Below are 65,297 nucleotides of genomic sequence, written 5' to 3'. Positions count from 1 at the left end.
ATGACTTTCGTCAGAACAGCTGCTTCACTTAAACTCAATAACAATGTTAATAGCATTAGCTCTACTAGCCACAGTAACTTGCTAGCTATTAGTCATCAAAGGTTTTAATCAAGCAGCACGTCAGCAATTTTTGTGACAAATTCAAACAAAATCGTCAGAAATTGCCATGAATTGTTTTCTCTCTCCAGAATAACAGCAGCAACATCAAGCAAAAGGCCTGCACCTATTTAAAAAAAAACGCAACTGAGTCCTGGAGGGACTGTATAATGTTGCACCATTGGTAATGTGGTCAGCTGGAGAGAATTCTGGAGGGATAATGTTGCACCATTGATAATGTGGTCAGCTGGAGAGAATTCTGGAGGGATAATGTTGCACCATTGATAATGTGGTCAGCTGGAGAGAATTCTGGAGGGATAATGTTGCACCATTGATAATGTGGTCAGCTGGAGAGAATTCTGGAGGGATAATGTTGCACCATTGACAATGTGGTCAGCTGGAGGGAATTCTGGAGGGATAATGTTGCACCACTGATAATGCGTCAGCTGGAGGCGATTCTGCAAAACATATGATGCCTCTCCATGGTTGTCACACAAACACACACGATGCGGTCAGCCCAAAGGAATCCACCACAGACCAAGCAGGCATGGCCAATGGAAATGAGATGTGAAGAAGAACCTTAGTAAACCTACTCAGCACAGTTAGACATGGACCACAGAGGGATACCGAATGGGAAGGATGTCATGAGAAGACACCCACGCTGTTTGTTAGTAGAGTTCCCTGTTCCCTGTAGAGTAGAGTAGAGTTCCCTGTTCCCTGACACCCACCTGACCACAGATATTAGTAAACCTACTCAGCACAGTTAGACATGGACCACAGAGGGATACCGAATGGGAAGGATGTCATGAGAAGACACCCACGCTGTTTGTTAGTAGAGTTCCCTGATCACGCCATTGATATAAGCAAATGTAGTATTTTTGTTATTTTGTCTCTCTCAGATCACAGAGCAGCAAGTCTGTTCGTAGTGCATTTAATATACAGTACCAGTCAAACAGTTTGGCTACCTACTCATTCAAAGGCAAAAAACAAAAAATAAATAAACATGGCCTGACTGGTGGAGTGCTGCAGAGATGGTTGTCCTTCCGGAAGGTTCTCCCATCTCCACAGAGGAACTCTGTCAGAGTGACCATCGGGTTCTTGGTCACCGAGGCCCTTCTCCCCCGATTGCACAGTTTGGCCGGGCGGCCAGCTCTAGGAAGAGTCTTGGTGGTTCCAAACTTATTCCGTTTCAGATTGAAATCCTGCTCTTTCTCTTACATGCACTGTCAACTGTGGGACTTTATATAGACAGGTGTGTGTCTTTCCAAATCATGTCCAATCAATTTAATTTACCGCAGGTGGACTCCAATCAAGTTGTAGACTGGAAACAGGATGCACTTGTGCTCAGTTTCAAGTCTACTAGCAAATGGTCTGAATATCTTTTCGCTCTGTCATTATGGGATATTGTGGTATTAGTAAAACAATGTAGGCACGCATGGCTTAACTAAGCAGATTTGAATAAAAGCGTTTGCTAAATGCCATATACTGTACACTACCATTCAAAAGTTTGGGGTCACTTAGAAAAGCACATTTTTTGTTTTTAACATCAAATTGATCAGAAATACAGTGTAGATATTGTTAATGTTGTAAATGACTATTGTACCTGGAAAGGGCAGATTTTTAATGTAATATCTACATAGGCGTACAGAGGCGCATTATCAGCAACCATCACTCCTGTGTTCCAATGGCACGTTGTGTTAGCTAATCCAAGTTTATAATTTTAAAAGGCTAATTGATTCATTAGAAAACCCTTTTGCAATTATGTTAGCACAGCTGAAAACTGTTGTTCTGATTAAAGAAGCAATAAAACTGGTCTTCTTTAGACTAGTTGAGTATCTGGACCATCAGCATTTGTGGGTTCGATGTCAGGCTCAAAATGGCCAGAAACAAAGAACTTACTTCTGAAACGCGTCAGTCTATTCTTGTTCTGAGACATGAAGGATATTCCATGCGAGAAATTGACAAAAAACTGAAGATCTCGTACAACGCTGTGTACTACTCCCTTCACAGAACAGTGCAAACTGTCTCTAACCAGAATAGAAAGAGGAGTGGGAGGCCCCGGTGCACAACTGAGCAAAAGGACAAGTACATTAGAGTGTCTAGTTTGAGAAACAGACACCTCACAAGTCCTCAACTGGCAGCTTCATTAAATAGTACCCGTCAAAACACCAGTCTCAACGTCAACGGTGAAGAGGCGACTCCGGGATGCTGGACTTCTAGGCAGAGAAGCAAAGACAAAACCATATCTCAGACTGACCAATAAAAATAAAAGATTAAGATGGGTAAAATAATACAGACACTGGACAGATGAACTCTTCCAGCCAATAGCTTAGAAACAGAAAACAACCCATCAGTCCAATCAGAAAATATATTAGATTTATTCTTCTGTCATACTGACAATAATACATTTACATTTTATGATACAAAAAAGAATTCACAAACAACAAAAGTGGACAACATTATAAAAACGTTCCTGCACTTGGTTCAAAAGAATGTCTCCTTTCCTTACTGTGACACGCCCTCCTTCCCTTACTGTGACACGCCCTCCTTCCCTTACTGTGACACGCCCTCCTTTCCTTACTGTGACACGGCCTCCTTCCCTTACTGTGACACGCCCTCCTTCCCTTACTGTGACACGCCCTCCTTCCCTTACTGTGACACGCCCTCCTTCCCTTACTGTGACACGCCCTCCTCCCCTTACTGTGACACGCCCTCCTTCCCTTACTGTGACACGCCCTCCTTCCCTTACTGTGACACGCCCTCCTTCCCTTACTGTGACACGCCCTCCTTCCCTTACTGTGACACGCCCTCCTTCCCTTACTGTGACACGCCCTCCTTCCCTTACTGTGACACGCCCTCCTTCCCTTACTGTGACACGCCCTCCTTCCCCTGTACACGCCCTCCTCCCCTTACTGTGACACGCCCTCCTTCCCTTACTGTGACACGCCCCTTCCCTTACTGTGACACGCCCTCCTTCCCCACAGCCCTCCTTCTACTGTGGGCATTGTGACGCCCTCCTTCCCTTACTGCACGCCCTCCTTCCCTTACTGTGACACGCCCTCCTCCCCTTACTGTGACACGCCCTCCTTCCCTTACTGTGACACGCCCTCCTTCCCTTACTGTGACACGCCCTCCTTCCCACAGTCTCTGGGGCATTGGAAGCAATGTGGCCGGTTGCCAGAGATTCAGAATCTGTATTCAGTCTCTGGGGCATTGGAAGCACTGTGGCCGGTTGCCAGAGATTCAGAATCTGTATTCAGTCTCTTGGGCATTGGAAGCACTGTGGCCGGTTGCCAGAGATTCAGAATCTGTATTCAGTCTCTTGGGCATTGGAAGCACTGTGGCCGGTTGCCAGAGATTCAGAATCTGTATTCAGTCTCTTGGGCATTGGAAGCACTGTGGCCGGTTGCCAGAGATTCAGAGTTTTGGTCAAAGTAAAGTCAGTGTCTCAATGCATAAAAAAAATACCAACAATGTTTTTCTACAACAATGCCATGTTTAAAAACAGCCCACTTTGAAGAGAAAGTTACGATTGAAGGAACATACAGTATTCTCTGACAGAATTTGTGATTGTTCTCGCCCTGCGTAAATAAAATGTCAAAAATAAATAAAATCACACACAGTAAATCAGTCTTTATCTGTATAGAGATATTGCATGCATCCCAAATGCCACCCTATTCTCTTTATAGTGCACTAATTTTGATCAGGGCCCATTGGGCTTTGGTCGAAAGTAGTGAAATATATACGGAATAGGGTTCCATTTGTGATGCCTTGTCATAATGCTCAGGCACTTTATTCGTTGTGTTTGTGTTCTGGCAGACAGCTATTTAAAACACGACATGTAGAATGATCAAAAATATTAACATTGTCCATTTCCTCAAATCATCATTCATTGGACATCTCCTCCGTACTGTTATTGCAATGTTGCCCACTAGATGGCGCTAACAACGTTCACTCCACCGACGTTCACAGTGTTAACAGCATAGTAGTAACAACACCCACACCCACACCCACACACACACACACCCACACCCACACACACACCATCCTGGACATATCTATACTCTACTGTTAAAATGAACCATACTGTCTGACAACACATTGCAAATGTATGATTCTGTTCACAGTATCTCTTTGGGGAATGTGACAACAAAAAACTCCCTTTTTGAAAAACGTAACTTAACCAAGACCTAACTTCAGACTGACTTGAAAAACGTAACTTAACCAAGACCTAACTTCAGACTGACTTGAAAAACGTAACTTAACCAAGGCCTAACTTCAGACTGACTTGAAAAACGTAACTTAACCAAGGCCTAACTTCAGAATGACTTGAAAAAAGAAAAGAAAAACGAATCTAAACTGTTTATAACATTACTAGAACCACAAGAACAATGATTATATCAGTGTGACTGAGCAAAGTTGTCAGTCTCTCTAAGGAACTTTTTAACATAGACACTGAATGGAAACTATAACAGAGACTGAATGAAATGAAAAACACAAAGACAAGGAAATAGCAATACGATAAGTACAGGGTCAAACACGTGACCTCAACGACCTTCAGAGCGTACTGAAGAAGAAAACAACAACGATAAACAACAACAATAAACAACAACGATAAACAACAACAATAAACAACAACGATAAACAACAACGATAAACAACAACGATAAACAACAACAATAAATAAATGTGGTACAAAAAAGTTTAAAACAGTTCAATGTAAAATGAAGATACATTTAAAAAAAAAAAGAACTTTATAACAAGGTATTTGTCCCAAATGACACCCTATCAGCCTATATAGTGCTATTATAGTATTATTATATTATATATATAGTATTTCTGGTCAGAAGTAGTGCACTACATAGGGAATAGTGTGCCATTTAGGATGCCAAGCAAAGGGATATATATATATACACACGGTGGCACATGTTAAGACACACGTAAACATTAAAACAGCAGAGGAGGAAGTGGAGCACAACACAACGCAACGCACCATAGAATGTGCTTAGATCATTGTAGTCAATGTCACCTCTAACATAGAGTTTAATAATATACTGAATATATATATATATATGCTGTAGTAACAAGGTTAGGAAGATCAGGCTCTTTTCATAGCAACAATCACCACCATCACTTCAATACACAAAGAGTACTATAGGGAACAGGGCTCTATCTGGGATGACACCTTACTAAGGGATGCTAGGTTAGGGAACAGGGCTTTATGACACCTTACTAAGAGATGCTTGGTTAGGGAACAGGGCTCTATCTGGGATGACACCTTACTAAGGGATGCTAGGTTAGGGAACAGGGCTTTATGACACCTTACTAAGAGATGCTTGGTTAGGGAACAGGGCTCTATCTGGGATGACACCTTACTAAGGGATGCTAGGTTAGGGAACAGGGCTCTATCTGGGATGACACCTTACTAAGGGATGCTAGGTTAGGGAACAGGGCTTTATGACACCTTACTAAGAGATGCTTGGTTAGGGAACAGGGCTCTATCTGGGATGACACCTTACTAAGGGATGCTAGGTTAGGGAACAGGGCTTTATGACACCTTACTAAGAGATGCTTGGTTAGGGAATAGGGCTCTATCTGGGATGACACCTTACTAAGGGATGCTAGGTTAGGGAACAGGGCTCTATGACACCTTACTAAGAGATGCTTGGTTAGGGAACAGGGCTCTATTTGGGATGACACCTTACTAAGGGACGCTTGGTTAGGGAACAGGGCTCTATTTGGAATGACACCTTACTAAGGGATGCTAGGTTAGGGAACAGGGCTCTATGACACCTTACTAAGGGATGCTAGGTTAGGGAACAGGGCTCTATCTGGGATGACACCTTACTAAGGGACGCTAGGTTAGGGAACAGGGCTCTATCTGGGATGACACCTTACTAAGGGACGCTAGGTTAGGGAACAGGGCTCTATGACACCTTACTAAGGGATGCTAGGTTAGGGAACAGGGCTCTATGACACCTTACTAAGAGATGCTTGGTTAGGGAACAGGGCTCTATGACACCTTACTAAGGGATGCTAGGTTAGGGAACAGGGCTCTATGACACCTTACTAAGAGATGCTTGGTTAGGGAACAGGGCTCTATGACACCTTACTAAGGGATGCTAGGTTAGGGAACAGGGCTCTATGACACCTTACTAAGAGATGCTTGGTTAGGGAACAGGGCTCTATGACACCTTACTAAGGGATGCTAGGTTAGGGATCAGGGCTCTATTTGGGATGACATTTTACTAACAGAGGTTTGGTTATAATGCTGTAAGAAAACTTACGTGAGGTACACTACAAAGAGGTGCAGAATAATGAACTGGTTTGGTTATAATATAAACATCCCTTATTTTTCAAAGAAATAAATCAAATATAATAAATATACATTTAAAAACAAAAGTAGGATAAATAAATGAAACTGTTTTTTTGGTTGAATCTGATGTTTCTTGTATTTGTTTTCCCTTGAACGTGCTGGCAGGAAGATGAAGGTTCTTCCCTGGTTTGTTTTCCCTTGAACGTGCTGGCAGGAAGATGAAGGTTCTTCCCTGGTTTGTTTTCCCTTGAACGTGCTGGCAGGAAGATGAAGGTTCTTCCCTGGTTTGTTTTCCCTTGAACGTGCTGGCAGGAAGATGAAGGTTCTTCCCTGGTTTGTGTGTTACTCTTATGCCCGATTCCCACATATAAGACCAAACCGAGTCAAACTGGCCTGGTGACACGTCCACCAAAGCTGCCTGAACCCTGCTGGAACCCTGCTGGAACCCTGCTTGAACCCTGCCTGAACCCTGCTGGAACCCTGCCTGAACCCTGCTGGGGACACTGCCTGAACCCTGCTGGGGACACTGCCTGAACCCTGCTGGGGACCCTGCTGGGACCCTGCCTGAACTCTGCCGGAACCCTGCTGGAACCCTGCTGGGGACCCTGCCTGAACTCTGCCGGAACCCTGCTGGAACCCTGCTGGGGACCCTGCCTGAACTCTGCCTGAACCCTGCTGGAACCCTGCTGGGGACCCTGCCTGAACCCTGCTGGAACCCTGCCTGAACCCTGCCTGAACCCTGCTGGAATCCTGCAACCCTGCCTGAACCCTGCTGGGGACCATGCTGGAACCCTGCCTGAACCCTGCCGGAACCCTGCCTGAACCCTGCTGGGGACCCTGCCGGAACCCTGCTGGGGACCCTGCCTGAACCCTGCTGGGGACCCTGCCTGAACCCTGCTGGGGACCCTGCCTGAACCCTGCTGGGGACCCTGCCTGAACCCTGCTGGGGACCCTGCCTGAACCCTGCTGGAACCCTGCTGGGGACCCTGCCTGAACCCTGTTGGGGACCCTGCCTGAACCCTGCTGGGGACCCTGCCTGAATGCTGCTGAAACCCTGCCGGAACCCTGCTGGGGACCCTGCTGGAACCCTGCCTGAACCCTGCTGGAATCCTGCTGGGGACCCTGCTGGGGACCCTGCCTGAACCCTGCCGGAACCCTGCCTGAACCCTGCTGGAACTCTGCTGGGGACCCTGCCTGAACCCTGCTGGAATCCTGCCTGTACCCTGCTGGGGACCCTGCCTGAACCCTGCTGGAATCCTGCTGGAACCCTGCTGGGGACCTTGCCTGAACCCTGCTGGAACCCTGCCTGAACCCTGCTGGAACCCTGCCGGAACCCTGCCTGAACCCTGCCGGAACCCTGCTGGAACGGACAATGTGAAGCGAGAAGAAAACCCGAACCAGAACGGTACAGTTTAGGTCAGCCCTATAAGTGTGTATGAAGACTAACTGGTATTCTTGCAATGCTACTGCTGAACTGTAGCACCCCCTTGTGGCACGTGGAAGCATGGCAACGTTCAGGTTTAGAAAGTGTAGTAACTATATACTGTATGTTGATAATAATACGAGCAAATGTAGGAAGACTGATCGGTGTAATTTATACTTCTTCAAGGTGAGAGTAAAATACCAGTTACTGAGGTGAGTAAGTCTGAATTTTATGGTGCTTAGCACAGGGGGTTGGTGGCACCTTAATTGGGGAGGACGGGCTCGTGGTAATGGCTGGAGTGGAATGGTATCAAATGCCCAGGTTTCCAGGTGTGGGGGCAGAGAATTCCCTGACCAGTCTCCAGACCCTAGCAGGTGTAGCTCCTCCCCTCACTCCACCCCCATGTCCAGTCTCCAGACCCTAGCAGGTGTAGCTCCTCCCCTCACTCCACCCCCATGTCCAGTCTCCAGACCCTAGCAGGTGTAGCTCCTCCCCTCACTCCACCCCCATGTCCAGTCTCCAGAACCTAGCAGGTGTAGCTCCTCCCCTCACTCCACCCCCATGTCCAGTCTCCAGAACCTAGCAGGTGTAGCTCCTCCCCTCACATGTCCAGTCTCCAGACCCTAGCAGGTGTAGCTCCTCCCCTAACTCCACCCCCGTGTCCAGTCTCCAGACCCTTGTAGGCGTGGCTCCCGTCCACGTGGGTGCAGCAGTGGGCGTGGCCCTAGTTCTGCTGCACCAGGCGTCGGTAGTGTGGCATGATGGCGCTCTCAGGCAGGTACAGAGCCATCTCCAGGGCAACAAGGATAGTGAACTCAAATGGGATCAACTCCCGCCGACTGATACGGAAACGCTCCTCTAATTTCTGCAGAGGAAGAGAAGAGGGAAGAGGAGGAAGAGACCGGTTAGGAAAGTTGTATCTCTACTATTGCCCGTACAGATCCTCCACAGGCTTTCCTTACACTAATACCTGACTTTTAACAACCTAATATGAGTAAATAGAATGAATATACACTTTATATACAAAAGTATGTGGACACCCCTTCAAATTAGTGGATTCGGCTAATTCATCCACACCTGTGACTAACAGGTGTATAAAAGTAGAGCAGACAGCCATGCAATCTCCATAGACAAACATTGGCAGTAGAATGGCCTTACTGAAGAGCTCAGTGACTTTCAATGTGGCACCGTCACAGGATGCCACCTTTCCAACAAGTGAGCTGCCCCGGTAAACTGTAAGTGCTGTTATTGTGAAGTGGAAACGTCTAGGAGCAACAACGGCTCAGCCGCAAAGTGGTAGGCCACACAAGCTAACAGAACGGGACCACCGACGAATCTGGGCTTGGCGGATGCCAGGGGAACGCTACCTGACCCAACGCATAGTGTCAACTGTAAAGTTTGGTGGAGGAGAAATAATGGTCTGTGGCTGTTTTTCATGGTTCAGGCCCCTTAGTTCCAGTGAAATCTTAACAATGACATTCTAGGCCAATTCTGTGCTTTGTGGCAACAGTTTGGGGAAGGCCCTTTCCTGTTTCAACATGACAATGCCCTCGTGCACAGAGCGAGGTCCATGCAGAAATGGTTTGTCGAGATTGGTGTGGAAGAACTTGACTGGTCTGCACAGAGCCCTGACCTCAACCCATCAAACACCTTTGGGATGAATTGGAATGCTGAATGACTACATAGCATACATAAAGCCTTTATATAGCCTACATAAAGCCTTTATATAGCCTACATAAAGCCTTCATATAGCCTACATAAAGCCTTCATATAGCCTACATAAAGCCATCATATAGCCTACATAAAGCCTTTATATAGCTTACATAAAGCCTTCATATAGCCTACATAAAGCCTTTATATAGCCTACATAAAGCCTTTATATAGCCTACATAAAGCCATCATATAGCCTACATAAAGCCATCATATAGCCTACATAAAGCCTTTATATAGCCTACATAAAGCCTTTATATAGCCTACATAAAGCCTTTATATAGCCTACATAAAGCCATCATATAGCCTACATAAAGCCTTTATATAGCCTACATAAAGCCTTTATATAGCCTACATAAAGCCTTTATATAGCCTACATAAAGGCATCATAACAATAACAATGACATAAAGGCATCATATAGCCTACATAAAGCCTTTATAGAGCCTACATAAAGCCTTTATATAGCCTACATAAAGCCTTTATATAGCCTACATAAAGGCATCATATAGCCTACATAAAGCCTTCATATAGCCTACATAAAGCCTTTATATAGCCTACATAAAGCCTTTATATAGCCTAGATAAAGCCTTTATATAGCCTACATAAAGCCTTTATATAGCCTACATAAAGCCTTTATATAGCCTACATAAAGGCATCATATAGCCTACATAAAGCCTTTATATAGCCTACATAAAGCCTTTATATAGCCTACATAAAGCCTTTATATAGCCTACATAAAGCCATCATATAGCCTACATAAAGCCTTTATATAGCCTACATAAAGCCTTTATATAGCCTACATAAAGCCATCATATAGCCTTTATATAGCCTACATAAAGCCTTTATATAGCCTACATAGATGGTTGACAAAGCATTTAGAGGTTTATGTAAAAGGACAATACATCTATGAGCTGCGTGACGTCCTGCTTCTTGAGGTCGCTGCTGATCTTAGCAGCGAGCAGCACACAGGCTCCAGAGACCAACTTCCTGTTGTGTTTGTTGAGTCGTCCCTGGAGGACCAGCTTCTCAAAGTAAACAAATGCCATCGCCACGGTGACCGCCTGCAGGCCGCAGTCGTCACCCACTGTACGCATCTCTCTCTTTAGACTGGAGGAGAGAGAGAGGGGGGGAAGAGAGAGAAAGGGGGAGAGAGAGAGGGGGAATAGAGAGAGGGGGAAGAGAGAGAGGGGGGGGAAGGGAAAAGGGGGGAGAGAGAGAGAGAGAGGGAAGAGAGAGGGAAGAGGGGGAGAGGGGGAATGTGGGAAGAGAGGGGGGTGGGGGAGGTGTTAGAATTAGAGTAAGACAAAGCATACTGAACCTCTATCGACATGACCACACACACACACACACACACACACACACACACACACACACACACACACACACACACACACACACACACACACACACACACACACACACACACACACACACACACACACACACACACACACACACACACACACACACACACACACACACACACACACACACTCTACAGTAGTATACCTCCTGATCTTGCTGAGAGTCAGCTTGACTTGAGGAAACTTCTCTTTAAAAGTCTCGTTCATGTCCTTTTTCAGATCAGACGGCTTCACGTACTCTATCACTGTCGTCTAGAGGGGAGAGGGAGGGGGGGAGAGAGAGGGAGAGGAGAGAGAGAGAGAGAGAGAGAGAGAGAATATTTTACTTCTGTATAGTGTTTTTTGGTTTGCACAATGACAAGGAGGTCCATAAATGACATCTAATAATGATGTCTTTGCATGAATTGGCTCCTGTTCTGTACACTGTGTATAGTAGTAAAATAAACCTGTACATGCTGATACATATATATCTACAGTATACACAGGGTACCATTCCACAGAGTCTGGTATCACAGCCCTTAGCCGTGGTATATTGGCCATATATCACAAACCCCTGATGTGACTTACTGCTGTTATAAACTGGTTACCGACGTAATCAGAGCACATGGTACGTGGTCCGCCATACCACGGCTGTCAGCCAATCAGCATTCAGGGCTGGAACCACCCAGTTTATAATTGGCCTCTCTGATAGGTTATGACTCTGTGCATTGAGACTCTCTGATAGGTCATGACTCTGTGTAGTGAGACTCTCTGATAGGTCATGGCTCGGTGTATTGAGACTCTGATAGGTCATGACTCTGTGCATTGAGACTCTCTGATAGGTCATGACTCTGTGTAGTGAGACTCTCTGATAGGTCATGACTCTGCATTGAGACTCTCTGATATCACATACACATATTTAACAGATGTTATTGCAGGTGTAGCGAAATGCTTGTGTTTTGAGCTCCAACAGTGCAGTAATATCTAACAATTCACAACAATACAAACTAATCTAACAGTGAAATAGGAAGGGAGTGGAGACTAACAATGCAGCTAAATACCTCCTCCTCCCCATCTCTCCCTCCCCATCTCTCCTCCTCCCCATCTCTCCTCCTCCCCATCTCTCCTCCTCCCCATCTCTCCCTCCCCATCTCTCCCTCCCCATCTCTCCTCCTCCCCATCTCTCATTCTCTCTCTCCTCCTCCCCATCTCTCATTTTCCCCATCTCTCCTCCTCCCCATCTCTCCTCCTCCCCATCTCTCATTCTCTCTCCTCCTCCCCATCTCTCCTCCTCCCCATCCTCCTCCCCATCTCTCCTCCTCCCCATCTCTCATCCTCCCCATCTCTCCTCCTCCCCATCTCTCATTCTCTCTCCTCCTCCCCATCTCTCATCCTCCCCATCTCTCCTCCTCCCCATCTCTCCTCTCTCTCCTCCTCCCCATCTCTCCTCCTCCCCATCTCTCCTCCTCCCCATCTCTCATTCTCTCTCCTCCTCCCCATCTCTCCTCCTCCCCATCTCTCCTCCTCCCCATCTCTCCTCCTCCCCATCTCTCATTCTCTCTCCTCCTCCCCATCTCTCCTCCTCCCCATCTCTCCTCCTCCCCATCTCCTCCTCCCCATCTCTCATTCCCTCTCCTCCTCCCCATCTCTCATTCTCTCTCCTCCTCCCCATCTCTCATTCTCCTCCTCCTCCCCATCTCTCATTCTCTCTCTCCTCCTCCCCATCTCTCCTCCTCTCTCTCTCTCCATCCCCATTCTCTCCTCCTCTCTCCCCATCTCTCCTCCTCCCCATCTCTCATTCTCTCTCTCCTCCTCCCCATCTCTCATTTTCCCCATCTCTCCTCCTCCCCATCTCTCCTCCTCCCCATCTCTCATTCTCTCTCCTCCTCCCCATCTCTCCTCCTCCCCATCTCTCCTCCTCCCCATCTCTCCTCCTCCCCATCTCTCATCCTCCCCATCTCCTCCTCCCCATCTCTCATTCTCTCTCCTCCTCCCCATCTCTCATCCTCCCCATCTCTCCTCCTCCCCATCTCTCCTCCTCTCTCCTCCTCCCCATCTCTCCTCCTCCCCATCTCTCCTCCTCCCCATCTCTCATTCTCTCTCCTCCTCCCCATCTCTCCTCCTCCCCATCTCTCCTCCTCCCCATCTCTCCTCCTCCCCATCTCTCATTCTCTCTCCTCCTCCCCATCTCTCCTCCTCCCCATCTCTCCTCCTCCCCATCTCTCCTCCTCCCCATCTCTCATTCCCTCTCCTCCTCCCCATCTCTCATTCTCTCTCCTCCTCCCCATCTCTCATTCTCTCTCCTCCTCCCCATCTCTCATTCTCTCTCTCCTCCTCCCCATCTCTCCTCCTCTCTCTCTCTCCATCTCTCATTCTCTCCTCCTCTCTCTCTCCCCATCTCTCCTCCTCCCCATCTCTCATTCTCTCTCCTCCTCCCCATCTCTCATTCCCTCTCCTCCTCCCCATCTCTCCTCCTCCCCAGCTCTCCCCATCTCTCCTCCTCCCCATCTCTCATTCTCTCTCCTCCTCCCCATCTCTCATTCTCTCTCCTCCTCCCCATCTCTCATTCCCTCTCCTCCTCCCCATCTCTCCTCCTCCCCAGCTCTCCCCATCTCTCCTCCTCCCCATCTCTCATTCTCTCTCCTCCTCCCCATCTCTCATTCCCTCTCCTCCTCCCCATCTCTCCTCCTCCCCAGCTCTCCCCATCTCTCCTCCTCCCCATCTCTCATTCTCTCTCCTCCTCCCCATCTCTCATTCCCTCTCCTCCTCCCCATCTCTCATTCCCTCTCTCCTCCTCCCCATCTCTCATTCCCTCTCTCCTCCTCCCCAGCTCTCATTCTCTCTCCTCCTCCCCATCTCTCATTCTCCCCATCTCTCATTCTCTCTCTCCCCATCTCTCATTCTCTCTCTCCCCAGCTCTCATTCTCTCTCTCCCCATCTCTCATTCTCTCTCTCCCCATCTCTCATTCTCTCTCTTCCCTCCAGCTCTCATTCTCTCTCTCCCCATCTCTCATTCTCTCTCCCCATCTCTCATTCCCTCTCCTCCTCCCCATCTCTCATTCCCTCTCCTCCTCCCCATCTCTCATTCCCTCTCTCCTCCTCCCCATCTCTCATTCTCTCTCCTCCTCCCCATCTCTCATTCCCTCTCCTCCTCCCCATCTCTCATTCCCTCTCTCCTCCTCCCCATCTCTCATTCCCTCTCTCCTCCTCCCCATCTCTCATTCCCTCTCTCCTCCTCCCCAGCTCTCATTCTCTCTCCTCCTCCCCATCTCTCATTCTCCCCATCTCTCATTCTCTCTCTCCCCATCTCTCATTCTCTCTCTCCCCAGCTCTCATTCTCTCTCTCCCCATCTCTCATTCTCTCTCTCCCCATCTCTCATTCTCTCTCTTCCCTCCAGCTCTCATTCTCTCTCCCCATCTCTCATTCTCTCTCCCCATCTCTCATTCTCTCTCCCCAGCTCTCATTCTCTCTCCTCCCTCCAGCTCTCATTCTCTCTCCTCCCTCCAGCTCTCATTCTCTCTCCTCCCTCCAGCTCTCATTCTCTCTCCTCCCTCCAGCTCTCATTCTCTCTCCTCCCTCCAGCTCTCATTCTCTCTCCTCCCTCATCTCTCTCTCTCCATCCACCCCCATCTCTCTCTCTCCATCCACCCCCATCTCTCACTCTCCATCCACCCCCATCTCTCTCTCTCCATCCACCCCCCATCTCTCTCTCTCACCGTGTATAAGGTGAAAATAAGGTGTGTGTCACGCCCTGACCTTAGTTATCCTCGTTTTCTTTATTATTTCTTTAGGTCAGGGTGTGGACGAGGGTGGTTTCTATTGTCTAGGGGTTTTTCTAGTCTAGGGCTTTTTGTATTGTCTAGGGACAATACAAGGGTGGTTTGTATTGTCTAGGGTTTTTGGGATGTTTATGGGGTTTTTCCCTAGTCGAGGAGTTTATATGTCTATGGTTGTCTAGATTGAGAACCAATCAGAGGCAGCTGTTTATCGTTGTCTCCGATTGGGAACCATATTTAGGTAGCCATATTCCTTGGTTATTTTGTGGGTTGTTATGTCTATGTGTAGTTGCATGTCAGCACTTGTGTTTCAGGCTTCACGTTTGTTTTGTTATTTTGTTAGTTTTAAGTGTTCTTCGTTTTAATAAAAGTAAAAGAAATGTAAAAAAAATAAAAAATAATAAAATAATGTATTCATCTCGCGCTGCGCCTTGGTCTCATCGTCATGACGAACGTGACAGTGTGTGTGTCTCTCTCTTTCTCTCTCACCATGTATGAAGCGAAGATCAGGACTCTCTTGTGTTTCCCACAAGGCCACTGGGGGTCACTCAGAAGGTTGGGGTCATAGTCTAATGCCTCATCCACACCTGGAGAGGACAGAAACGTACAAGTAGATACATAAAACATTCATACACAGTGGTTACACTCAAAATATACTAATTGATAAAAAAACAAAACATTTTTCAATAAAAAAAAATAAAAAAAAAGTATAATCTTTGTAAATGATATCATAAAGAGGACTGGCGGAGTTATGTTGCAAATGTAGCTAACACAAATATATAGAAACGTCTGCTCTACCCAAAGTTACAACCAAATAATTACAGCATGGGTCTCTGGGTCAGAAGGACCAGGTTCACCTCTCTGGGTCTATCTGCTGGCCAGAGGGAAGAGACAGGACAGCAGTCCCAGAGGGAAGAGACAGGACAGCAGTCCCAGGGGGAAGAGACAGGACCGCAGTCCCAGAGGGAAGAGACAGGACCGCAGTCCCAGGGGGAAAGAGACAGGACAGCAGTCCCAGGGGGAAGAGACAGGACAGCAGTCCCAGGGGGAAGAGACAGGACAGCAGTCCCAGGGGGAAAGAGACAGGACAGCAGTCCCAGGGGGGAAGAGACAGGACAGCAGTCCCAGGGGGAAGAGACAGGACAGCAGTCCCAGGGGGAAGAGACAGGACAGCAGTCCCAGGGGGAAGAGACAGGACAGCAGTCCCAGGGGGAAGAGACAGGACAGCAGTCCCAGGGGGAAGAGACAGCACAGCAGTCCCAGGGGGAAGAGACAGGACAGCAGTCCCCGGGGGAAAGAGACAGGACAGCAGTCCCAGGGGGAAAGAGACAGGACACCAGTTCCAGGGGGAAGAGACAGGACAGCAGTCCCAGGGGGAAGAGACAGGACAGCAGTCCCAGAGGGAAGAGACTAAGAGACACTACGCCTAAGTGCGTCACAAGATGTTTCTCCAACTTGATTAGAGTCCACCTGTGGTGAATTCAATTGATTGGACATGATTTGGAAAAGCACACACCTGTCTATATAAGGTCCCACAGTTGACAGTGCATGTCAGAGCAAAAACAAAGCCATGAGGTCAAAGTAATTGTCCGTAGAGCTCCAAGACAGGATTGTGTCGAGGCACAGATCTGGGGAAGGGTACCAAAACATTTCTGCAGCATTAAAGTTCCCCAGGAACACAGTGGCCTCCATCATTCTTAAATGGAAGAAGTTTGTAACCACCAATACTCTTTTTAGAGCTGGCCACCTGGCCAAACTGAGCAATCGGGGGAGAATGGCCTTGGTCAGGGAGGTGACCAAGAACCCGAGGGTCACTCTGACAGAGCTATAGAGTTCCTCTGTGGAGATCTTCCAGAAGGACAACCATCTCTGCAGCACTCCACCAATCAGGCCTATATGGTAGAGTGGCCAGACACAAACCATTCCTCAGTAAAAGGCACATGACAGACCACTTGTAGAAACAAGATTCTCTGGTCTGATGAAACTAAGATTTAACTCTTTGGCTCGAATGCGAAGAGTCACGTCTGGAAGAAACATGGCACCATCCCTAAGGTGAAGCATGGTGGTGGCAGCATCATGTTGTGGGGATGTTTTTTCAGCAGCAGGGACTGGGAGACTAGTCAGGATCGAGGCAAAGATGAAAGGAGCAAAGTACAGAGACATCCTTGATGAAAACCTGCTCCAGAGCGCTCAGGACCTCAGACTGGGGCGAAGGTTCTCCTACCAACAGGACAACGACCCAAAGCGCACAGCCAAGACAACGCAGGAGTGGCATCAGTACAAGTTTCTGAATGTCCTTGAGTGGCCCAGCCAGAGCCTGGACTTGAACCCGATCGAACATCTCTGGAGAGACCTGAAAACAGCTGTGCAGCGACACTCCCTGTCCAACCTGACAGAACTTGAGAGGATCTGCAGAGAAGAATGGGAAAAACTCCCCAAATACAGGTGTGCCAAGTTTGTAGCGTCATACTAAAGAAGACTCAAGGCTGTAATCACTGCCAAAGGTGCTTCAACAAAGTACTGAGTAAAAGGTCTGAATACTTATGTAAATGTCATATTTCCGTTTTTATTTATTTGATGAATTAGCAAACATGTCTAAAAACCTGTTTTTGTTTTGTCATTATGGGGTATTGTGATGTCATTATGGGGTATTGTGATGTCATTATGGGGTATAGTGATGTCATTATGGGGTATAGTGATGTCATTATGGTGTATAGTGATGTCATTATGGGGTATAGTGATGTCATTATGGGGTATTGTGATGTCATTATGGGGTATTGTGATGTCATTATGGGGTATTGTGATGTCATTACGGGGTATTGTGATGTCATTACGGGGTATTGTGATGTCATTACGGGGTATTGTGATGTCATTACGGGGTATTGTGATGTCATTACGGGGTATTGTGATGTCATTACGGGGTATAGTGATGTCATTACGGGGTATAGTGATGTCATTACGGTGTATTGTGATGTCATTACGGGGTATAGTGATGTCATTACGGTGTATTGTGATGTCATTACGGTGTATTGTGATGTCATTACGGGGTATTGTGATGTCATTACGGGGTATTGTGATGTCATTACGGGGTATAGTGATGTCATTACGGGGTATTGTGATGTCATTACGGGGTATAGTGATGTCATTACGGGGTATAGTGATGTCATTACGGTGTATTGTGATGTCATTACGGTGTATTGTGATGTCATTACGGGGTATTGTGATGTCATTATGGGGTATTGTGATGTCATTATGGGGTATTGTGATGTCATTATGGGGTATTGTGTGTAGATTGATGAGGGACATTTATTTTTTCAGAATAAGGCTGTAACGTAACAAAATGTGGAAATAGCCAAGGGGTCTGAATACTTTTTCGATGGCTCTGTATAATTACCCTGTATATTAGTATTACTGTCTCTGAAGCTTCAGTAAACAGAGCTGCTGCTCCACAGGACAGCACATCAAGGCAGAGCACCACAGACAGACCCACAGTATACCCGTTCATATCCCTGTGGACAGCATGTGCACTCAGTCCACTACATGGTAATAGCTCCCTCTAATGGACTAAGAATTTTCACCTTATTACAACCTGATTAAATAAATATTAAAAATTCCATTCCCACGTTGGGAGTTAAGGTGTCGTTTTGGGGTTCTTACCCAGATCCAGTCCCACGTTGCAGTTTAGCCTGGTTGGGGTGTAGTTTCTGGGGTTACTGTTCCGGGTCACCTGGTTGAGGGGCACCTGGAGGGTAATGTCCACCGAGGGGGTCTTCTGACGGACCAGGGCGTTGGTCGGGTACAGAAACTGGGCATATGACACCGTCTATGGAGGAAGATCAATCAACCAGTCAGTAAATAAACCAATCAATCAATCAATTACAGTGCCTTGCAAAAGTATTCATCCCCCTTGGCATTTTTCCTATTTTGTTGCACAGCTCTGACACAGCCAGCTACAGAGCAACCACAGCGCTGATACGGCCGGCTACAGAGCAACCACAGCGCTGACACGGCCGGCTACAGAGCAACCACAGCGCTGACACGGCCAGCTACAGAGCAACCACAGCGCTGACACGGCCAGCTACAGAGCAACCACAGCCCTGACACGGCCAGCTACAGAGCAACCACAGCGCTGACACGGCCAGCTACAGAGCAACCACAGCGCTGACACGGCCAGCTACAGAGCAACCACAGCACTGACACGGCCAGCTACAGAGCAACCACAGCACTGACACGGCCAGCTACAGAGCAACCACAGCGCTGACACGGCCAGCTACAGAGCAACCACAGCGCTGACACGGCCGGCTACAGAGCAACCACAGCGCTGACACGGCCAGCTACAGAGCAACCACAGCGCTGACACGGCCAGCTACAGAGCAACCACAGCGCTGACACGGCCAGCTACAGAGCAACCACAGCGCTGACACGGCCAGCTACAGAGCAACCACAGCTCTGACACAGCCAGCTACAGAGCAACCACAGCTCTGACACAGCCAGCTACAGAGCAACCACAGCGCTGACACGGCCAGCTACAGAGCAACCACAGCGCTGACACGGCCAGCTACAGAGCAACCACAGCGCTGACACGGCCAGCTACAGAGCAACCACAGCTCTGACACAGCCAGCTACAGAGCAACCACAGCGCTGACACGGCCAGCTACAGAGCAACCACAGCGCTGACACGGCCAGCTACAGAGCAACCACAGCGCTGACACAGCCAGCTACAGAGCAACCACAGCGCTGACACGGCCAGCTACAGAGCAACCACAGCGCTGATACGGCCGGCTACAGAGCAACCACAGCGCTGACACGGCCGGCTACAGAGCAACCACAGCGCTGACACGGCCGGCTACAGAGCAACCACAGCGCTGACACGGCCGGCTACAGAGCAACCACAGCGCTGACACGGCCGGCTACAGAGCAACCACAGCGCTGATACGGCCGGCTACAGAGCAACCACAGCGCTGACACGGCCGGCTAAAGAGCAACCACAGCGCTGACACGGCCGGCTACAGAGCAACCACAGCGCTGACACGGCCAGCTACAGAGCAACCACAGCGCTGACATGGCCGGCTACAGAGCAACCACAGCGCTGACATGGCCGGCTACAGAGCAACCACAGCTGAACCGTCATCCAACTCAGAATTGTAAATCCAGCCTCTTTCTAGAGGTGCGACCTGAAGATCAATGACGTCATCATGATTCAACTCCCCCCTAACAGCTTTATGTAGGCCCTAACAGCTTTATGTAGGCCCTAACAGCTTTATGTAGGCCCTAACAGCTTTATGTAGGCCCTAACAGCTTTATGTAGGCCCTAACAGCTTTATGTAGGCCCTAACAGCTTTATGTAGGCCCTAACAGATTGTGGGCACCGCTTGTCTCCGTTATAGTGCAATTCATGTATTGTTTAGTGTTGTGTTGTGTTGTGTAGTGGCTGTGCAGGCATGTATCCCATTTAATTTGTTGATTTGCCCTACCAAGATTTACATGCTAAAATCTCCACTAAATTACAAGCCTGGTTCTAAAAGCGCCGGTAGTGTTCAGTGATTCAAAGTGGAACCGACAGCGTTTTAACTACGTTACAGATATGAAACAGACAATCAGTCAAAAATATCAAATTCCGGAGCCTCCCGAGTGGCGCAGCGGTCTAAGGCACTGCAAGGAGCCTAACATTAGCTCGATAGCTAGGTAGCTAGCTGCTAGGAGGATGTCATGTCATTGGAGGAGTGACTGACCTTCCCCCCCCTCCTATTGTTTTTCATTGGCTACACAGCTAGAGATGCAGGTGTCATTTGGTTTTAGCTAGCAAAAATGTGAATCACTTTGCTAGCTAGCTATGCTAAACTTGAACGACTGTTATCCAGCTTATCTACCCGTTGAATATGACCGATTGTCAGTAAACTGACAGCAACACAAAAAAAAGTAATCGTTAGTCAAGAATGTTCTAGATAACATGGTAACATCCTAACCAGCTCTGCTACGGAGAGTAAAATGGTCAGAGTGAGGTGTTCTCTCATTTGTGTTTAGAAGTAGCTAGTTTGATGAAAATAAAATGACATGAGCAGGTTTTACTGAGATTTTCATGTTGCTGAAACACTATCAGTTCCACTTTAAACAAATCTCTGTGTCTTAATTCAAACTGTACAGTATTTATGTCCTAATGACTGTGGAACATTTTGCACTTACAATAGAAGATGCATCATAAAGAACAACATTGACATGTTTTCTTTCAGCTCAAACATTTATGTGATATGAAAAAAAGCACAAATAAATCCCAAACCTCCTTTTTTTTGGGGGGGTTCCTCAGGAGGATAAGTACAGTGTGTCCAGTACCTTGCCGTAGGGCTCCAGTTCGAACCCTTCTAGTCCAGGCATCATCTCCAGACTGGTAGAGATGTTCCCTGATGAATGCCTACACCTGTCCAACTTGGAGTCACTGTGGGGAGGGAGAGAGAGAGAGAGAGAGAGAGAGAGAGAGAGAGAGAGAGAGAGAGAGAGAGAGAGAGAGAGAGAGAGAAAGGTGAGAGAGAGAGAGAGAAAGGTGAGAGAGAGAGAGAAAGGTGAGAGAGAGAGAGAGAGAGAGAGAGAGAGAGAAGAGAGAGAGAGAGAGAGAGAGAGAGATGAGACAGACAGAAAGAGAAAGTGGATAAAAGAGAGAGAGTGTCAGAGAGAGAATAAAGATGAGGAGAGAGAATGAGAGATGAGAATTACTTTAGAGCCCCACCAGTCCCATAGCATTTAACAGGCACTAATGGGAGAGGAGAGCTCCATGAAAGAGTTCAGACAGCAGAGACAGAGAGCGTTCCAGACACAGGAGAGAGACAGAGAGAGAGTTCCAGACACAGGAGAGACAGAGAGAGAGTTCCAGACACAGGAGAGAGAGAGAGTTCCAGACACAGGAGAGACAGAGAGAGCGTTCCAGACACAGGGAGAGACAGAGAGAGCGTTCCAGACACAGGAGAGAGAGAGAGAGTTCCAGACACAGGAGAGACAGAGAGAGAGTTCCAGACACAGGAGAGACAGAGAGAGTTCCAGACACAGGAGAGACAGAGAGAGAGTTCCAGACACAGGAGAGACAGAGAGAGAGTTCAGACACAGAGAGACACAGGTTCCAGACACAGGAGAGAGACAGAGAGAGAGTTCCAGACACAGGAGAGACAGAGAGAGAGTTCCAGACACAGGAGAGACAGAGAGAGCGTTCCAGACACAGGAGAGACAGAGAGAGCGTTCCAGACACAGGAGAGAGACAGAGAGAGAGTTCCAGACACAGGAGAGACAGAGAGAGAGTTCCAGACACAGGAGAGACAGAGAGAGAGTTCCAGACACAGGAGAGACAGAGAGAGAGTTCCAGACACAGGAGAGACAGAGAGAGCGTTCCAGACACAGGAGAGAGACAGAGAGAGTTCCAGACACAGGAGAGACAGAGAGAGCGTTCCAGACACAGGAGAGACAGAGAGAGAGTTCCAGACACAGGAGAGACAGAGAGAGCGTTCCAGACACAGGAGTTCCAGACAGGAGAGACAGAGAGAGCGTTCCAGACACAGGAGAGACAGAGAGAGAGTTCCAGACACAGGAGAGACAGAGAGAGAGTTCCAGACACAGGAGAGACAGAGAGCGTTCCAGACACAGGAGAGACAGAGAGAGCGTTCCAGACACAGGAGAGACAGAGAGAGAGTTCCAGACACAGGAGAGACAGAGAGAGCGTTCCAGACACAGGAGAGACAGAGAGAGAGCGTTCCAGACACAGGAGAGAGACAGAGAGAGAGCGTTCCAGACACAGGAGAGACAGAGAGAGCGTTCCAGACACAGGAGAGACAGAGAGAGCGTTCCAGACACAGGAGAGAGAGAGAGAGAGCGTTCCAGACACAGGAGAGACAGAGAGAGCGTTCCAGACACAGGAGAGAGAGAGAGAGAGAGCGTTCCAGACACAGGAGAGACAGAGAGAGCGTTCCAGACACAGGAGAGACAGAGAGAGCGTTCCAGACACAGGAGAGAGAGAGAGAGCGTTCCAGACACAGGAGAGACAGAGAGAGCGTTCCAGACACAGGAGAGAGAGAGAGAGCGTTCCAGACACAGGAGAGAGACAGAGAGAGTTCCAGACACAGGAGAGAGACAGAGAGAGCGTTCCAGACACAGGAGAGAGACAGAGAGAGCGTTCCAGACACAGGAGAGAGAGAGAGAGCGTTCCAGACACAGGAGAGAGACAGAGAGAGAGTTCCAGACACAGGAGAGAGAGAGAGAGAGCGTTCCAGACACAGGAGAGAGAGAGAGAGCGTTCCAGACACAGGAGAGAGAGAGAGAGCGTTCCATACACAGGAGAGAGACAGAGAGAGAGTTCCAGACACAGGAGAGAGACAGAGAGAGCGTTCTAGACACAGGAGAGAGACAGAGAGAGCGTTCCAGACACAGGAGAGACAGAGAGAGAGTTCCAGACACAGGAGAGAGGTTATGGTCGTTAAATGATGTCTGGAGTTATGATAGCCTGGACCATGTTTTTTGATGGGGGAAGAACTTCAAAGTGGAGCTCTTCCTAGACTAGGCAGATCACCATTCATTATTCATGATGGCAGACAGTTGTACAGTAGTATAATCTGTCGGGCAGTATGCCCTACTAGTGCGGAGCGATTAGTGCTTTTTGAGGACGACTTGGCTTCGGTTTAATTATAAAAACGGAGAAAAAATATCACGACTTCATTATGTGAGTTGACTGCTGTAAACACAGAACAAAACCATTAAGAAAAGTCCCATGGCGATAGTCACTGTCCATTAATTAACCATCAGCTATATTATATATATTATTATATATATTATTATTATATATATTATATTATATATATATATATATATTAGCATATTTTAGTTGTTTTGTATATTACACTTGTTTTGTTTTGACTTCATTATTTAATTCCAAGCTGCTGTCTATGTTGTCTGACAAAAACCACAATTTCTGTAATTAATCGAAGTAAATAAGGCTTTTATGACTGCCGAATGGCAACACCTAGAGAAGCAACTGTTCTCGGTTTACCCCTCTTGATCGTGTCTCTCATGGAGCATAAAATAAACAGACCCGGACAAGTGGTCACACAATGGATTATGGTCATTGTAGTTAATTATCACGTGTTCCGTTGTAAACCTTGTAGAACATTGTCCCATTGGAAACCACATCCCACCGTTCGGCCACGATCTGATTTCTCTCTAGAGAAACTGCAGCGCCATGTGCATTATGATAGATAAACGCGGCAGGTCTTAACGTGGCCGTGGCCCCGAGTCAGGCACAGCCGCAGGGGACTCCTTTTTACTTGACTGTTAAATGGTCTACTTCAACCTGACAACGGCTGTATTATTCTTTATTTTCAGACAAAAAAAAAAAAGATTTGGGGATTTGCTTGGTTGGTCATTTTTTAAAATAAAAACCAGAGAACATTATTTAGTGTAGAGATAACGGCGAATAAACACAAAGAGTTGCACTACTCTCTCTCTCTCATATATATATATAAATTCCCAATCATTTATTGGGTAAAATACCAGCGCTTCGGCATCACTTCTTTTAGGGCGGCCATTTTTTTTTTAACATACTTCCGCGTCGTCTCAATCAACAAAACTTTATCGCACCTAAAAACACTTTGATTCTAAACATAAAAATGTTTGCAGAAACAGATAAACTGTCGCATGGAATCGTCACGATTATCAGCCAAAGAGCTGCTTCCAAATTGACTTTCTTCAACTAGCTAACTAACCACTTCTTTTAAAATGCTGGTAGGCAAATTACATTTCATCCCCTGCCCAAGGACCAGGAAACCTCATACCCCATAATGACATCACAATACCCCATAATTTACATTTACATTTAAGTCATTTAGCAGACGCTCTTATCCAGAGCGACTTACAAATTGGTGCATTCACCTTATGACATCCAGTGGAACAGTCACTTTACAATAGTGCTTCTAAATCTTAAAGGGGGGGGGGGGTGAGAAGGATTACTTATCCTATCCTAGGTATTGTGACATCACAATACCCCATAATGACATCACAATACCCCATAATGACATCACAATACCCCATAATGCAATACCCCATAATGACATCACAATACCCCATGGTTTCAGGTCGTGTCGAAGATGAAAAGCCGTGGGCTCCGGTTACTTGATACATGTATGTGTTCAAGCACTTTATCAGAATCTTGTTTCTCATGGTCTGAGAGTCCATTAGGTGCCTTTTGGCAAAGTCCAAGCGGGCTGTCATGTGTCTTTTACTGAGGTGTGGCTTCCGTCTGGCCACTCTACCATAAAAGGTCTGATTGGTGGAGTGCTGCAGAGATGGTTGTCCTTTTGGAAAGTTCTCCCATCTCCACAAAGGAGGAACTCTAGAGCTCTGTCGGAGGGACCATCAGGCCCTTCACAGATCGCTCAGTTTGACCAGCTCTAGGAAGAGTCTTGGTGGTCCCAAATTTCTTCCATTTAAGAATGATGGAGGCAACTCTGTTCTTGGGGACCTTCAATGCTGCAGACATGTTTTGGTACCCTTCCCCAGATCTGTGCCTCGACACAATCCTGTCTCGGTGCTCCACGGACAATTCCTTGGACCTCATGGCTTGGTTTTTGCTGTGACATGCACTGTCAACTGTGGGACCTTATATATAGACAGGTGTTTGCTTTTCCATATCATGTCCCAATCAATTGAATTTACCACAGATGGACTCCAATCAAGTTGTAGAAACATCTCAAGGATGATCAATGGGAACAGGATGCACCTGAGCTCAATTTCGAGTCTCATAGCAAAGGGTCTGAATACTTATGTAAGTAAGGTATTGCTGTTTTCGCTTTGTCATTTAGGGGGTATTGTGATGTCATTATGGGGTATTGTGATGTCATCATGGGGTATTGTGATGTCATTATGGGGTATTGTGATGTCATTATGGGGTATTGTGATGTCATTATGGGGTATTGTGATGTCATCATGGGGTATTGTGATGTCATTATGGGGTATTGTGATGTCATTATGGGGTATTGTGTAAGTCATCATGGGGTATTGTGATGTCATTATGGGGTATTGTGATGTCATTATGGGGTATTGTGTAAGTCAAGGGGTCTGAATACTTTCCGCAGGTGCTGTAATCGAAGACTAGAGAATTAGATTCAGATTAACTTCTCTATCTCGCCAGCCAGCTAGCTACGGCCAGCCAGCTAACTTCTATCTCGCCAGCCAGCTAGCTAACGGTGACATAAGTACAAGTGACGTAAGTATTATGCTTTATTAGCTTTCGTGTCAGTTTAAGCAGGTCGGGGAACACAGTAGATTGCCAGAACAGGTATCATGCAAATAATGTGTTGTTGTGACAGCAAAGTTTGTAAATAATAAAGACAAGTGAGGCAGGTAGTCTAGTGGTTAGAGGCAGGTAGCCTAGTGGTTAGAGGCAGGTAGCCTAGTGGTTAGAGGCAGGTAGCCTAGTGGTTAGAGGCAGGTAGCCTAGTGGTTAGAGGCAGGTAGCCTGGTGGTTAGAGGCAGGTAGCCTGGTGGTTAGAGGCAGGTAGCCTGGTGGTTAGAGGCAGGTAGCCTAGTGGTTAGAGGCAGGTAGTCTAGTGGTTAGAGGCAGGTAGCCTAGTGGTTAGAGGCAGGTAGCCTAGTGGTTAGAGGCAGGTAGTCTAGTGGTTAGAGGCAGGTAGCCTAGTGATTAGAGGCAGGTAGCCTAGTGATTAGAGACAGGTAGCCTAGTGATTAGAGGCAGGTAGCCTAGTGATTAGAGGCAGGTAGCCTAGTGATTAGAGGCAGGTAGCCTAGTGGTTAGAGGCAGGTAGCCTAGTGATTAGAGGCAGGTAGCCTAGTGGTTAGAGGCAGGTAGCCTAGTGGTTAGAGGCAGATAGCCTAGTGGTTAGAGGCAAGGTAGCCTAGTGGTTAGAGGCAGGTAGCCTAGTGGTTAGAGGCAGGTAGCCTAGTGGTTAGAGGCAGGTAGCCTAGTGGTTAGAGGCAAGGTAGCCTAGTGGTTAGAGGCAGGTAGCCTAGTGTTTAGAGGCAAGGTAGCCTAGTGGTTAGAGGCAAGGTAGCCTAGTGGTTAGAGGCAGGTAGCCTAGTGGTTAGAGGCAAGGTAGCCTAGTGGTTAGAGGCAGATAGCCTAGTGGTTAGAGGCAAGGTAGCCTAGTGGTTAGAGGCAGGTAGCCTAGTGGTTAGAGGCAGGTAGCCTAGTGGTTAGAGGCAAGGTAGCCTAGTGGTTAGAGGCAGGTAGCCTAGTGGTTAGAGGCAGGTAGCCTAGTGGTTAGAGGCAGGTAGCCTAGTGGTTAGAGTGTAGAGTAATAATAAAGACAAGTGAGGCAGGTAGCCTGGTGGTTAGAGGCAGGTAGCCTAGTGATTAGAGACAGGTAGCCTAGTGGTTAGAGGCAGGTAGCCTTGTGGTTAGAGACAGGTAGCCTAGTGGTTAGAGTGTAGAGTAATAATAAAGACAAGTGAGGCAGGTAGCCTAGTGGTTAGAGGCAGGTAGCCTAGTGGTTAGAGGCAGGTAGCCTAGTGGTTAGAGGCAGGTAGCCTAGTGGTTAGAGGCAGGTAGCCTAGTGGTTAGAGGCAGGTAGCCTAGTGATTAGAGGCAGGTAGCCTAGTGGTTAGAGGCAGGTAGCCTAGTGGTTAGAGACAGGTAGTCTAGTGGTTAGAGGCAGGTAGCCTAGTGGTTAGAGGCAGGTAGTCTAGTGGTTAGAGGCAGGTAGCCTAGTGGTTAGAGGCAGGTAGTCTAGTGGTTAGAGGCAGGTGGCCTAGTGGTTAGAGGCAGGTGGCCTAGTGGTTAGAGGCAGGTAGTCTAGTGGTTAGAGGCAGGTAGTCTAGTGGTTAGAGGCAGGTAGCCTAGTGGTTAGAGGCAGGTAGCCTAGTGGTTAGAGGCAGGTAGCCTAGTGGTTAGAGGCAGGTAGCCTAGTGGTTAGAGACAGGTAGCCTAGTGGTTAGAGGCAGGTAGCCTAGTGGTTAGAGACAGGTAGCCTAGTGGTTAGAGACAGGTAGCCTAGTGGTTAGAGGCAGGTGGCCTAGTGGTTAGAGGCAGGTAACCTAGTGGTTAGAGGCAGGTAGCCTAGTGGTTAGAGGCAGGTAGTCTAGTGGTTAGAGCGTTGGACTAGTAACTGAAAGGTTGCAAGATGGAATCCCCCGAGCTGACAAGGTGAAAATCTGTTGTTCTTCCCCCTGAACAAGGCAGCTAACCCCACTGTTCCCCTGAACAAGGCAGCTAACCCCACTGTTCCCCTGAACAAGGCAGCTAACCCCACTGTTCCCCTGAACAAGGCAGCTAACCCCACTGTTCCCCTGAACAAGGCAGCTAACCCCACTGTTCCCCTGAACAAGGCATCTAACCCCACTGTTCCCCTGAACAAGGCAGCTAACCCCACTGTTCCCCTGAACAAGGCAGCTAACCCCACTGTTCCCCTGAACAAGGCAGCTAACCCCACTGTTCCCCTGAACAAGGCAGCTAACCCCACTGTTCCCCTGAACAAGGCAGCTAACCCCACTGTTCCCCTGAACAAGGCAGCTAACCCCACTGTTCCCCTGAACAAGGCAGCTAACCCCACTGTTCCCCGGTAGGCTGCCATTGTAAAATAAGAATTTGTTCCTAAGTGACTTGCCGAAAGGTAAAAATAAATACAGCCAGGATGAGACAGGAAGGCTGAGGCAGCTGATAACACACCATGAAGAGAGACCTAGGGGCGGGGGTCCCAAATGGCACCCTATTCCCTTTATAGTGCACTACCTTTGACCAAGGCTGGCACCCTATTCGCTATATAGTGCACTACCTTTGACCAAGGCTGGCACCCTATTCGCTATATAGTGCACTACCTTTGACCAAGGCTGGCACCCTATTCGCTATATAGTGCACTACCTTTGACCAGGGAATATAGGGTACCATTTGGAACACAGACCTACTTAGCTCAGAATGCTCTCTGTAGATAACGTAGCTGCCGTTTGTGGTTAGCAGTGTATCTGCTCTATATAGAAGTGACACCTACTGTACAGCACAGCCAATTCAAGACAATCCCCTGTCCCGCTCTCTCTCTCATGTCACTCTCCTTAGGAGACTGAGACATGCATGCAGGCAATAGAGGCTGCTTGAGGAGTCCTTGCAGGTCAGCGTAGAGCATTCCCTACCCAGCAAACCATAATTGGTAAGAGCATTCGGTTAGGTTGTGGCAAACGTTCTCACGACACAAAAACTGTGAAGTAGTGCTGATGATTATAGAATGTTTGTATAAAACATTCACCTGATGTTACAAGAACGTTCCCAGAACACATTTCATCTGTTCTTTAAAAAGGTTCCCAGAACACATTTAATTTGTTCTTTAAAAAGGTTCCCAGAACACATTTAATCTGTTCTTTAAAAAGGTTCCCAGAACACATTTAATCTGCTCTTTAAAAGGTTCCCAGAACACATTTAATCTGTTCTTTAAAACGTTCCCAGAACACATTTAATCTGCTCTTTAAAAAGGTTCCCAGAACACATTTAATCTGCTCTTTAAAAGGTTCCCAGAACACATTTAATCTGCTCTTTAAAAAGGTTCCCAGAACATATTTGATCTGTTCTTTAAAAAGGTTCCCAGAACATATTTGATCTGTTCTTTAAAAGGTTCCCAGAACACATTTAATCTGCTCTTTAAAAAGGTTCCCAGAACACATTTAATCTGCTCTTTAAAAGGTTCCCAGAATGTTGTGGTCCTTCTGTAGCTCAGTTGGTAGAGCATGGCGCTTGTAACGCCAGGGTAGTGGGTTCGATCCCCGGGACCACCCATACGTAGAATGTATGCACACATGACTGTAAGTCGCTTTGGATAAAAGCGTCTGCTAAATGGCATATATATGTTTAATTGGGAAACAGAGACAGATTAAGAGAGAAAAAAAGACGGAAGACAATTTGGATTTCCTGCAGCTTTGTGCGATAGCTTTGTGCGAGAGCTATGTGAGGTAGCTTTGTGCGGTAGCTATGTGAGGTAGCTATGTGCGGTAGCTTTGTGCGAGAGCTTTGTGCGAGAGCTTTGTGCGAGAGCTTTGTGCGAGAGCTATGTGCGAGAGCTATGTGCGAGAGCTATGTGCGAGAGCTATGTGCGAGAGCTATGTGAGGTAGCTTTGTGCGGTAGCTATGTGAGGTAGCTTTGTGCGGTAGCTTTGTGCGATAGCTTTGTGCGAGAGCTATGTGAGGTAGCTTTGTGCGGTAGCTTTGTGCTGTAGATATGTGAGGTAGCTTTGTGCGGTAGCTATGTGCGATAGCTTTGTGCGATAGCTATGTGCGAGAGCTATGTGCGAGAGCTATGTGAGGTAGCTTTGTGCGGTAGCTTTGTGCGAGAGCTTTGTGCGATAGCTTTGTGCGATAGCTTTGTGCGATAGCTTTGTGCGAGAGCTTTGTGCGAGAGCTATGTGCGAGAGCTATGTGCGAGAGCTATGTGAGGTAGCTTTGTGCGGTAGCTATGTGAGGTAGCTATGTGAGGTAGCTATGTGCGAGAGCTTTGTGCGAGAGCTTTGTGCGAGACATATGTGCGAGAGCTATGTGAGGTAGCTTTGTGCGGTAGCTATGTGAGGTAGCTTTGTGCGGTAGCTATGTGCGATAGCTTTGTGCGATAGCTTTGTGTGATAGCTTTGTGCGAGAGCTATGTGCGAGAGCTATGTGCGAGAGCTATGTGAGGTAGCTTTGTGCGGTAGCTATGTGAGGTAGCTTTGTGCTGTAGATATGTGAGGTAGCTTTGTGCGCGAGCTATGTGAGGTAGCTTTGTGCGGTAGCTATGTGCGATAGCTTTGTGCGATAGCTTTGTGCGAGAGCTATGTGCGAGAGCTATGTGAGGTAGCTTTGTGCGATAGCTTTGTGCGGTAGCTTTGTGCGGTAGCTATGTGCGAGAGCTATGTGCGATAGCTTTGTGCGATAGCTTTGTGCGAGAGCTTTGTGCGATAGCTTTGTGCGATAGCTTTGTGCGATAGCTTTGTGCGAGAGCTATGTGCGAGAGCTATGTGAGGTAGCTTTGTGCGGTAGCTTTGTGCGGTAGCTTTGTGCGGTAGCTTTGTGCGGTAGCTTTGTACGAGAGCTATGTGAGGTAGCTTTGTGCGAGAGCTATGTGCAATTGCTATGTGAGGTAGCTTTGTGCGGTAGCTATGCGAGGTAGCTTTGCGAGGTAGCTTTGTGAGGTAGCGAGGGGAGCGAGGGGTTAAGGAGAGAGAGGAGAGGGGTGACACACAGGGACACATGTGACACCAGGAGGGGACAGAGAGCTGAGGGGTGAGAATGGGTGAGACACAGGGACACATGGTGTCCCCAGGGGGGGGGGGGGGGGACAGAGAGCTGAGGGGTGAGACACAGGGACACATGGTGACCCCAGGAGGGGACAGAGAGCTGAGGGGTGAGAAGGACTGATGAGGGGGAGGGGAGAGGACGACGGCCTAGCTTGCAGGTCTGTGACTCCAGGAACGTGGGAATGGGTGACACACAGCTGGACTCCAAGATAGATGACAGGACAAAACAGTGTCTGGGCGCATTCATGACTCAGTCACAGGATGCAATGCATTATGGATGTTCATACTGTATTTAGCATAGTTTTGCAGTCTATACCAGCAGCAACCAGTAGCATTGTGTGAATGAACATAAATGCTCAGTGCCTCATAAAATAGTGTGATCATGTGACTGAACAGCGGAGTTTGTGCTATTTAATGGTGTGCGGAAGCAGCACAGTATAGAACGAGACACACTGCCTCAGCGTAGTGTGAAGAGAATGCGCCGTACTGTACCTGATGTGAAAGCTCTCTCCATAGGGTAACACTGAGAAGGCTGCACACAGAGAACGCTTGGCACAGATCAACACGATCCTGGAGAGAGACAAAACAACAGTAACAACATGTTAGGGAGGGAGAGAGAGAGAGAGAGAGAGATGTCTGGCACGACATGCAATTGTACCTTTTTGACTTTCATCTAAACCTCAACTTCGGCAGTATTTATACCTGTGCGCTGCTTGTCAACACAGCACCACTGAAATAGTCTGGTGGGTAGAAGGCTACCACTGAACTGCGGTAAAAAGGCCAACGTCCTACACCTAGGTGGAAACAAGGCCACTGTGTGTTGTGCTGCCCTCGCATGTCTACCTGTATCAGCTGCAGGATCAGACGGCTAACGGCTAACGTTACCAGAGCTGCTACTTCGCACCATATTCCCAGAGCTGCTACTTCGCACCATATTCCCAGAGCTGCTACTTCGCACCATATTCCCAGAGCTGCTACTTCACACCATATTCCCAGAGCTGCTACTTCACACCATATTCCCAGAGCTACTACTTCACACCATATTCCCAGAGCTGCTACTTCACACCATATTCCCAGAGCTACTACTTCACACCATATTCCCAGAGCTACTACTTCACACCATATTCCCAGAGCTGCTACTTCACACCATATTCCCAGAGCCAGAGCTGCTACTTCACACCATATTCCCAGAGCTGCTACTTCACACCATATTCCCAGAGCCAGAGCTGCTACTTCACACCATATTCCACATATTCCCCAATATTCACCATATTCAAGACCTAACCTTCACCACTCAGAATGAAGACCTAACCTTCACCACTCAGAATGAAGACCTAACCTTCACCACTCAGAATGAAGACCTAACCTTCACCACTCAGAATGAAGACCTAACCTTCACCACTCAGAATGAAGACCTAACCTTCACCACTCAGAATGAAGAACTAACCTTCACCACTCAGAATGAAGAACTAACCTTCACCACTCAGAATGAAGACCTAACCTTCACCACCCAGAATGAAGACCTAACCTTCACCACTCAGAATGAAGACCTAACCTTCACCACTCAGAATGAAGACCTAACCTTCACCACTCAGAATGAAGACCTAACCTTCACCACTCAGAATGAAGACCTAACCTTCACCACTCAGAATGAAGACCTAACCTTCACCACTCAGAATTAAGACCTAACCTTCACCACTCAGAATGAAGACCTAACCTTCACCACTCAGAATGAAGACCTAACCTTCACCACTCAGAATGAAGACCTAACCTTCACCACTCAGAATGAAGACCTAACCTTCACCACTCAGAATGAAGACCTAACCTTCACCACTCAGAATGAAGACCTAACCTTCACCACTCAGAATGAAGACCTAACCTTCACCACTCAGAATGAAGACCTAACCTTCACCACTCAGAATGAAGACCTAACCTTCACCACTCAGAATGAAGACCTAACCTTCACCACTCAGAATGAAGACCTAACCTTCACCACTCAGAATGAAGACCTAACCTTCACCACTCAGAATGAAGACCTAACCTTCACCACTCAGAATGAAGACCTAACCTTCACCACTCAGAATGAAGACCTAACCTTCACCACTCAGAATGAAGACCTAACCTTCACCACTCAGAATGAAGACCTAACCTTCACCACTCAGAATGAAGAACTAACCTTCACCACCCAGAATGAAGACCTAACCTTCACCACCCAGAATGAAGACCTAACCTTCACCACCCAGAATGAAGACCTAACCTTCACCACCCAGAATGAAGACCTAACCTTCACCACTCAGAATGAAGACCTAACCTTCACCACTCAGAATGAAGACCTAACCTTCACCACTCAGAATGAAGACCTAACCTTCACCACTCAGAATGAAGACCTAACCTTCACCACTCAGAATGAAGACCTAACCTTCACCACTCAGAATGAAGACCTAACCTTCACCACTCAGAATGAAGACCTAACCTTCACCACTCAGAATGAAGACCTAACCTTCACCACTCAGAATGAAGACCTAACCTTCACCTCTCAGAATGAAGACCTAACCTTCACCTCTCAGAATGAAGACCTAACCTTCACCTCTCAGAATGAAGACCTAACCTTCACCACTCAGAATGAAGACCTAACCTTCACCACTCAGAATGAAGACCTAACCTTCACCTCTCAGAATGAAGACCTAACCTTCACCACTCAGAATGAAGACCTAACCTTCACCACTCAGAATGAAGACCTAACCTTCACCACTCAGAATGAAGAACTAACCTTCACCACCCAGAATGAAGACCTAACCTTCACCTCTCAGAATGAAGACCTAACCTTCACCACTCAGAATGAAGACCTAACCTTCACCACTCAGAATGAAGACCTAACCTTCACCACTCAGAATGAAGACCTAACCTTCACCACTCAGAATGAAGACCTAACCTTCACCACTCAGAATGAAGACCTAACCTTCACCTCTCAGAATGAAGACCTAACCTTCACCTCTCAGAATGAAGACCTAACCTTCACCACTCAGAATGAAGACCTAACCTTCACCACTCAGAATGAAGACCTAACCTTCACCACTCAGAATGAAGACCTAACCTTCACCACTCAGAATGAAGACCTAACCTTCACCTCTCAGAATGAAGACCTAACCTTCACCACTCAGAATGAAGACCTAACCTTCACCACTCAGAATGAAGACCTAACCTTCACCACTCAGAATGACCTAACCTTCACCACTCAGAATGAAGACCTAAGCTTCACCCTTTGAGTCGTTTCCATTTTTGAACCTTGTAAACATGCATAATTAATCTGTCAATAATACACATTCATCTATCGTCTGCTAAATGACTTAAATGTAAATGTAATATGCCAAATGTCAAAAGGAAACTAAGATCGTTTTGAAAATGTCTCCGTTTTCCCTATTTAGTGCACTAGTTTTGAGCAGGACCCTTATGGCTGTGGCCTCTATCTCAGATCTCACAATCTCAAGTGGAAAACCCTCACTGCCAGGCCCAGCATGCATGGGAAAGAGTCGAGTTGAAAACCTTCACCACATGGGAAAGAGTCTAGTGGAAAAGTAAAAACAATGCCAGTGAGCCCTGGTGGGTTCATAACGGGCACAGGGTAAACATAGCACTCTTGTTTCTCAGCTGGCATGGAGCCAGATGACTGTGTGTGTGTGTGTGTGTGTGTGTGTGTGTGTGTGTGTGTGTGTGTGTGTGTGTGTGTGTGTGTGTGTGTGTGTGTGTGTGTGTGTGTGTGTGTGTGTGTGTGTGTGTGTGTGTGTGTGTGTGTGTGTGTGTGTGTGTGTGTGTGTGTGTGTGTGTTCGTAGAGTGCCCTGGGGACAAGGGAACAGGCAGTCTGGCAGTACAGATAGCCAGTATGTGACTGTGGATGACGGAGTGTTCTGTTGGGTGACTGAGTGTTCTGTTGGGTGACTGAGTGTTCTGTTGGGTGACTGAGTGTTCTGTTGGGTGACTGAGTGTTCTGTTGGGTGACTGAGTGTTCTGTTGGGTGACTGAGTGTTCTGTTGGGTGACTGAGTGTTCTGTTGGGTGACTGAGTGTTCTGTTGGGTGACTGAGTGTTCTGTTGGGTGACTGAGTGTTCTGTTGGGTGACTGAGTGTTCTGTTGGGTGACTGAGTGTTCTGTTGGGTGACTGAGTGTTCTGTTGGGTGACTGAGTGTTCTGTTGGGTGACTGAGTGTTCTGTTGGGTGACTGAGTGTTCTGTTGGGTGACTGAGTGTTCTGTTGGGTGACTGAGTGTTCTGTTGGGTGACTGAGTGTTCTGTTGGGTGACTGAGTGTTCTGTTGGGTGACTGAGTGTTCTGTTGGGTGACTGAGTGTTCTGTTGGGTGACTGAGTGTTCTGTTGGGTGACTGAGTGTTCTGTTGGGTGACTGAGTGTTCTGTTGGGTGACTGAGTGTTCTGTTGGGTGACTGAGTGTTCTGTTGGGTGACGGAGTGTTCTGTTGGGTGACGGAGTGTTCTGTTGGGTGACGGAGTGTTCTGTTGGGTGACGGAGTGTTCTGTTGGGTGACGGAGTGTTCTGTTGGGTGACGGAGTGTTCTGTTGGGTGACGGAGTGTTCTGTTGGGTGACGGAGTGTTCTGTTGGGTGACGGAGTGTTCTGTTGGGTGACGGAGTGTTCTGTTGGGTGACGGAGTGTTCTGTTGGGTGACGGAGTGTTCTGTTGGGTGACGGAGTGTTCTGTTGTGTGACGGAGTGTTCTGTTGGGTGACGGAGTGTTCTGTTGGGTGACGGAGTGTTCTGTTGGGTGACGGGGTGTTCTGTTGGGTGACGGGGTGTTCTGTTGGGTGACGGAGTGTTCTGTTGGGTGACGGAGTGTTCTGTTGGGTGACGGAGTGTTCTGTTGGGTGACGGAGTGTTCTGTTGGGTGACGGAGTGTTCTGTTGGGTGACGGAGTGTTCTGTTGGGTGACGGAGTGTTCTGTTGGGTGACGGAGTGTTCTGTTACTATTGTATTAAAGGACCAGTCTACACTCATAACAACAGCCTTGTGATGCTCTCTGACCCACTAGAATGATTTAATAATAGCCCCAGCACTAGAACAACAGAGACAGAGCAGAGCCAAGTTCCAACAGGTGATCAGGTGATTATATAATAATAATAATAATAATAATACTAATAATAAGGGTCCTCTGAATGAGGAGTTAATATGTGGACTGGCTGGCTTTACATTTTCCAGTTACTGGCCCACCTCTCTAACCTCTGGGCTACTTTCAGTTGGCTTGTAGCCTTGCATTAAAAGACCGCGGTCAGGAGTCCAGAGTTACTACATACTGTATATTCCTCATCTACAGTTCTGTTCTGCAAAGAAAATTAAGAAAGGAAGTGTTCTGGGAGAACGAGGAAGTGTTTCAGTCAGTGTTCTGAGAGGCAGGAAGGGCTTCAGTCAGTGTTCTGAGAGAATGAGGAAGGGATTCAGTCAGTGTTCTGAGATACTGAGGAAGGGCTTCAGTCAGTATTCTGGTAGACAGGAAGTGTTTCAGTCAGTGTTCTGAGAGGCAGGAAGTGTTTCAGTCAGTATTCTGGTAGACAGGAAGTGTTTCAGTCAGTATTCTGGTAGACAGGAAGTGTTTCAGTCAGTATTCTGGTAGACAGGAAGTGTTTCAGTCAGTATTCTGGTAAACAGGAAGTGTTTCAGTCAGTATTCTGGTAGACAGGAAGTGTTTCAGTCAGTGTTCTGAGAGGCAGGATGTGTTTCAGGAAGTGTTCTGAGAGACTGAGGAAGAGCTTCAGTCAGTATTCTGGTAGACAGGAAGTGTTTCAGTCAGTATTCTGGTAGACAGGAAGGGATTCAGTCAGTGTTCTGAGATTCTGAGGAAGGGCTTCAGTCAGTATTCTGGTAGACAGGAAGTGTTTCAGTCAGTGTTCTGAGAGGCAGGAAGTGTTTCAGTCAGTGTTCTGAGAGACTGAGGAAGAGCTTCAGTCAGTATTCTGGTAGACAGGAAGTGTTTCAGTCAGTGTTCTGAGAGGCAGGAAGTGTTTCAGTCAGTGTTCTGAGAGGCAGGAAGTGTTTCAGTCAGTGTTCTGAGAGAATGAGGAAGTGTTTCAGTCAGTGTTCTGAGATACTGAGGAAGGGCTTCAGTCAGTATTCTGGTAGACAGGAAGTGTTTCAGTCAGTGTTATAAGACTTACCTGCTGCCTCGTGTGTCGTATTGTCTCATGTTCTTGATGAAGTGGACCTTCTTCACAGGGTGATGTCTGGGGGAGCCCAACAGGTTACGAGCCCGACTGTGGGGAGAGAGAGAGGATGAAACATGGCAACACAGCAGTCAAGAGCCAAGGATCCCCCACCTCAGATTGTAGTTCACAGTTTCCAGTCTCAACAGTAATTATTCATCATAGTCCCATCAGTTGCCATGGCAGCCGTGATAGCAAACAGCATAGGCTGTGCTCTCTCTGTAAATTTATAAATATATTCATAATTATTATAACTTTTTTGTGCGTTTTTATCCAACTCATAACAATGAAACCTGTGACCACCATGTGTGTGTGTTCCCTGAGGGGGGGAATTCAATCTGTTAGGTGGACTTTAAAGGACTTGTGAGGTGTCCGGGATTTGAGTAGAATTCTATATAATTCTCCCTCCCCGTCTCCCTCCCTCCCTCCCTCCCTGCCTGCCTCCCTCCCTCCCTCCCTCCCTCCCTCCCTGTCTCCCTCCCTGCCCCTCCCTGCCTGTCTCCCTCCCCCTCCCTGCCTGCCTGTCTCCCTCCCTCCCTGCCTGCTTGCCTGCCTGCCTCCCTCCCTCCCTGCCTGCTTCCCTCCCTCCCTCCCTCCCTCCCTCCCTCCCTCCCTCCCTCCCTCCCTCCCTCCCTCCCTCCCTCCCTCCCTCCCTCCCTGCCTGTCCCTCCCTGTCTCCCTCCCTCCCTGCCTGTCTCCCTCCCTCCCTCCCTGCCTCCCTCCCTCCCTGCCTGTCTCCCTCCCTCAATGCCTCCCTCCTCCCTCCTCCCTGCCTCCCTCCCTGTCTCCCCCCCCCTGTCTCTCCCCTCCCTCCATGGGAAACATATGTTTGTTGTCAAAGTGAAATAGATAACAAAAGTGAAATAAACAATACAAATTAACAGTAAACATTACACTTACAAAAGAATAAAGACATTTCAAATGCCATATGATGTGCAAATAGTTAAAGTACAAAAGGGAAATTAAATAAACCTAAATATGGGTTGTATTTACAATGGTGTTTGTTCTTCCCTGGTTGAGCTTTTCTTGTGTCCGCTTTAATCTAACTCCAACACCACACTTTTAAAAACCACTATTCTATCGGGCTGTTTTTCACAGTGTATTCCTTTTCAGCAGACAATTCATAGGATAAATAAAATCACACATGCAAACGGTAACCCAAAAGGTCAGTTCAGTTGGATTGAGGAGAGTTGTCAGCTCGGCTGATTGGGTGGTAGATAGTCGCATACTATCACCTTACCACACACACACACACACACACACACACACACACACACACACACACACACACACACACACACACACACACACACACACACACACACACACACACACACACACACACACACACACACACACACACACACACACACACACACACCTCTATTCTGCTTGTATGGGTTGGTTAACAAACACACTAGTCAGCAGAAGAACAAGCATTTTCCACAGACAGACAGAAATGGAACATTCCAGCACATTCTGCAGGCGTTCTCAGAGGATCTCTCCCAACTTCAAAACACACATGTGATCTTCCTGGGAACCCTATGTTGTGTGGTATGTCTGTTATACATGCAGCTATGCAGACAGTGCCCAATGTGTTGTGTGGTATGTCTGTTATACATGCAGCTATGCAGACAGTGCCCAATGTGTTGTGTGGTATGTCTGTTATACATGCAGCTATGCAGACAGTGCCCAATGTGTTGTGTGGTATGTCTGTTATACATGCAGCTATGCAGACAGTGCCCAATGTGTTGTGTGGTATGTCTGTTATACATGCAGCTATGCAGACAGTGCCCAATGTGTTGTGTGGTATGTCTGTTATACATGCAGCTATGCAGACAGTGCCCAATGTGTTGTGTGGTATGTCTGTTATACATGCAGCTATGCAGACAGTGCCCAATGTGTTGTGTGGTATGTCTGTTATACATGCAGCTATGCAGACAGTGCCCAATGTGTTGTGTGGTATGTCTGTTATACATGCAGCTATGCAGACAGTGCCCAATGTGTTGTGTGGTATGTCTGTTATACATGCAGCTATGCAGACAGTGCCCAATGTGTTGTGTGGTATGTCTGTTATACATGCAGCTATGCAGACAGTGCCCAATGTGTTGTGTGGTATGTCTGTTATACATGCAGCTATGCAGACAGTGCCCAATGTGTTGTGTGGTATGTCTGTTATACATGCAGCTATGCAGACAGTGCCCAATGTGTTGTGTGGTATGTCTGTTATACATGCAGCTATGCAGACAGTGCCCAATGTGTTGTGTGGTATGTCTGTTATACATGCAGCTATGCAGACAGTGCCCAATGTGTTGTGTGGTATGTCTGTTATACATGCAGCTATGCAGACAGTGCCCAATGTGTTGTGTGGTATGTCTGTTATACATGCAGCTATGCAGACAGTGCCCAATGTGTTGTGTGGTATGTCTGTTATACATGCAGCTATGCAGACAGTGCCCAATGTGTTGTGTGGTATGTCTGTTATACATGCAGCTATGCAGACAGTGCCCAATGTGTTGTGTGGTATGTCTGTTATACATGCAGCTATGCAGACAGTGCCCAATGTGTTGTGTGGTATGTCTGTTATACATGCAGCTATGCAGACAGTGCCCAATGTGTTGTGTGGTATGTCTGTTATACATGCAGCTATGCAGACAGTGCCCAATGTGTTGTGTGGTATGTCTGTTATACATGCAGCTATGCAGACAGTGCCCAATGTGTTGTGTGGTATGTCTGTTATACATGCAGCTATGCAGACAGTGCCCAATGTGTTGTGTGGTATTTTGCAGATGGGCATTTATGTAGAAAAAGTCCCTTGAGCACCAACATGTGAAGTTCATAACAGCACATCACATTGGCTGTCAAATGAAAGTTGGGTCTATATTTTTCAAATATATATATTTTTTAATGAAGGCATAGATAGATGTTTCAACTCATTTTCCATCTTAAAAATTAGGCAAGTCAGTACCTTCAGAAAGTAATTCACATCCCTTGACATTTTCCACATTTAGTTGTGTTACAGTCTGAATTTACACACAATACTCACAATACCCGATAACGTCAAAGTGATTAATAACCACTGTCGCTAAAGTAAAACAGGAGCTGCCTCCACTATTCCAGCACCATGTCAACCACAGGAGCTGCCTCCACTATTCCAGCACCATGTCAACCACAGGAGCTGCCTCCACTATCCCAGCACCATGTCAACCACAGGAGCTGCCTCCACTATCCCAGCACCATGTCAACCACAGGAGCTGCCTCCACTATCCCAGCACCATGTCAACCACAGGAGCTGCCTCCACTATCCCAGCACCATGTCAACCACAGGAGCTGCCTCCACTATTCCAGCACCATGTCAACAACAGGAGCTGCCTCCACTATTCCAGCACCATGTCAACAACAGGAGCTGCCTCCACTATTCTAGCACCATGTCAACCACAGGAGCTGCCTCCACTATTCCAGCACCATGTCAACCACAGGAGCTGCCTCCACTATTCCAGCACCATGTCAACCACAGGAGCTGCCTCCACTATTCCAGCACCATGTCAACAACAGGAGCTGCCTCCACTATTCTAGCACCATGTCAACCACAGGAGCTGCCTCCACTATTCCAGCACCATGTCAACCACAGGAGCTGCCTCCACTATTCCAGCACCATGTCAACAACAGGAGCTGCCTCCACTATTCTAGCACCATGTCAACCACAGGAGCTGCCTCCACTATCCCAGCACCATGTCAACAACAGGAGCTGCCTCCACTATTCCAGCACCATGTCAACAACAGGAGCTGCCTCCACTATTCCAGCACCATGTCAACCACAGGAGCTGCCTCCACTATTCCAGCACTCATGTCAACCACAGGAGCTGCCTCCACTATTCCAGCACCATGTCAACCACAGGAGCTGCCTCCACTATTCTAGCACCATGTCAACCACAGGAGCTGCCTCCACTATTCTAGCACCATGTCAACCACAGGAGCTGCCTCCACTATTCCAGCACCATGTCAACCACAGGAGCTGCCTCCACTATTCCAGCACCATGTCAACAACAGGAGCTGCCTCCACTATTCCAGCACCATGTCAACAACAGGAGCTGCCTCCACTATTCAGCACCATGTCAACCACAGGAGCTGCCTCCACTATTCCAGCACCATGTCTCCACTATTCCAGCACCATGTCAACAACAGGAGCTGCCTCCACTATTCCAGCACCATGTCAACAACAGGAGCTGCCTCCACTATTCCAGCACCATGTCAACCACAGGAGCTGCCTCCACTATTCTAGCACCATGTCAACCACAGGAGCTGCCTCCACTATTCCAGCACCATGTCAACAACAGGAGCTGCCTCCACTATTCCAGCACCATGTCAACAACAGGAGCTGCCTCCACTATTCTAGCACCATGTCAACCACAGGAGCTGCCTCCACTATTCCAGCACCATGTCAACCACAGGAGCTGCCTCCACTATTCCAGCACCATGTCAACCACAGGAGCTGCCTCCACTATTCCAGCACCATGTCAACAACAGGAGCTGCCTCCACTATTCTAGCACCATGTCAACCACAGGAGCTGCCTCCACTATTCCAGCACCATGTCAACAACAGGAGCTGCCTCCACTATTCTAGCACCATGTCAACCACAGGAGCTGCCTCCACTATTCCAGCACCATGTCAACCACAGGAGCTGCCTCCACTATTCTAGCACCATGTCAACCACAGGAGCTGCCTCCACTATTCCAGCACCATTTCAACAACAGGAGCAGCCTCCACTATTCCAGCACCATCAAAAGGAGGGTGGTGCTTGGAATCATTGTTCTTCCTCTGTCAACCATGGTAACCTGCAAGGAAACACGTGCCGTCATCATTGCTTTGCACAAAAAGGGCTTCACAGGCAAGGATATTCTGCCAGTAAGATTGCACCTAAATCAACCATTTATTGGATCATCAAGAACTTCAAGAAGAGCGGTTCAATTGTTGTGAAGAAGGCTTCAGGGCGCCAAAGAAAGTCCAGCATGCGCCAGGACAGTCTCCTAAAGTTGATTCAGCTGCGGGATCGGGGCACCACCAGTACAGAGCTTGCTCAGGAATGGCAGCAGACAGGTGTGAGTGCATCTACATGCACAGTGTGGCAAAGACTTTTGGAAGATGGCCTGGTGGCAAGAAGGGCAGCAAAGAAGCCACTTCTCTCCAGGAAAAACATCAGGGACAGACTGATATTCTGCAAAAGGTACAGGGATTGGACTGCTGAGGACTGGGGTAAAGTCATTTTCTCTGATGAATCCACTTTCCGATTGTTTGGGGAAACAGAAAAAAGCTTGTCCGGAGAAGACAAGGTGAGCGCTACAATCAGTCCTGTGTCATGCCAACAGTAAAGCATCCTGAGACCATTCATGGGGCTCACTCACAATTTTGCCTAAGAACACAGCCATGAATAAAGAATGGTACCAACACATCCTCCGAGAGCAACTTCTCCCAACCATCCAGGAACAGTTTGGTGACGAACAATGGCCTTTCCAGCATGATGGAGCACCTTGCCATAAGTGGCTTGGGGAACAAAAATCGATATTTTGGGTCAATGGCCAGGAAACTCCCCAGACCTTAATCCCATTGAGAACTTGTGGTCAATCTTCAAGAGGCAGGTGGACAAAAAAAAAACACACATTCTGTCAAACTCCAAGCATCGATATATATATGATATGATATGACATTTATATATATATATATATATATATATATATATATATATATATATAGTGTTGTAACAATGTACAAATGGTTAAAGTACACAAGGGAAAATAAATAAGCATAAATATGGGTTGTATTTACAATGGTGTTTGTTCTTCACTGGTTGCCCTTGTGGCAACAGGTCACAAATCTTGCTGCTGTGATGTAACACTGTGGTATTTCACCCAGTAGATATGGGAGTTTATCAAAATTGGATTTGTTTTCGAATTCTATCTTTCTATCCCCTCCCTCTGTCCCTCTCTGTCGGTCTCTCTGTTGTTTGTAATCAGAGGTACTGAGCTGACTGAGGATCAGTGTGCTGATCTCCGTTTAAGGTTTCAGGGGCTGCCAGCCATCAATCATCGGCTGTGTGACGTCACCGCCTGGGGCTTTAGCTTAAATACCCTTACAGCAGTGCTGTTAGGACTGTAGCACTAGGCAGCATCCTAGTGGATGTGGACAATGCCGAGCCGACTGACTGAGACAAATTGAAACCCAACCACCAACGAAAAATACAATACGTTGTTTTGTATTAGCATTGCGCAATTACTTTAAATCACAGATTAACAATCCCCATCCTAACATTTCCTCTTACTTGGCGGTCGAAGGTTGGCTGATATAAATTTAAATACATTATCCCATTTCATTGGCATGCATTATTTTCACTTAATTTAGATACATTATCGCATTTCATGGCAATACATTATCCCATTTCATGACAATACATTATCCCATTTCATTTAGATACATTATCCCATTTAGATACATTATCCCATTTCATTTAGATACATTATCCAATTTCATTTAGATACATTATCCAATTTAGATACATTATCCCATTTAGATACATTATCCCATTTCGATACATTATCCCATTTCATTTAGATACATTATCCCATTTAATTTAAATACATTATCCCATTTCATTCACATGCATTCTCATTTAATTTAGATACATTCTCATTTAATCTAGACGCATTATCTTATTTAATTTAGGTGCATTATCCCATTTAATCAAACATTATCCCATTTAATTTAGATACATTATCCCATTTAGCGAGAAAAGTGCAGACTGATAACTCCAGGTGTCTCAGATGGCACCCTATTCCCAATGGGGCTGTCATGCCTAATAATGTCCCCTGGCCAAAAAGTGTCCCTCTCCGCATCACAATGGGATTTGATGAACTATTAGCGTCCGTTGCTATATCAACGGTGAGACGACCTAACAATTAGAATTTTGGCGATCATTACAACCTAAATTACGTTCTTTTCATCATCTCTAGTGTAAGAACATTTAGAAGATGAATACACAAAAGCAGAGGACTAACGATCGAGAGGGAATTAACGATCAACGAGTCAGAGACATGGGAAGAATTTGTCTAGGCATTGAGCCTGAAACAGGATACTTGTTATTTGGCCATTGGTCCAATTTTATTGCAAGGCATTCTAATTGGTCAACCACAGGCTAGGGTTGGGTTATAAAACTACATCCTGTCTCTTCGTTCTGTGGAGACTCACTGAGGACAGGGGAGAATGAACATTTACCTCTCAGCATAATATCCATGATTTGTCCTCTTTGAATAAACTGATTTATCTCCCTATGATTTGCTTTGGGGTCTACGTTATTGAAGAGTAACATCAACTGCTAACACTGAAAACAAGGCCTATTAGAGTGTAGAGGTGGCAGGGTAGCCTAGTGGTTAGAGTGTAGAGGTGGCAGGGTAGCCTAGTGGTCAGAGTATAGAGGTCGCAGGGTAGCCTAGTGGTTAGAGTGTAGAGGTGGCAGGGTAGCCTAGTGGTTAGAGTGTAGAGGTGGCAGGGTAGCCTAGTGGTTAGAGTGTAGAGGCGGCAGGGTAGCCTAGTGGTTAGAGTGTAGGGGCTGCAGGTTAGCCTAGTGGTTAGAGTGTAGGGGCTGCAGGGTAGCCTAGTGGTTAGAGTGTAGAGGCGGCAGGGTAGCCTAGTGGTTAGAGTGTAGAGGCGGCAGGGTAGCCTAGTGGTTAGAGTGTAGAGGCGGCAGGGTAGCCTAGTGGTTAGAGTGTAGAGGCGGCAGGGTAGCCTAGTGGTTAGAGTGTAGAGGCGGCAGGGTAGCCTAGTGGTTAGAGTGCAGAGGCGGCAGGGTAGCCTAGTGGTTAGAGTGTAGGGGCGGCAGGTTAGCCTAGTGGTTAGAGTGTAGGGGCGGCAGGTTAGCCTAGTGGTTAGAGTGTAGGGGCGGCAGGTTATCTAGTGGTTAGAGTGTAGGGATGGCCGTTAGCCTAGTGGTTAGAGTTTGTAAGTCGCTCTGGATAAGAGCGTCTGCTAAATGACTTAAATGTAAATGTAAATGTAGAGCGTTGGACTAGTAACCGGAAGGTTGCACGTTCAAACCCCCGAGCTGACAAGGTACAAATCTGTCGCTCTGCCCCTGAACTGACTTGCCTGGTTAAATAAAAGGTAAAATAATAAATAAATAAATAAAACCTCGTTAACTTTACAACATGAAATCCACGTCTTAAAACATTACTATGTTTCAGAAAAATAAACCAGAATAATTTGTTTTGACACAATAGAATTGCAGTAGCCCCCCAGTAGCCCCCCTATTACGCTTCCTCTCACATAGCTGATTAGTATACCCTTGTGGTTGAATATATATATATATACACACACACACACACACACACGGGGGAAAAGTATTTAATCAGCCACCAATTGTGCAAGTTCTCCCACTTAAAAAGATGAGGCCTGTAATTTTCATCATAGGTACACTTCAACTATGACAGACAAAATTAGGGGGAAAAAAATCCAGAAAAATCACATTGTAGGATTTTTAATGAATTTATTTGGTGGAAAATAAGTATTAAGCCCCTGGGGGGCTCAGACAGTTGATGGTCCTAAAGTCATGTGGAGGTACATTTGAAGAGGTACATTTTTATAAGCTCAACATAACAACAATTTCTTGCATTTATCAAAATGTCAATCAAAGCTTAACATACTCTGTCTCAACTCTGTCTCATGGGCTTCACCGAAATGTAAGGTTTCAGTGCAATCAGTGGTTGTTTGTCCCAACTGGAGACGATTGTTGGCTTCCACCGAGGGAATCCTTGGAAGACGAAGAGAAAAATATCAGTGTTAGGGGAAACTACAACTAGCGGAAGTAACCGGGAGGTTGCAAGTTTAAACCCCTGAGCTGACAAGGTACAAATCTGTCGTTCTGTCCCTGAACAGGCAGTTAACCCACTGTTCCTAGGCAGTCATTGAAAATAAGAAATTTGTTCTTAACTGACTTGCCTGGTTAAATAAAGGTAAAATAGAAAAATAGCACCCGGATGTCATAGCACTTAGTCCCCTTCTTGATTCTGCTCCGGTAGCCCTCCTTACGTTTCTCCTGCGCCTTGTCCATCCATGTTCAGTCTCACCTTGATTGATAACAGGAATAAATGCAATTATATTTCACATTACAAATACATTTCTTACATATCTCTTGGAGGGGCCCCAAAAACAAAAATACATGAACAATGTCCACCATCGCCTTGGAGGCGGTCTCATCCTTGATGTGTATCACACAAAAATAACATCTATTTTTGGATTCTGTTTGGTTCTAATTCTAAGAGTAAAAAAAACTCCTCGGACATTATGAAAATTTAAACAAGTTTATTCTTCCCAGAGGATCAATACAGCGTCATTCAGACAAAACATGTTTCCACAACTACAAGTATATATACTCCACTTAAGACACTCCTCCTTCTCTCCAACCCTTACATCTTATGGTTCCACAGGAAGACAAAAGTAATACAATAATAAACCAGAATTTCACCCTTAAGGGGGGATCTGACCTGACCCCCTCATTTTCCTCATCCACAGATGTCCATCCACTTCCCCTAAACCAATCCTGTGACTTCCTCCCGTCCACCCAGCACATTCCAAAGCCATCTGGCTCCTACAGATAACTGTTTACATCTGATGTAAAAAAAATATATTTAAAAAACAGTCTCCATCACTCCTCAGATACTATACTGCTGAGTAAAACAACGTTCCAAGTTTAACACAGAATCTAACTGGTTCCGAGCACCCTTTTTAAAACTGGTTTACAAAAGGGAATTTAGAGTTAACCACGTACTCTTCCTGTACTGACCTTAAATGGGTATTGCCTCCATCCACTTGGTAAAGTGATCGGTCGCCATCAGACACCAGCTGTTCCTGGATTTAGTGAATGAGGTCAACCCCTAACATTTAAAAGTGTTAGAGAGAAGATTATTTTGTTACCCACGTCTGTGTCAAACAGTATACACATTTTCATATTTTTATTTTACCTTTATTTAACCAGGCAAGTCAGTTAAGAACATATTCTTATTTTCAATGACGGCCTGGGAACAGTGGGTTAACTGCCCTGTTCAGGGGCAGAACGACAGATTTGTACCTTGTCAGCTCGGGGGTTTGAACTCGCAACCTTCCGGTTACTAGTCCAACGCTCTAACCACTAGGCTACGCTGCCGCCCCATGTTTGTAAAGATACTGAAACACACACACACACACACACACACACACACACACACACACACACACACACACACACACACACACACACACACACACACACACACACACACACACACACACACACACACACACACACATTCTAGAATATTTAACTCTGCTGTGGTCAAATAAAGTAACCATCACAAAAACAACTTGTCAGGGCAAAATTTGAATTGGGACACTTACCGATCATGTGTTATGGTGACCACTCCTTTGATACATTTCATTCCAGACATTTTTACGAGCCGTCCTCCCATTGAACTATATGTACCGCTAGCAACATGTAGACGACCAACTAGCTAGATGGAAATTGGTTGTACGTAGCTAAATCCGCCCAGTTATCTAAATAGCACTGCTTAACGTTGCGCCTCTTGTCGAGATCCGTAGTGCCTTCATTGTACCTCGCCTGGTTGGAAAGTTAAAAGAAAATCGAGGGATGCCATTGAAATGCAAGATATATACATATAGAAAGCTACAATAACAGTTACAGTAGCTAGCTAGCTAACGTTAGCTAAATAAAACTGGCTGGCTGGCTGGCTGGCTAAATGACCAGACAGGCTGAGGTAAATAAGTATAGTAGCTAGCAACGTCAATCTATATACAGCCTACATTATTTCTTCCTATTTAACAAGTGTTCTCATATAAAGACAAATATATGGTAAGGTTAAAGAGTGTTCTCTTTCCAGTCTTTTTTGTCCTCTGAAGCAGCAGGTTGTCATCCTCAAAAACACCGTCCTTGGGGAGCAATTCTGAGGTAATAATTTTGTGCGAACTGAGCGAGCGCTTATGAAGTGAAATAGATCCAAGCAACCAGCATAGCAACGGACGCTTTGATTCATCACGTAATCCGGTCAGAATTTTGCAAGTTCTAGCAACATCCCTAGCAACAGAAGCTAGAACTCATGGAATCCCATTGTGACACTTTTTGGCAGGGGGGAAACTATTTGGCATGACGGGCCCTGTTTAAAGGTAGTGCACTATATAGAGAACCGGGTGCCATTTCGGGACACTATATAGAGAACCGGGTGCCATTTCGGGACACTAAATAGAGAACCGGGTGCCATTTCGGGACACTAAATAGAGAACCGGGTGCCATTTCGGGACACTAAATAGAGAACCGGGTGCCATTTCGGGACACTAAATAGAGAACCGGGTGCCATTTCGGGACACTAAATAGAGAACCGGGTGCCATTTCGGGACACTAAATAGAGAACCGGGTGCCATTTCGGGACACTAAATAGAGAACCGGGTGCCATTTCGGGACACTAAATAGAGAACCGGGTGCCATTTCGGGACACTAAATAGAGAACCGGGTGCCATTTCGGGACACTAAATAGAGAACCGGGTGCCATTTCGGGACACTAAATAGAGAACCGGGTGCCATTTCGGGACACTAAATAGAGAACCGGGTGCCATTTCGGGACACTAAATAGAGAACCGGGTGCCATTTCGGGACACTAAATAGAGAACCGGGTGCCATTTCGGGACACTAAATAGAGAACCGGGTGCCATTTCGGGACACTAAATAGAGAACCGGGTGCCATTTCGGGACACTAAATAGAGAACCGGGTGCCATTTCGGGACACTAAATAGAGAACCGGGTGCCATTTCGGGACACTAAATAGAGAACCGGGTGCCATTTCGGGACACTAAATAGAGAACCGGGTGCCATTTCGGGACACTAAATAGAGAACCGGGTGCCATTTCGGGACACTAAATAGAGAACAGGGTGCCATTTGGGACACTAAATAGAAACCGGGTGCCATTTACGGGACACTAAATAGAGAACCGGGTGCCATTTACAAATGACACTAAATAGAGAACCTGGTCAAAACTAGGGACACTAAATAGAGAACCGGGTGCCATTTGGGACACTAAATAGAGAACCGGGTGCCATTTCGGGACAAACTGTTAAATAGAGAACCGGGTGTTTTTTCGGGACACTAAATAGAGAACCGGGTGCCAGGACACTAAATAGAGAACAGGTGGTCATTTGGGACACTAAATAGAGAACAGGGTGCCATTTGGGACACTAAATAGAGAAGGTGCCATTGGGGACACTAAATAGAGAACAGGTGCCAATGGGACACTAAATAGAGAACCGGGTGTCGGGACACTAAATAGAGAACCGGGTGCCATTTCGGGACACTAAATAGAGAACCGGTGCCATTTCGGGACACTAAATAGAGAACCGGGTGCCATTTGGGACAATAAAAGAGAACCGGGTGCCATTGTCCGGGACACTAAATAGAGAACCGGGTGCCATTTGCAGGGACACTAAATGTGGAACCAGGTGCATTCATTTGGCGGGACACTAAATAGAGAAGGGGGGTGCCATTTCGGGACACTAAATAGGGAACCGGGTGCCATTTCGGGACACTAAATAGAGAACCGGGTGCCATTCCGGGACACTAAATAGAGAACAGGGTACCATTTGGAACGTACCTTACATGAACATCTGGCTACGGTCATGAGAATACCACAACATGTAGGGAGGGGTGCATTACAAATGACACCCTATTCCATAGGGGCCCTGGTCAAAACTAGTGCACTATATAGGATACCATTTGGGACAAATGCATCATCTGATTTCAGATCAAATCTGTTATATAGTCTAGAATTTTTTGTTTTTGTTCCAAACACCAGGTGGTCAATGGGTCAGACAGACAGGTGGTCAATGGGTCAGACAGACAGGTGGTCAATGGGTCAGACAGACAGGTGGTCAATGGGTCAGACAGACAGGTGGTCAATGGGTCAGACAGACAGGTGGTCAATGGGTCAGACAGACAGGTGGTCAATGGGTCAGACAGACAGGTGGTCAATGGGTCAGACAGACATGTGGTCTATTGGACAGACAGGCCTGTATTTGGAGAAAAACGGACCATTTATGTTATCTGTCCTGGAATGGCTGTTAGCAGATAGACATTATGCAGGCTAGAGAGGCTGAGACTGTGTGTTTATACAGGACTTCATTCATTTGGCTCTGGAGACAGACAGCCTGGAAAGAGAGAGGGGGGGGGTAGAGCAGAGGTCAGAGGACAGTCAACACACTGTCCGGGCCCCACCCCCAACACACCGTCCGGGCCCCACCCCCAACACACCGTCCGGGCCCCACCCCCAACACACCGTCCGGGCCCCACCCCCAACACACCGTCCGGGCCCCACCCCCAACACACCGTCCGGGCCCCACCCCCATTAAACTACCGGGCCCCACCCCCAAACATTCCGGGCCCCACCCCCAACACACCGTCCGGGCCCCACCCCCAACACACCGCCCGGGCCCCACCCCCAACACACCGCCCGGGCCCCACCCCCAACACACCGTCCTGGCTGGTCATGCTACTTTTACAGTGTGACATAATCGTGCTGTAGGGAGTGGTTTGTTTCAGTTCCTTGTTATAAGCCTAGCTAAGACCATTTTCAGATGTGAAAGTTTCAGAAGACAGAACAACAAGCCTTTCCTCTGGCCCCCTTAGACTGATGATCTCATTCAGATTCCAGCGTAGGGCCTGTTCTCACAGAGCAGCCTCTGCTGTGGTCTGTGTGTTCATCTCTGTCTCACCTGTCTTGTATGAGCAACAACATATTTCATTTTACCAGGCAGGTCAATAAAGAACAAATGTTTTACTTACAAAAACAGCTTGCTATGGCTACTAGCCCTCTGTCTACCCTTGAAGAGTGAACATTAAGCTACTAGCATCGACAGTTTCAATAAGCATGAAGATACTAGAGTCGACAGTCTCAATAAACATTAAGCGTTAAGCTTCTAGCATCGACAGTCTCAATAAGCGGTAAGCTACTAGCATCGGCGGTCTCAATAAGCATTAAACTACTAGCAGACAGTCTCAAACATTAAGCTACTAGCATCGACAGTCTCAATAAGCGGTAAGCTACTAGCATCGGCGGTCTCAATAAGCGGTAAGCTACTAGCATCGGCAGTCTCAATAAGCGGTAAGCTACTAGCATCGGCGGTCTCAATAAGCATTAAACTACTAGCAGACAGTCTCAAACATTAAGCTACTAGCATCGACAGTGTGTGACAAGCACAAAGGTAATGTATGTAACACGGTTCAGGCCAAAACATCATGTTTTGTGTGTGTTGACTCTATACATGCAGGTTAACAAACACACTGTGACCCAGTTGGTTGACTAACAACATTCAGCAAACTTTCAATCGAGTTTAGAAATTAACATTAAAAGAAAATAAATCACTATTTTAGAAAAAAAATATTTGTAAGGTAAAGAAGAAAATAACATTTCTGAACTTAATTAGGAATATATTTTACTGAATGAAGAGAGACAACAACTACAGGTTAAACTCACATAAAGCTGACCACTTAATGGTTACTAAACCTGGTAAACAGCCCTCACATAAAGCTGACTACTTAATGGTTACTATAAACATCGAACAGCCCTCACATAAAGCTGACCACTTAATGGTTACTAAACATCGAACAGCCCTCACATAAAGCTGACCACTTAATGGTTACTAAACATCGAACAGCCCTCACATAAAGCATACTACTTAATGGTTACTAAACATCGAACAGCCCTCACATAAAGCAGACTACTTAATGGTTACTAAACATCGAACAGCCCTCACATAAAGCATACTACTTAATGGTTACTAAACCTGGTAAACAGCCCTCACATAAAGCTGACTACTTAATGGTTACTAAACATCGAACAGCCCTCACATAAAGCGTACCACTTAATGGTTACTAAACATCGAACAGCCCTCACATAAAGCGTACCACTTAATGGTTACTAAACCTGGTAAACAGCCCTCACATAAAGCTGACCACTTAATGGTTACTAAACATCGAACAGCCCTCACATAAAGCGTACCACTTAATGGTTACTAAACCTGGTAAACAGCCCTCACATAAAGCTGACCACTTAATGGTTACTAAACCTGGTAAACAGCCCTCACATAAAGCGTACCACTTAATGGTTACTAAACATCGAACAGCCCTCACATAAAGCTGACCATTTAATGGTTACTAAACATCGAACAGCCCTCACATAAAGCATACCACTTAATGGTTACTAACGAATACACGTCAAACCAGTTATAATTTTAATACATCAAGATACAAAACACATTAGAAACAACCAATGAGATTAATGACAATTTTAAAATCTATGAAAATCTATACAAATTAGAATTACACAACAGTGGGACTGACCCGACCATGCCTTTTTAGACTCCACTATCCTGAAGGAGCTATGAGCAGACCAAAAAAATTTAAGCACTAAAAACAGAGATCGCCCAAAAATAAATACTAGTCAGTTAAAACATTTGCATGGTGAAAAGCACCAGGAATGGACGGCTTTTCTATAAAATTATATTCAACATTTTGGGACAAAGTAACGTCCCGTACTTACTCAAATGACAACACAAGTCACTCAACTCAGGACTTCCTAGTTCCATGTATCAAACCGTTATTTCAGTTATATTTAAAAATGGGGAAAATCTGGAGAGTCGCCTGCTGATTACAGTAAACAATAAAATCACAACAAAGTTCACCTGCAACAGAATGGAAAAAGTTATTCAAGACTTGATACATATGAATCCAAACACGGTTTATTAAAACTAGACACTTAGAAACAAATTCAAGAACATGTTTCAATTTAATACGATATGCAAAAAAAACTAAAAAACAAGATCTAGATGTATCAATAATGGCTGTTGATGACGAAAAGGCTCATGACTGTCTTGAATGGTGTTTTCTATTAAAAACGTTGAAAGTTTTCCAAATGAAATAATAAAACGCAATTCAAATATGATATAAAAATATCCTAAAGCAACAATATCCAAGAATGATACGTTATCTGATCAAATTGCGTTAGAAAGAGGCACAAGACAGGGATGTCCTCATTCCACTCCCTCCTATTTGCACTGGCAACTGAACCGATTGCAGAAAGAATTAGACAGGACCCTTAAAAACGTAACAGGTATGCGACATAATGTGTTTTGATGTATTTTTGGACCATTTTCAATGAAGTTTACTCGTCGACATTCATTGAGAAAGAAAAATAGTCCTAAATACATCAAAACACATATTATATTGCAAACAATCTATCCTACCTAACGGTGATGCAGGGAGACAAGTCACCTGACAAAACCATTGCACGGAAAGTCTAAAGTTGGCACATTATAAAAGCCCCCACAAACTGTAGACTCCACCAAACATTTCCGCCTCAACGTCTAGATGGGTGTATGAGTAGGCTGCCTCAAACACTGCTATGCTAATCACACACTACAAGTAGTAACTTGTGCCTATTTTAAAACGAACAGGCAATACACCACAGCCCCCCCCCCTTGTGGCATAGACATTCAGCATCCCAAATGGCACCCTGTCCCCTTCATAGGGCACTACTTTTAACCAAAGAACCCCATGTCCAAGTAGTGCACTACCTTGAACCAGAGAACCCTATGTCAAAGTAGTGCACTACCTTGAACCAGAGAACCCTATGTCAAAGTAGTGCACTACTTTGAACCAGAGAACCCTATGTCAAAGTAGTGCACTACCTTGAACCAGAGAACCCTATGTCAAAGTAGTGCACTACCTTGAACCAGAGAACCCTATGTCAAAGTAGTGCACTACCTTGAACCAGAGAACCCTATGTCAAAGTAGTGCACTACCTTGAACCAGAGAACCCTATGTCAAAGTAGTGCACTACCTTGAACCAGAGAACCCTATGTCAAAGTAGTGCACTACCTTGAACCAGAGAACCCTATGTCAAAGTAGTGCACTACCTTGAACCAGAGAACCCTATGTCAAAGTAGTGCACTACCTTGAACCAGAGAACCCTATGTCAAAGTAGTGCACTACTTTGAACCAGAGAACCCTATGTCAAAGTAGTGCACTACTTTGAACCAGAGAACCCTATGTCAAAGTAGTGCACTACTTTTAACCAGAGAACCCTATGTCAAAGTAGTGCACTACCTTGAACCAGAGAACCCTATGTCAAAGTAGTGCACTACCTTGAACCAGAGAACCCTATGTCAAAGTAGTGCACTACCTTGAACCAGAGAACCCTATGTCAAAGTAGTGCACTACCTTGAACCAGAGAACCCTATGTCAAAGTAGTGCACTACCTTGAACCAGAGAACCCTATGTCAAAGTAGTGCACTGTCTAGGGAATAGGGTGCCGTATGGTGCGTATTATAGGCTATCCAAATACAGTAGTGTTGTGTGGAGAAAACTGCTGGTAACCTGTCCTGCTCGGGCAGATCCAGTACATGAGTAGTGAAAAACAGAGGTACCAACCCATGATGTAAACACACAGTGTGTGCCTGTCGTATCACAAATCATCCACTGCTCTGTACACTAGCTATACACATAGGCTACAGTAGAAGTCTTTGTGTGTGTGTGTGTGTGTGTGTGTGTGTGTGTGTGTGTGTGTGTGTGTGTGTGTGTGTGTGTGTGTGTGTGTGTGTACAGAGGAAACTGCAGTTGACTTGGTTGTTTATTTTATTTTGGGGAAGTAATTGACCAATAATACACCGTTTGGTCAATGAAATTGAAATACAAGTATCCCTATAGTGTATTGCCCAATCACAACAAGGCTTCTTTGAGTAGTGTTTTCACACTTGGTTCCTTTCAGAGAATGTTTGTGAATTCCGTGTGGTTTGCTGTATTTTTTGTGCAGAGCACCCAAAACGAAGGAACTCAGACCCCTCAAAAGAGGCCCCGAAGTGAACCAAACAGACCATCTAAAGAGGTTCCCTTTTTTAGGGCAATGTGAACATAACGCTCTCCAGGTTCCCTTGTGATTCCTGCACCATACACGAGACTACTGTTATAACCCCTCACACTAGACTACTGTTATAACCCCTAGACTACTGTTATAACCCATAGACTACTGTTATAACCCCTAGACTACTGTTATAACCCCTAGACTACTGTTATAACCCCTAGACTACTGTTATAACCCTAGACTACTGTTATAACCCCTAGACTACTGTTATAACCCCTAGACTACTGTTATAACCCCAGACTACAGTTATAAAGACTACAGTTATCCCTAGACTACAGTTATAACCCCTAGACTACAGTTATAACCCCTAGACTACAGTTATAACCCCTAGACTACAGTTATAACCCCTAGACTACAGTTATAACCCCTCACACTACTGACATAACCCCTCACACTAGACTACTGACATAACCCCTCACACTAGACTACTGTTATAACCCCTCACACTAGACTACTGTTATAACCCCTAGACTACTGTTATAACCCCTAGACTACTGTTATAACCCCTAGACTACTGTTATAACCCCTAGACTACTGTTATAACCCCTAGACTACTGTTATAACCCCTAGACTACTGTTATAACCCCTAGACTACTGTTATAACCCATAGACTACTGTTATAACCCCTAGACTACAGTTATAACCCCTAGACTACAGTTATAACCCCTAGACTACAGTTATAACCCCTAGACTACAGTTATAACCCCTAGACTACAGTTATAACCCCTAGACTACTGTTATAACCCCTAGACTACTGTTATAACCCCTCACACTAGACTACTGTTATAACCCCTCACACTAGACTACTGTTATAACCCCTCACACTAGACTACTGTTATAACCCCTCACACTAGACTACTGTTATAACCCCTAGACTACTGTTATAACCCCTAGACTACTGTTATAACCCCTAGACTACTGTTATAACCCCTAGACTACTGATATAACCCCTAGACTACTGTTATAACCCCTAGACTACTGTTATAACCCCTAGACTACTGTTATAACCCCTAGACTACTGTTATAACCCCTCACACTAGACTACTGTTATAACCCCTCACACTAGACTACTGTTATAACCCCTCACACTAGACTACTGACATAACCCCTCACACTAGACTACTGTTATAACCCCTCACACTAGACTACTGTTATAACCCCTCACACTAGACTACTGTTATAACCCCTCACACTAGACTACTGTTATAACCCCTCACACTAGAATACTGTTATAACCCCTCACACTAGACTACTGTTATAACCCCTCACACTAGACTACTGTTATAACCCCTCACACTAGACTACTGTTATAACCCCTCACACTAGACTACTGTTATAACCCCTCACACTAGAATACTGTTATAACCCCTCACACTAGACTACTGTTATAACCCCTCACACTAGACTACTGTTATAACCCCTCACACTAGACTACTGTTATAACCCCTCACACTAGACTACTGTTATAACCCCTCACACTAGACTACTGTTATAACCCCTAGACTACTGTTATAACCCCTCACACTAGACTACTGTTATAACCCCTAGACTACTGTTATAACCCCTCACACTAGACTACTGACATAACCCCTCACACTAGACTACTGACATAACCCCTCACACTAGACTACTGTTATAACCCCTAGACTACTGTTATAACCCCTAGACTACTGTTATAACCCCTCACACTAGACTACTGACATAACCCCTCACACTAGACTACTGTTATAACCCCTAGACTACTGTTATAACCCCTCACACTAGACTACTGACATAACCCCTCACACTAGACTACTGACATAACCCCTCACACTAGACTACTGTTATAACCCCTCACACTGTTGTCACAATAGAGAGAAGATGTGAAGAAAACGCTGTGTTTTTGGATATTGATTCGCGATTGTCAAGGATGCAGATAAATTCCAGCAGTTTTTTTTGTTCAGATAATTTGTTTGCAAGTTGTGATCTATAGGCTAAGAGAGCTTCGTACGGTGTTTATATAGTGTGAGAAGACAACAGAGATATTGTACCATATTATAAACTGGGTGGTTCGAACCCTGAATGCTGATTGGCTGACAGCTGTGGTATATCAGACCGTATACCTTGGGTATGACAAAACATATATATTTTTTAGTGCTCTAATTACGTTGGTAAAGCAGTTTATAATATGGTAATATGGTAGGTTAAGTAATCCCTCTCACCCCACCCCCCTAAGTTTTAGATGCACTATTGTTAAGTGACTGTCCCACTGGATGTCATAAGGTGAATGCACCAATTTGTAAGTCGCTCTGGATAAGAGCGTCTGCTAAATGACTTAAATGTAATGTAATGTAATGTAATGATAATAGCAATAAGGCACCTCAGGGGTTTGTGGTATATGGCCAATATACAACGGCTAAGGGCTGTATCCAGGCACTCTGCGTTGCGTCGTGCTTAAGAAGAACAGCCCTTAGCTGTGGTATATCGGCCATATACCACATCCCCTAATGTCTTATTGGTTAATTATAGGGGAAGTAGCCTATGCTGGGTGTACAATTCTCTATTTCTGTGCAGTTATTCTTCTGCTATTTATTCTGTTACCAATAATATGTACACGTTAATAGTATCTTTTGTTTACAATTATTGTCTCATCTTTTAACTAAATGCAAACTTTTAACTTCCAAAATATAAGTATATATCTATCAGTGTGATGACAACATTCTGATGGAATGGCTCATCCTGCACATGGTAAAACCCCAGAATGCATTGAGTGAATGTTGGGAAAAGATCTTGGTACCTTTCTATACAAAGCAATGTGAATGCAAATAGGACTCGGACCACAAAACAGGTGAAGTGATCTGGCAAAAGAGTTGAGTCCTCATTCAAAGGGAACGGAGTTCTTTTGACTTTTTTTACCCCTAGAGTTCACTTTAAAAAGAGGACTTAGAGAGAACGCCAGTGTGCAAAGCTGTCATCAAGGCAAAGGGTGGCTACATTGAAGAATCGGTTCCTTTAAAGAGGACTTAGAGAGAACGCCAGTGTGCAAAGCTGTCATCAAGGCAAAGGGTGGCTACATTGAAGAATCGGTTCCTTTAAAGAGGACTTAGAGAGAACGCCAGTGTGCAAAGCTGTCATCAAGGCAAAGGGTGGCTACATTGAAGAATCGGTTCATTTAAAGAGGACTTAGAGAGAACGCCAGTGTGCAAAGCTGTCATCAAGGCAAAGGGTGGCTACATTGAAGAATCGGTTCATTTAAAGAGGACTTAGAGAGAACGCCAGTGTGCAAAGCTGTCATCAAGGCAAAGGGTGGCTACATTGAAGAATCGGTTCCTTTAAAGAGGACTTAGAGAGAACGCCAGTGTGCAAAGCTGTCATCAAGGCAAAGGGTGGCTACATTGAAGAATCGGTTCCTTTAAAGAGGACTTAGAGAGAACGCCAGTGTGCAAAGCTGTCATCAAGGCAAAGGGTGGCTACATTGAAGAATCGGTTCCTTTAAAGAGGACTTAGAGAGAACGCCAGTGTGCAAAGCTGTCATCAAGGCAAAGGGTGGCTACATTGAAGAATCGGTTCATTTAAAGAGGACTTAGAGAGAACGCCAGTGTGCAAAGCTGTCATCAAGGCAAAGGGTGGCTACATTGAAGAATCGGTTCATTTAAAGAGGACTTAGAGAGAACGCCAGTGTGCAAAGCTGTCATCAAGGCAAAGGGTGGCTACATTGAAGAATCGGTTCATTAAAAGAGGACTTAGAGAGAACGCCAGTGTGCAAAGCTGTCATCAAGGCAAAGGGTGGCTACATTGAAGAATCGGTTCATTTAAAGAGGACTTAGAGAGAACGCCAGTGTGCAAAGCTGTCATCAAGGCAAAGGGTGGCTACATTGAAGAATCGGTTCCTTTAAAGAGGACTTAGAGAGAACGCCAGTGTGCAAAGCTGTCATCAAGGCAAAGGGTGGCTACATTGAAGAATCGGTTCCTTTAAAGAGGACTTAGAGAGAACGCCAGTGTGCAAAGCTGTCATCAAGGCAAAGGGTGGCTACATTGAAGAATCGGTTCCTTTAAAGAGGACTTAGAGAGAACGCCAGTGTGCAAAGCTGTCATCAAGGCAAAGGGTGGCTACATTGAAGAATCGGTTCATTTAAAGAGGACTTAGAGAGAACGCCAGTGTGCAAAGCTGTCATCAAGGCAAAGGGTGGCTACATTGAAGAATCGGTTCATTTAAAGAGGACTATACAGAGCCTTCAAAAAGTATTTAGATCCCTTGACTTTTTCCACATTTTGTTACATTGCAGCCTTTTTCTAAAACGGATTAAATAAAACAATTATCAACAGCAATCTACACACAATAACATTTACATTACATTTAAGTCATTTAGCAGACGCTCTTATCCAGAGCGACTTACAAGTTGGTGCATTCATCTTATGACATCCAGTGGAACAGTCACTTTGCAATAGTGCATCTAAATCTTAAAGGGGGGTGAGAGGGATTACTTATCCTATCCTAGGTATTCCTTAAAGAGGTGGGGTTTCAGGTGTCTCCGGAAGGTGATAACGACAAAGCAAAAACAGGTTTAGAAATGTTATAATATATTATATATATATAAAAACAGAAATACCTTATTCACATAAGCATTCAGAACCTTTGCTATGAGACTGTAAATGGAGCTCAGGTGCTTCCTGTTTCCATTGATCATCCTTGTTTCTACAACTTGATTGGAGTCCACCTGTGGTAAAGTCAATTGATTGGACATGATTTAGAAAGGCACACACCTGTCTATATAAGGTCTCACAGTTGACAGTGCATGTCAGAGCAAAAACAAAGCCAGGAGGTTGAAGTAATTGTCCGTAGAGCACCGAGACAGGACTGTGTCGAGGCACAGGTCTGGGGAAGGGTACCAAAACATTTCTCCAGCATTGAAGGCCCCCAAGAACACAGTGGCCTCCATCATTCTTAAATGGAAGAAGTTTGGAAAATACCAAGACTCTTCCTAGAACTGGCAACCCGGCCAAACTGAGCAATCGAGGGAGAAGAGCTTTGGTCAGGAGGTGACCAAGAACCCAATGGTCACTCTGATACAGCTCTAGAGTTCCTCTGTAGAGATGGGGGAACCTTCCAGAAGGACAACCATCTCTGCAGCACTCCACCAAGCAGGCCTTTATGGTAGGGTGGCCAGACAGAAGCCACTCCTCAGTAAAAGGCACATGACAGCCCGCTTGGAGTTTGCCAAAAAGCACCCAGACCATGAGAAACAAGATTCTATGGTGTGATGAAACCAAGATTGTACTCTTTGGTCTGAATGCCAAGCGTCATGTCTGGAGAAACCTGGCACTGTCCCTATGGTGAAGCATGGTGGTGGCAGCATCATCATGCTGTGGGGATGTTTTTCAGTCGCAGGGACTGGGAGACTAGTCAGGATCAAGATGAACGGAGCAAAGTACAGAGAGATCCTTGATGAAAACCTGCTCCAGAGCACTCAGGACCTCAGCCTGGTGTGAAGGTTCACCTTCCAAAAGGACAACGACCCTCAGGACACAGCCAAGACAACGCAGGAGTGGCTTCGGGACAAGTCTCTGAATGTCCTTGAGTGGCCCAACCAGAGCCTGGACTTAAACCCGATCAAACATCTCTGGAGAGAACTGAAAATAGCTGTACAGCAACACTCCCCAAACAACTTGACAGAGCTTGAGAGGATCTGCAGAGAAGAATGAGAGAAACTCCCCAAATACAGGTGTGTCAAGCTTGTAGCGTCATACCCTGGAGGCTGTAATCACTGACAAAGGTGCTTCAACAAAGTACTGAATAAAGGGTCTGAATACTTATGTAAATGTGATCAGTTTTATATATATATATATAAATAATATATATATGCAAAAAAAATCTAAACCCATGTTTTTGTTTTGTCATTATAGGGTATTGTGTGTAGATTTGAGGGGGGAAAACAACTTAATCCATTTTAGAATAAGGCTGTAAAGTAACACAATGTGGAAAACTTACCTTACCGTAAGTGAAAACAATCATTTACCTGGTTCATATAATAGCAAAGTATTACAGCAAGTCGGGATGAGACAATAACCAGTTGATTGATGTCTGTGTGTAAAACGACACCATCAGTCCAGTCCAACTGAACTTAGTAAAATGGCCTGTCTCGCTGCTTGTTTAGGTGCCTCTCTCTCTACAAAGTAGCCAGTCGAGAGAATATATAATGTAAACAACGGATGGTTGTTGTGTGGTTAAAATGAAACATTGTATCGTGTATCAACGCTACAACGTATCAACGACACACAAACGTGTTGAAATGACAAGCCGATGGATACACTGAGGTGTCGTTACAAACGATCCCTGATACACAGCACTAAAAACCTCTGCCTCCAGGACACGAATAACAAGGCACTAAACTCACCTCCGTCCCGATTCCGAAGTCACCGAATTACAACTCTGGACAGACAGCAACGTGGAGGACTTCCGCCGTCCGAGGGGAGTAGGAAGGAGACCCGAGGGAGAGAGGAGGTTTCCCTGCGAGGAAAACGACCCTCCTCGCCTCTCCAGAAATACCTCCGTTGTCCCATCATTGAACGAGTCCGAAGGCAGAACGAGGATAGGCGGGACAGTGATAACTCCGAGTCCCGGAACGGCGCAAACGTTCCCAACGGTCCCGCAGCTCACCGACGTTGGTAGGTTAGTGAAGGTCCCATAGTTGGACACGGTTAACATCCCGGCCACTGTCGCCCGGATATCGCCCCCCAGCAACTCGCTGTCTCGGTTTCCATGGTATGTCTGTTGTACTGGCCGTCCATCTAGTGAAATGTTACTAAGGAAAAAGAGAGCTGCTTGTCTCCGCCGCGTATCTCTATTTTTCCTCCGGTGTTGTTTCAGCGGGTTGGTAGTGTTGTTAACGGCAGCGTTGTTAACGGTAGTGCAGGCGGCAGCAGCCATTCTCTACTGAGGAAGTATCTCACGGCGTTCCACTCGCGCAACAGGACCTGTCCACGCCCCCCTGTGCTTTCTATTGGACGAGAGGGTCTAATCTAAATAACATTAAAACAGATGGACGGTGGAGAAAGCTGAGGTCGGGCAAGATTGGATTTTTTTTAAAGGTTTTAAATTGATGTTTTTGTGTGTTTTTTTTCTGAACGCCTTAAGTCGAAAACAACAATTTGAGAAAATATCAATTTACTAGACTTCAGATGGACACAAATAATGAACGGCAGCTCAGTAGTGTATTAGGCTATTACAGTACATTTCACAATAAAACCTATTTTCTCAATAATACTCAATAATCTATAATATTGTGTTATTAACAATAAGGACACATTTATTTTTTGACGTTTACAATTTTCAGTTAGCAAAGACCGCTGAGACATCTGCGACAGATATTATGGCTACATTAGTAGATGAGGTATAATGATGACCAGTGAATAAATCCTCAAAATCCCCTGCTGATGATTTTCTGCAATGATACGCTGTCCTCTGACAACACACACACACACACACACACACACACACACACACACACACACACACACACACACACACACACACACACACACACACACACACACACACACACACACACACACACACACACACACACACACACACACACACACACACACACACACACACACACACACACGCACACACACGTTTGTTTTACTATCCTTGTGAGGACCAAACAAAATCATGTTTTCCCTAACCCAAACCTTTACCTAACCCTAACCCAAACTTTAACCTAACCTAATCCTTAAAACAGACTTGTTTTCTTATGGGGACCTTGTAAAATGTCCCCATTTTGTTTTACTATCCTTGTGAGGACTTCTGGTACCCACAAGGATAGTAAAACCAAACACAAACACTAAAAGTAGTGCACTATATAGGACTGTTGTCTCTCTGAATATCACTGTCCTCCCCCGTGCTGTCTCTCTCATCTCTCTCTGTTGCATCCCCTGTCTCTTTCACTGACTCTCTCTCTCTCTTTCTCTCTCTCTCTCTCTCTCTCTTTCTTTCTTTCTTTCTTTCTTTCTTTCTTTCTTTCTTTCTTTCTTTCTTTCTTTCTTCCTGTCTCCAAAGGCCAGTCAAGGGGACACCGGAAAACCGAGCATCTACATTCTCTGTGATCTGACTCATAGCTAAAGGAGAGAGGGACAAAGGAATGTTTACCGCTTATTTGGTGACTCGCTACATCCTCACTGATAGTTAAACTACTGATATGGAAAGGAAAAGGATGACCACTCAGCCTCATGACTCAGGAGCCACCTACTGCCGTTGTGCCCTTGCACAAGGCATTTAATCCCCAAACTGCTCCAGGGGCGCTTGCCCTGTGGTTTGACCCTGTGGTTTACCCTGTGGTTGACCCCTGTGGTTGACCCCTGTGGTTGACCCAGTGGCTGACCCCTGTGGTTGACCCCTGTGGTTGACCCAGTGGCTGATCCCTGTGGTTGACCCAGTGGCTGACCCCTGTGGTTGACCCAGTGGTTGACCCAGTGGTTGACCCTGTGGTTTACCCTGTGGTTGACCCCTGTGGTTGACCCCTGTGGTTGACCCAGTGGCTGACCCCTGTGGTTGACCCCTGTGGTTGACCCAGTGGCTGATCCTGTGGTTGACCCAGTGGCTGACCCCTGTGGTTGACCCAGTGGTTGACCCTGTGGCTGATCCAGTGGTTGACCCTGTGGCTGACCCTGTGGCTGACCCAGTGGTTGACCCTGTGGCTGACCCTGTGGTTGACCCCTGTGGTTGACCGCTGTGGCTGACCCTGTGGCTGACCCCTGTGGTTGACCCTGTGGCTGACCCTGTGGTTGACCCTGTGGTTGACCCTGTGGTTGACCCTTCATTTCCTCAGTGAAAACAATGTACTGAGCAAATGTCAAATTGTCTTTTTACCAAATTACCATAAAGACAGACCACGTATTCACATATTCATACACTTATTGAAAAACAGACAAGCCAAAACAAAGACAAAGTCTTCTCATTCTTTGTTGATTTAAACAAAGCTTTTGACTCAATTTGGCATGAGGGTCCGCTATACAAATTGATGGAAAGTGGTGTTGGGGGAAAAACGTACGGCATTAAATCATTATACATATGGCATTATAAAATCCATGTAGACACACAACAAGTGTCCGGGTAAAAATGGTCAAAAAACACACGTTTCTTTCCACAGGGCCGTGGGGTGAGACAGGGATGTAGCTTAAGCCCCACCCTCTTCAACAAATGGTCAAGGGCACTAGAAGTTTGCAGCACCCGGCCTCACCCTACTAGAATCTAAAGTTTAATCTCTACTGTTTGCTAATGATCTGGTTCTTCTGTCACCAACCAAGGAGGTCCTTCAGCAGCACCTAGATCTTCTGCACAGATTCTGTCAGACCTGGGACCTGACATTAAGTCTCAGTAAGACCAAAATAATGGTGTTCCAAAAAAGGTCCAGTTGCCAGGACCACAAATACAAATTCCATCTAGACACTGTTGCCCTGGAGCACACATAAAACAATACATACCTCGGCCTAAACATCAGCGCCACAGGTAACTTCCACTAAGCTGTGAACAAGCTAAGAGACAAGGCAAGAAGGGCATTCTATGCCATCAAAAGCAACATCAAATTTGACATACCAATTAGGATCTGGGTAAAAATACTTGAATCAGTTATAGAACTCATTGCTCTTTACGGTTGTGAGGTCTGGGGTCCGCTCACCAACCAAGAATTCACAAAATGGGACAACCACAAACTTGAGACTCTGCATACAGAATTCTTCAAAAATATCCTCAGTGTACAACATAAAACACCAAATAATGCAGAGCAGAATTAGGCCAATACCCGGTATTTATCCAAATCCAGAAAAGAGCCGTTAAATTCTACAACCACCTAAAAGGAAGCGATTCCCAAACCTTCCATAACAAAGCCATCACCTACAGAGAGATTAACCTGAAGAAGAGTCTGCTAAGCAAGCTGGTTCTGGGACTGTTCACAAACACACCCCACAGAGCCCCAGGACAGCTACACAAACAGACCCCACAGAGTGTTATGCAGGTGAATGAGGACCCAAAAGCGACTTGGCGAAAACAGAGTCTTTAATCCAGTAAAATAAAAATACAATCAAAAAACACAATTTCCACTCGTAATGACGAGAACCGACTGGAGACTCGATCTTGAACTGCAGGTTGCCTCGGGAAGGCACTTGAACCTCAGCAGACTCAGACACCTGCTCACCACGCAGCATCTGAGGGAAA

At 46.1% G+C, this 65,297-nt stretch overlaps 1 protein-coding gene across 1 annotated transcript; it reads right to left on the bottom strand.

The window, feature by feature from the left end:
- Positions 1-7,665: 7,665 nt before the first annotated feature.
- LOC124032396 (CDK5 and ABL1 enzyme substrate 2-like) lies at positions 7,666-62,034 on the bottom strand. The gene is made up of 9 exons (XM_046344770.1): positions 61,477-62,034; positions 37,057-37,152; positions 31,392-31,469; positions 20,997-21,099; positions 18,324-18,489; positions 15,156-15,253; positions 11,056-11,162; positions 10,449-10,653; positions 7,666-8,700 (listed from the first exon to the last, which is right to left on the bottom strand). The coding sequence occupies exons 1-9, from the start codon at positions 62,007-62,009 to the stop codon at positions 8,560-8,562; spliced, it is 1,527 nt and encodes a 508-aa protein (XP_046200726.1). The 5' UTR covers positions 62,010-62,034; the 3' UTR covers positions 7,666-8,559.
- Positions 62,035-65,297: the final 3,263 nt, after the last annotated feature.

The sequence above is a fragment of the Oncorhynchus gorbuscha genome, linkage group LG03 (genome assembly GCF_021184085.1).
Source record: "Oncorhynchus gorbuscha isolate QuinsamMale2020 ecotype Even-year linkage group LG03, OgorEven_v1.0, whole genome shotgun sequence".
NCBI lineage: Eukaryota > Metazoa > Chordata > Actinopteri > Salmoniformes > Salmonidae > Oncorhynchus > Oncorhynchus gorbuscha.
Note: the sequence above shows the minus strand (reverse complement) of the source record. Positions and strands in the feature narration are given on the sequence as shown.

What these genes read in the sequence shown, in the direction of transcription:
- LOC124032396 (XM_046344770.1), bottom strand. Translation starts at nt 62,009, where the DNA reads ATGGCTGCTGCCGCCTGCACTACCGTTAACAACGCTGCCGTTAACAAC. An exon ending in TACGACACACGAGGCAGCAG is followed by an intron (nt 31,470 to 37,056) that starts GTAAGTCTTATA and finishes GTCTCTCTCCAG; the next exon opens with GATCGTGTTGATCTGTGCCA. An exon ending in CAACGTGGGACTGGATCTGG is followed by an intron (nt 15,254 to 18,323) that starts GTAAGAACCCCA and finishes TGTCCTCTCCAG; the next exon opens with GTGTGGATGAGGCATTAGAC.